General features: G+C 51.1%; 2 protein-coding genes and 1 non-coding gene across 3 annotated transcripts; all 3 read left to right on the plus strand.

Moving 5' to 3' along the window:
- The first annotated feature begins 483 nt into the window (after window positions 1-483).
- Window positions 484-3,896, plus strand: RPL18A (ribosomal protein L18a). Its single transcript, XM_032170121.2, has 5 exons — window positions 484-575; window positions 1,891-2,070; window positions 2,678-2,807; window positions 3,504-3,613; window positions 3,756-3,896. The coding sequence occupies exons 1-5, from the start codon at window positions 558-560 to the stop codon at window positions 3,846-3,848; spliced, it is 531 nt and encodes a 176-aa protein (XP_032026012.1). The 5' UTR covers window positions 484-557; the 3' UTR covers window positions 3,849-3,896.
- Window positions 3,172-3,304, plus strand: LOC116479780 (small nucleolar RNA SNORA68). The gene has a single exon (XR_004251086.1). It is a non-coding gene; the product is annotated as a small nucleolar RNA SNORA68 (small nucleolar RNA).
- A 12,997-nt stretch (window positions 3,897-16,893) lies between the features above and the next one.
- SLC5A5 (solute carrier family 5 member 5) lies at window positions 16,894-39,241 on the plus strand. The gene is made up of 15 exons (XM_032170120.2): window positions 16,894-17,250; window positions 18,750-18,815; window positions 19,104-19,155; window positions 19,274-19,341; window positions 20,548-20,702; window positions 22,326-22,466; window positions 22,567-22,696; window positions 25,338-25,426; window positions 26,449-26,561; window positions 26,638-26,708; window positions 28,141-28,227; window positions 28,312-28,508; window positions 32,815-32,939; window positions 35,740-35,855; window positions 38,567-39,241. The coding sequence occupies exons 1-15, from the start codon at window positions 16,894-16,896 to the stop codon at window positions 38,729-38,731; spliced, it is 1,932 nt and encodes a 643-aa protein (XP_032026011.1). The 3' UTR covers window positions 38,732-39,241.
- Window positions 39,242-70,069: the final 30,828 nt, after the last annotated feature.

Raw genomic sequence — 70,069 nt, forward strand, 5'->3', positions numbered from 1 at the left:
AACGGCATTCCAGTGCTTACTCAATATTCGTGCTGCAACATCGCTAGGAGAAAAATATATAATTTGTATTCTCATTTTACAGATACCCTCAGGTATCTGGTGGAGATCTCCGTAACACACCTCCCCGGAGGATGAGGCCCCGGGGTGAAGCATCGGGATCTCACCGTAAACACCGCAGCCACCCGAAGTCCCGTTCAATGCTTAGGTATCCTGCAGGCGGCGCGCGCCGCCGCCCACAGTTGCAGCCGGGACTGTCGGAGTGCCTACAACTCCCGACGTGCCGCGCGCGCCGACGCTCCGTTACGGTCGTAGTGGAACAGGTGGAGCTTGCCTCGTTGCCTTCTGGGAAGCGAAGTCTCGCTGAAGAGAGGCAGAGCTTTGAGTAGCAGGTGGATCGGTAGCCAATGAAGACGCGGGTCGCTTTGAGTGCGGAGCAGAGAAGCCAATGGGCGTGCGGCATTGAGAGGGCGGGTCTTCCGGTAGTGAAGGCCTGGTGAACGGCTGCGCGAAAGAGAATACTTCCTTTTGCGGGTGGCGGCGAGCGTGGAGAGGACGCTATGAAGGCCTCGGGCACAGTAAGGCGGGCGCGGCGCGGCAGGGGGCCAAGGAATGGGGCCCAGGCCCCATCGGGGGCCTGCAGAGGTGGCGTGGGTCGGGTTGGTGCCGCGCGCTCTTGTCTGGGTCCTCCTTGGCCGCGCGCCGCCTTCTCTTGTTGCACCCAACATGGCGGCCATCGTGGGCGCCGCGTGGAGAGAGCGATGCGTGGCCTGGGCCAGCTCAGGGATCGCGGGGGCCCAAGGACTCCGGGTCTTCTTCCCAGGGGAAGGAATAAGTCGCGCAGCTTGGAGGCCCGAACCCCAGCACCTCGTCGAGCCGCCAAGTTTCTGTTTTCCTGTCTGCAATGTGTCACGTGATGGTGGAGCAATAGTATTTTTTTTTCTCTCGGAATGGCTGTGAAAAGCAGATGGAAATTGCTAACAGTGAGCCGAAATGGGGAGCGCGAGGGTTAACGCTGTGACACATACTGGATAGAATCAAACGGCGTTATGGCGCAGAGATAGGAGAATCTGGACTCCTATGGAGTGGGTGTATTATGTCCAGATCTCCAGCCTCAGTTTCCTTGCTGTCAAAGGGGTGGGCCTCATCGTTCCCTTTCTGAACGTGTGGTGCCGAGGCCAATGGGTCAGGTTCACAGTAAAAGTAGGAACTGCGATAATTTGTGACTTTTTCATTGATACTAGCGAAAAGCTGGCCGAGTCAGTTTCAGAGGTGGTTTCTTTGTGTCATATCACAGAGCCTGGACTTGACCAAAGATTCTCACCCCTGCATCTGTAAACCGGGAGCCTTCCCTGGGCCAAATGTTTGGATTGCAGTTGGGAAAACGGAGGCAGCCGCAGCTCGCGTGGCGACAGTGCAGGGATCCCAGGGCTGGGGAGAGACCTGAGGTCTTGTCCTAGTTCTGTCTGGAATGGGCTGTGAGATCCCATGCTGGTCACTGTCTGTAGGCCTCAGGGTGAAAAAAGATGTTGGCTGGATGTTTTGAGGTGCAGAGTGGCTTTCACGGGGACTGCGAAGCAATTCGGGACTGCAGCATGAAGAAAGGAGGCTGTGGGTCTAAGCCTCAGCTTTCCTGGTCTGAAACCCTTAGCAGAGGAGAGACAGGCAACTCAATTAATCCTCCCTGGAGACCTCCCTCTCCTCGGTTCATTTTGTGGATAAAGTTGTGGTCGGGAGTGTGACCCACAGTCACCAGGAATCCACATGGAGTACCTGGGGTGGCCCTGTCTCCTGCTTCCCGAATCTGTGGTCACTAGGTGCAGGAAAGGGAGTGAGGTGGATCTCCACAGTTGCTTCTGGGTGCTGGCCTTAACCTCACCCGTTTCCTTTCAGCTACGAGAGTACAAGGTAGTGGGTCGCTGCCTGCCCACCCCCAAATGCCACACACCGCCCCTCTACCGCATGCGAATCTTTGCACCTAATCATGTCGTCGCCAAGTCCCGCTTCTGGTACTTCGTATCTCAGTTAAAGAAAATGAAGAAGTCTTCAGGGGAGATTGTCTACTGTGGTCAGGTATGGAGAGGCCGGGGCTACGTGGGGTCTGGAGTGGATTTGTGCCTCATGGGGGACATTGTGCATCTCAAGAATTAATCAGACATCGACCGGGCGCGGTAGCTCACGCCTGTAATCCCAGCACATCGGAAATCAGAGCCTCAGGTTGTGTTTCTGCCTGGGTCACGGGACTGGAGCAGAGCTTATGTGCCATTTCCCTGATTAGAAAGCCAGGGAGCGGGTGGGTGGCATGGTGGGACACCTTGGTTGGTGCTGTCTTCCCTGGGCCCTGTCTGTCAAGTGAGGAGAGGCGATGGCTGTCTGGTCAGTGGGTGGTAGCTAGGTTGGCCCAGACAGGTCCCAGGAGACTTGAGTTCAGGAACTGCATCTGGGGCTGGGTTGGTGTCCGTGGCAGAAGCCTGGCTGTTGCCATGGGAAGTTCCCTTACCTCAGGCTCCCAGAGGGTGCCTGAAGGTAGGTGAGGCTGGGAAACTGAGACACAAGAGTCTGGCCGTAGAGTCGGCCTGGAGCCTGGGATGTGCTTTAGAGGCCGAGGGTTCAGTGAAGATGGGGCTAGAGCAGATCCGGCTTGCTGCTCTCACATTTCCCTGTGGCCTCTCCTTGGCAGGTGTTTGAGAAGTCCCCCCTGCGGGTGAAGAACTTTGGGATCTGGCTGCGCTATGACTCCCGGAGCGGCACCCACAACATGTACCGGGAATACCGGGACCTGACCACCGCAGGCGCTGTCACCCAGTGCTGTAAGCTGCCTGTCCCGCCTCCAGCTTTTTAGACCCTCCTTGACTCCCTCACACTGAGGCAGGGCAAATGCCAGAGGTTCCCAGCGCAGGAGAGTCTCAGAGCTGGTGGCGGGGCACAGGAAGATGAGAGGATGCCCCAGGCCCCAGATGGCACTTTTCTGAGAGCCCTGCCAGGCTCGGTTGTAAATCACATCGCATCTGGAAACTCCCTTTTTGGGTCTGCACCTTGTTTAGACTGGGATCCACATCACCACTGTTTTCTGGGACCCACTTAGAACCGAATTGAACCCCTGCCCGGTGTTGGGAGCTGACACCCTTTCCCTGGCTCACCTCCCAGGGTCTGTGCGACCCCCACACCTCCCTGATTGCACCTAAACCCAAGAATCACTGTTTCTTATAGCAGTGGTTTAAACAGAGGTGCAAACAGCAAGCGGATCTCGTCGCCTTTGGGGGGCTGTGGCCGTGCCCCTCAAAGTGAATTTGGAGGTTCCACAACTCTAGTGGCCAGTGCCTGCTGGGACCCAGGCCTTGGGCTGTCTCGCTTCCCCCCACCACCACCTTCCCGTGAGCCCCGAGCCCTCAGGCAGTTGCTGTGACCAACAGGATGTGTCAGGTCATTGGGCAGGCACTCAGGAGGTTTGCTGAATGCCCAGAACCCAGGCAACACTGTCACCCTGGCCCCACTCCTTTCCACAGACCGAGACATGGGTGCCCGGCACCGCGCCCGGGCCCACTCCATTCAAATCATGAAGGTGGAGGAGATCGCAGCCAGCAAGTGCCGCCGGCCGGCTGTCAAGCAGTTCCACGTGAGTGCCCTGGGGGACTTCCCTGGAGAGAAACGCCTGCTCTGACGCAGGAGCCCATTGGGGGGCGGCTACACCTCGGTGGCCCCACAGGATGAGGTGTTAAGAGGCTTCCAACCCCTCAACATACCTCCCCTCCTCACAGGACTCCAAGATCAAGTTCCCGCTGCCCCACCGGGTCCTGCGCCGTCAGCACAAGCCACGCTTCACCACCAAGAGGCCCAACACCTTCTTCTAGGTGCAGGGCCCTCACCCAGGTGTGCCCCAAATAAACTCAGGAACGCCCCGGTGCTCGCCGCGTGTTTTCTTTGCACACTGCAGAGCTCAAAGGGGTGCTATGAGAGGCCAGCCCAGTCACCTCCTGGGGTGCAGCTGAGCTGCCATTTCTCTGTCCTGGAGGAGGGGTCTTCAGTGCAAACAAACCAACCCTCACATCCTCCTGTCCTGGAGTGGGCCCTCCAGGAGCCCCCACCCCTGAGCTCCCTCTTGCTTGGTCAGTTCTCAGCCCTGCTGGCAGCCCTGGGCTATGCGCTGCAGGGGTACTGTCTGTCCTGGGCCCCTAAATCTGTCCCAACTGCCTTGTGAGACACAGGCCTCCCAGGCTCCACTGCTGGGTCTGGACCAGGGAGAATCTCCCTAGATAGTGGGGTTGGGGTTCACTCCCTGGGGATTCCCCTAAGTCTCTGGTTCCCAAAGTTCTCAGAGTAGACACAAGAGGGCACCTGAGGGGCACTCTGCTGCTTGAGGGCTGTTTCCCTTTCACTGGTTGGGGGCCTCTTAGATGACGCCCTCATCTTGCCCAAGGAGGTCAAGGACTCACCACAGGTACTTGTCTCCAGGAAACTGCTTCAGGCCTGGAAAATTCCAGGCATGACACTAATCCCACCCTGGCTGAGTCCTTCTGTCAGGTGGAGGCTAAGCTGGCATTGGAGAAGCTTGAGACACAGCCAAGAGCTCAGGCTCTGGGAGCCTCCCATCCTTTGTTGCATGACCTTGGGCAGCTCTGTTCTGGGCCAGCGGCCCTTCTGGGGCTTGCTGTCTTGATCTCAACATGGGGTTCCACATTGATGTGGGAAGTGACGCTGTGCAGGTGCTGGGGCAGCCTATGGGGCCCTCTTTTGTCCCAGAGAGCCCAGGATCAGGAGGAAGCCAGGACTAGGTAGTAGTTACAACTTTTTGAAAGAGGGTCTTGCTCTGTCTCCCTGGCTGGAGTGCAGTGGAGAGATCATGGCTCACTGTAACCTCGACTTTCTGGGCTCAAGTGGTCCTCCTGCCTCAGCCTCCCAAGTAGCTGGGACTACAGGGGCACCACCACACTCAGGGCAAGGACACAGCCTTTCCTCCACCTGTGGAGGAGCTGTGTGGTTTCCAGGAAACCAGGCCTCTTCCAGCCTCACCTGGGGGGTGTTGCGACACCCAGGAACTTGGAGAGGCGCCCAGAGCCTGGGCAGGGTCAGCACATAAGCACGCGTTCTGGGTAAGACCCAGGCCTGGGGACAGGCCTGTAGACCACAGAACCCCACGGGTCCCCAACAGCTGGCTCCTTGCCACCCTAGGGCCTTCACACTTGCCTGGAATACCACGGATTCCCCCAGGCTGGCCTCACTTGAGTTACAAACTGCACATAGGTTCCCGGGACTGAGCTATGTTTGATTTCTATCCCCCACTAGTTCTGAGAGGGCAGGGGCCATGTGTGTCACCCAGTATATCCAGGAGGGGCTCAACTTTCCCATGGTATCCTTTTTGTTTTGTGAAAGCTCTTTGCATATGTGGGGCAAAAGCTTGGGAAAAGTCATACATTTTTCCAGGATACCTTTTTTTTTTTTTTTTTTTGAGACGGAGTCTCGCTCTGTTGCCCATGTTGGAGTGCAGTGGCACAGTCCCAGCTCACTGCAACCTTTGCCTCCCAGGTTCAAGGGATTCTTCTGCCTCAGCCACCAGAGTAGCTAGAATTACAGGTGCCCACCACCATGCCTGGCTAATTTTTTGTATTTTTAGTACAGACGGGGTTTCACCATGTGGGCTGGGCTAGTCTCAAACTCCTGACCTCATGCCACCTGCCTTGGCCTCCCAAAGTGCTGGGGTTACAGGTGTGAGCCACCCCGCCTGGCCCGGGATATCTTTTGATGTTCCTTAGAGTATATTGGAGGGGGGCGGTGCTAGCTGGAAATTTTAAAATTTTGCCTGAATTTCATTCATCTTTTGTGGTTTCTGGTACAAACTCTCCTTTCTCCATAAGGGAATCTTCATACTTAAGTGCCATCCAGAAAAGAAAATACATTTTCTAACCTCCGTAGCGATGGCCAGGTGTGGCTCATGGCTGTCATCTCAGCACTTTGGGAGGCTGAGGTAGGAGGATCACTTGAGGCCAGGAGTTTGAGACCAGACTGGTAGACATAGTGAGACCCTGTCTTTACCAAGTAACATTAGCTGGGTGTTGTGCACATTTGTAGTCCCAGCTACTTGGGGGCCTGAGGTGTGAGAATCACTTGAGCCTGGAGGTTGGGGCTGCAGTGAACCACGATCGTGCCACTGTACTCCAGCCTGGCAACAGGGCGAGACCAAACAAAACAAAAATATGCTAGTGATGTGCCATTTCCAAGAAAGAACGCATCTGGCTGGTATGTGGGCATGAAGGCCAGTGCTCCAGCAGTCATTTTGGACCTTGAAGAAGCAACACACAGGAGCAGCAAGGGAGAAGGATCTCCGGTACTTGACCCTGTGCAGTGCTGCCCCCCTCCCTGAGGCTTGACCCTTCTACCTTCTTGATTAGAACATGGGGAGGAGACATGAGTCCTGCTTAGGCTGTAATGGAGCTGCTCTGCTAGATGTGACCTTACCTTGAGCTGGGCCTGAAGCAGGGCGTGGCACTGTGGACTCAGGCCATGATAACTGCCTGGAAGTCCCTGCCCACTCTGAGCCATTTCTTCCTGTATAAAGTGAGGGTGGTGATCCCTCCAGGCTGTGGGGCAGGCGAGGTGATACTAGGTGAGTTGGAGGATGAGATATCAGGAGAGTGGAAGGCACAGAAGGCTCAGGGTCCCACCAAAGCCCACTGCATACCCTCGTCTCCACCTCAGTCACCTCCCTGTGCCTTGGAGCCCCTCCAGGGCTTCACCCACGTGGCAGCAGCCTGGGAACCAGTTGAGAGAGCTGTGCCCCAACCAGCTGAGACATAGAGGCCAATCCCATTATTGAGGAGCCACTGACAGATGATGAATGTGCTCCCAGATCACTAGCCTGCACCTATTCACCCACCTTGCCATCTACTCAGCCTCTCATAAATGTGCCCAGAAGCCCCTCTACCACCAAATTCCCCTACCCCCTGCCAATCCCCATCCTTCCATTCAGTCACAGGTTCCTCCACCATCCAACCGGCTACCTGTCCATCCATTTGTCCACTCAATCCACCCACCCCATCCATTCATCCACCCATCCATCAACTCATCCACCTACCCATTCCATCCATCCACCCACCCACCCATCCATCTATCCACCCACCCGTCCATCCATCCGTCCATCCATTCACCCATCCAACCATCCACCAGTCCATACATACATCCATTTATCCATCCATTCATCCATCTATCCACCCAAACATCCATCTATTTACCCATCCACCCATCTGTCATATCCAATCCTCTACCTAAACTCCACGTGCCTGCCCCCACCCCACACACCATCCCTTTGTTGCAGACTCAATCGTCCTTGAGCCCCTACTTTGTGCAGGGGCCTCTGTTAATTCCGGTGTGGGTGCTTGAAGGAATAGACAGACCCTGGTTCTTTCTCAGGAGGGAGAGGAACAGTCACAACCCCATGCAGAGGCTGGGCGTGGTGGTGGTGTGCCCGTAGTCCCAGCTACTTGGGAGTCTGAGGCAGGAGGATCACTTGAGCCCAGAAGGTTGAGGTTGCAGTGAGCTGTAACCTCTCCACTGCACTCCAGCCTGGGCAACAGAGCGAGACCCTGTCTCAGAAAAACAAATACAAAAAATAAGCAAACAAAAAAGAACCACCCCTGGCTGTTGAGGAGAGGAGGTACAAGACCAACCAGAGCGGAGCCCTGGGGCTGGGCAGAAATAGGTCCTTTCACGTGGCTGTGAGTGGGGCTGATGCGGCAGAGGCTGGCCAGGGAGAGCCTGGATGTCTGCTGGGGTCTGGAGCGAGACAGGTCCTATCCGGGCTCACCCAGTTAACCCAAGGATAAACAAGGGCAGGAATCCAGGAACTCCTCCCACCTCCTCAGGTGCCGAGGCGCTCCTGGGTCTCGTTCCTGGGCTTGTCAAGTGCCAGGTGTCACCTCGGTAGGGCTGTGATCCCTGGGGGAGCGACTTTCAAAGCCTCCCATCCCTGACCCGCCCTGCACCTCTGCTCCTGAGTCAGAACCAATGGGGACAAGGGCAGTGCCAACGCAGGACAGACGAGTAGGGACCCCAAGAGACCCCAGCCCTAGTTCCTGCAACCAAGAGAGACTATATGAGAATCACAGAATCTGAGACTCACAGTTGAGTCTCAGGACTTAGAATTATGGAATCTTTTTTTTTTTTTTGAGATGGAGTTTCACCCTTGCTGCCCAGGATGGAGTGCAATGGCACGATCTCAGCTTACTGCAACCTCTGTCTCTCAGGTTCAAGCGATTCTCCTGCTTCGGCATCCCCAGTAGCTGGGATTACATGTGCCCGCCACCATGCCTGGCTAGTTTGTTGTATTTTTGGTAGACACGGGGTTTCATCATGTTGGCCAGGGTGGGCTTGAACTCCTGATCTCAGATGATCCACCTGCCTGGGCCTCCAAAAGTGTTGGGATTACAAGCGTGAGCCACCGTGCCCGGTCGAATTATGGAATCTTACAGACAGCAGCAGCAACAAGGAAGAATAGTTTGCATTTATTTATTTTTTTAGAGACAGGGTCTCCTTCTGTCGCCCAGGCTGAAGTACAGTGGCACAATCACTGTTCACTGCAGCCTCAACCTCCCCAGCTCAAGCAATCCTTCTGCTTCAGCCTCCTAAGTAGCTGAGACCACAGGTGCACACCATCAAACTCGGCTAATTTTTAAAAACTTTTGGCTGGGCACGGTGGCTCACACCTGTAATCCCAGCACTCTGGGAAGCAGAGGTAGGTGGATCACGTGAGGTCAGGAGTTCGAGACCAGCCTGGCCAACATGGTGAAACCCCTTCTCTACTAAAAATACAAAAAACAAACAAACAAAATTGTAGAGTTGGGGTCTCACTATATTGTTCAGGCTGGTCACCAACTCCTAGCCTCTAGCCATCTTCCTGGCTTGGCCTCCCAAAGTGCTGAGATTATAGGCATGAGCCACCTAAACTGTCCTTTTTGCACTTGTTGAGTGCAGAGTTGAAGTTCAAGGACAGATTCTGGCTTCCCATGGCGTGGGTTCAAATCCCACTGTTGCTCCTAGCTCACAGAAGGGGAATTGATGTCCAGGGCCACCCAGCAGGTCATGCTGCAGTCACAGCAGCTCACAACTTCTCACCCCAACCCCTGCTGCATCTCCCAGGGAACCAAGGGGCAGGGGACAGTGCCCCGACACTGCTGCCACTCTCCCATTCCTGCACATTCTGCTCACATTGTCTGCCGTGGCCTTGGGCCCTTCCTAACTCACATCTTGGGGTCATGCTTCCCGCTCCTATGATTGGAATCACAGTCAAGGAAGGTGTGACCTGATTCTCCCCACTCTGCTGCTTTTCCTCTCCAGGCTCACAATTCCCTCTCCTAGGGCAGGAGATGGTTCTGCCCACTCTACAGGGGCCTTCACTCCAGGCCTCCTTAGGAATTCCAAAGTGCATTCCAAATCCACCCTCCTCTCCCTACTCGGCAGCCACCCCACTCCCGCCACTTGGATATGACCAATTTTTCAGAATCTAGAAATCTCATCAGACTCCTCACCTGCTCCAAACTCTCCTAGAGTTCCCCAGCACCCTCAGAACAAAATCCACACCCCTTCTGGAGGCCCAGAAGATACCCCGTGATTGTCTGTCTCCGCTCGCCCCGTATCCAGGCTGGAATTCAGTGGTGTGATCACTGCTTACTGCAGCCTCGACCTTCCGGGCTCTGGCGATCCTCCCACCTCAGCCTCCCAAAGTATTGGGTTTACAGGTGTGAGCCACGGCGCCCGGCTGAAATGAGTATTTATTTGCTGGTGAGGTCAGGGCCATCACCACCCTGGGGTGGGTCCACCTGGATCATGCTGTGTCCCCAGCACCTGGTGGAGGGCCCTGCACACAGTATGCACTCAATGAACCGGCCTCAGCCCAGGCCTCTGGCTGCAGCCTGGACCCCCACGGTGGGAAGAAGAGAAGCTATGACTTCCCAGAACTTCCCTGGAGAGAAGGCGTCCATTTACATGTATTTGCACAATTTGCATATGTTTACATTGGTCTGCAGGGCTTTGCAAGTACAGTCTCGCTCTGTCACCAGGCTGGAGTGCAGTGGCAGGATCTCTGCTCACTGCAACCTCCGCCTCCCAGGTTCAAGCGATTCTCCTGCCTCAGCCTCCCGAGTAGCTGGGACTACAGGCGCCTGCCATCACACCCGGCTAATTTTTGCATTTTTAGTAGAGACGGGTTTCATGCAAGTCCGTGTGAAGAGACCACCAAACAGGCTTTCTGTGAGCAACATGGCTGCTTATTTTCACCTGGGTGCAGGCGGGCTGAGTCCAAAAAGAGAGTCAGCAAAGGGTGGTGAGATTATCATTAGTTCTTATAGGTTTGAGGATAGGTGGTGGAGTTAGGAGCAATGTTTTGTGGGCAGGGGGTGGATCTCACAGAGTACATTCTCAAGGATGGGGAGAATTACAAAGAACCTTCTTAAGAGTGGGGGAAATTATAAAGAACCTGTTTAAGGGTGGCGGAGATTACAAAGTACATTGATCAGTGAGGGTGGGGCAGAAACAAATCACAATGGTAGAATGTCATCAGTTAAGGCTATTTTCACTTCTTTTGTGGTGGAATGTCATCAGTTAAGGCAGGGCAGGGCATTTTCACTTCTTTTGTGATGCTTCAGTTGCTTCAGGCCACCTGGGCATATATGTGCAAGTCACAGGGGATGCGATGGCTTGGCTTGGGCTCAGAGGCCTGACATTCCTGCCTTCTTATATTAATAAGAAAAATTAAACAAAATAGTGTTGAAGTGTTGGGGCAGTGAAAATTTTGGGGGATGGTATGGAGAGATAATGGGCGATGTTTCTCAGGGCTGCTGTGAGTGGGATTGGGGCGGTGTGGGAACCTAGAGTGGGAGAGATTAAGCTGAAGGAAGATTTTGTGGTAAGGGGTGATGTTGTGGGACTGTTAGAAGAAACATTTGTCATTTAGAATTATTGGTGATGGCCTGGATACGGTTTTGTATGAATTGAGTAGAGATGTCCCATACTTGTGGGTTAAGGTGGGGGAATACGAGAGGAAGATGCGAAGGAGGCTTTGGGTTAGGGAGAAGGGCAGCAATGAGATGTGGCTGTAGTCCAGGAATAGTCAGGGAAGCAGATAATTTGGTTAAAATATTTCGGCCTAATAAGGGAACTGGGCAGGTGGGGATAACTAAAAAAGAGTGCATAAAAGAGTGTTGTCCAAGTTGGCACCAGAGTGGGGGAGTTTTCAGGGGCTTTGAAGCTTGGCCGTCAATACCCACAACAGTTATCGGGGCGAGGGAAACAGGCCCTTGAAAAGAAGGCAACGTGGAGTGGGTAGCCCCCCGTATCGATTAAACAGGGGATGGACTTACCCTCCACTGTGAGAGTTACCCGAAGCTCGGCATCCGTGATGTTCCAGGGGCTTCCGAGGCGATTGGGCAGCATCCATTTTCAGTCGCTAAGCCAAGCAGATCTGAGAAGGAGTCAGTCAGAGAGCCTTGGGCCAGAGCTTTAGGGGCTCTAGGAGTGGCTGCTAGGCGAGCTGGGCAGTCTACCTTCCAGTGGGTCCCTGCAAAGATGGGACATGGCTTGGGGGGAATCCCGGGCTGCGGGCATTCCTTGGCCCAGTGGCCAGATTTCTGGCACTTGAAGCAAGATCCTGATGGAGGAAGTCTTGTAGGAATGCTTGACTGCTGCGGCTTAGGCGTGTGCGGCTTAGGCATTTTGAAGTTCTTGTATGCTGGAGGTGTGGCTGGGTTTTGTCTCACAGCAGAGGCAAGTAATTGTAACTCAGAAATGCATTGCCGTCTGGCTGCTTCCTCTCTATTATTGTATACCTTGAAGGTGAGGTTGATTAATTCCTGTTGTGGGGTTTGAGGGCCACATTCTAATTTTTGAAGTTTTTTCCTAATGTCAGGAGTGGATTGGGTGATAAAATGCATATTAAGAATAAGGCAGCCTTCTGGCCCTTCTGGGTCTAGGGCGGAATAGCATCTAAGGATTGCTGCTAAGCGAGCCATGAACTGGGCTGGGTTTTCATCTTTACCTTGGGTAGTTTCTTTAAGCTTGTCATAATTAACAGCTTTGTAAGCTGCCTTCTAAGCCCTTCAACTAGGCAGGAAATCATGTAATCTCAACTAGCTATACCTGGGGAATTTGCCTGGTAGTTCCATTGGGGATCCTCTTGGGGAACTGCTGTAATGCCTTCCTGGAGGTCTGGCTCGTGAAGCCGGTGGTTATCAGCGTGAGATTGGGCTAGAGAAAAAACTCTTTCCTGTTCATCTGGGGAGAGGGTAGAAGTCAGGATGACATTTAAGTCACTCCAGGTTAAATTGTAGGACAGAGTTAGATATTGGAATTCCTGTATATATTTAGTGGGGTCTGATGAGAAAGAGCCTAAATGCTGACTGATCTGAGAGAGGTCTGATAAAGAAAAAGGTACATGTACCCTGACTATGCCTTCAGCTCCAGCCACCTCTCTAAGAGGAAATTGTTGGGCAGGTGGGGAAGAGCTAGTCACAGAACTAAACTGTAAGCCGGACCAGGTGTGAGGAGGGGAGGTGGTAGAAGGATTATAGGGTGGAGGAGCGGAGGCTGAGGAAGAATTGGGACTTAGCTGGGCCTGGCGACGAGCAGCCTGAGGAGGAGGGGAGAGGTCAGATGGGTCTGTAGAAAAGGAAGACTGGAAAGACTCAGCAACGCTTGGGGTTGGGACTGAGGGGACAGGCGGGAGGGAAAGAAGGAGGATTTGGGAGGAATCGCACTGAGAACAGAGACTAGGGAGGGAACGAAATGTGAAAAATGCCTGGACGTAAGGCACCTCAGACCATTTGCCCATTTTTCGACAAAAATGATTTAGGTCCTGTAGGATGGAGAAATCGAAAGTGCCATTTTCTGGCCATTTAGAGCCATTGTCAAGTTTGTATTGGGGCCAAGCGGTGTTGCAGCAGAAAATAAGGCATTTAGGTTTTAGGTCAGGTGTGAGTTGAAGAGGTTTTAAGTTCTTGAGAACACAGGCTAAGGGAGAAGGAGGAATGGAGGGTGGAAGGTTACCCATAGTGAAGGAGGCAAGCCTAGAGAAAAGAGAGAGTAGAGACACGAAGGGAAGGGGTTCGGGGGTTCTTACCCTCCGGAAAAGCAGGAAAGGGGTTGGGGCATGGAAATAAGGGGTTGGGGTACAGAGATAAGAGGTTGGGGTGTGGCAATAAGGGATTGGGGTGCAGAGATAAGAGGTCAGGGCACAGAAATAAGGGATTGGGGTGCAGAGATAATAGGTCGGGGTACTTGCCCCTCCCCTAGAAAAGCGGGACTTGCCACTAAGGGTGAAGGAGAAGGGGTTGGGGCTTTCTTGCCCCCCAGAAAGGTGGAGAAGGGGTAGAGACATGGAGAGAAGGGGTTGGGGTACTTGCCTCTCCCCCAGAAAAGCAGGACTTGCCACTAAGGGTGAAGGACCAAGGCAGGCGTCCCTGTGTGGTCTGACACCTCTGAAATGTGGTTGAATAATCAGAGAGGCATCCCTGCAATAATTAAACACCAAGGGAAGGCTGCTTTCCCAGTCTGTGACTGGCGCTGGAGTTTTGGGTCCACGGATAAAACATGTCTCCTTTGTCTCTACCAGAAAATGAAAGGAATTGAAATTAAGAGAAGGGAGAGATTGAAGTGTGGCGCCAAGATTGAAAGGAGAAAGAGGTTGAGGGATAGTGAGGGAGGTTGGAGAAGAGAGTAAAAAGAGGCCGCTTACCGGATTTGAAATTGGTGAGAGTTTCTTGGGCTGGTCCGTCTGAGGACCTGAGGTTGTAGGTGGATCTTTCTCACGGAGCAAAGAACATGATCCAAGTCATGGCACCAAATTTCATGCGCGACCGTGTGAAGAGACCACCAAACAGGCTTTGTGCGAGCAACAAGGCTGTTTATTTCACCTAGTGCAGGCAGGCTGAGTCCGAAAAGAGAGTCAGCGAAGGGTGGTGGGATTATCATTAGTTCTTATAGGTTTGAGGATAGGCGGTGGAGTTAGGAGCAATGTTTTGTGGGCAGCGGGTGGATCTCACAAAGTACATTCTCAAGGGTGGGGAGAATTACAAAGAACCTTCTTAAGGGTGGGGAAAATTATAAAGAACCTTCTTAAGGGTGGAGGAGATTAAAAAGTACATTGATCAGTGAGGGTGGGGCAGAAACAAATCACAATGGTGGAATGTCATCAGTTAAGGCTATTTTCACTTCTTTTGTGGTGGAATGTCATCAGTTAAGGCAGGGCAGGGCATTTTCACTTCTTTTGTGATGCTTCGGTTACTTCAGGCCACCTGGGCATATATGTGCAAGTCACAGGGGATGCGATGGCTTGGCTTTCAGGGTTTCACCATGTTGGCCTGGATGGTCTCGATTTCCTGACCTCATGATCTGCCCGCCTCGGCCCCGAAAAGTGCTAGGATTACAGGCTTGAGCCACCGCGCCCGGCCTTGATTTTTATTTATTTATTTGTTTTTTGAGACAGAATCTCTCTCTGTCGCCCAGGCTGGAGTGAAGTGGCAGGATCTCGGCTCACTGCAACCTTCGCCTCCCGGGCTCAAGCGATTTTCCCCCTCAGCCTCCCAAGTAGCTGGGATTACAGGCGCCCGCCACTACGCCCGGCTAATTTTTGTATTTTTAGTAGAGATGGGGTTTCACCATGTTGGCCAGACTGGTCTTGAACGGATCTCAAGAGACCCATCCACCTCGGCCCCCCAAAGTGCTGGGATTACAGGCGTGAGACACCGCGCCCGCCCGGATCTCCCCTTTTCCAACCGGGTTTCCAGGAGGATGCCTGACCAGGGTGGAAGGAGAAAGAACTTGGTGCCCAACCCACTCTCCTGGCGAGGGCAGGAGGTACGCGCCAGCAGGCAACAGGTGCCTGTGTAGCCGCCGCAGTATCACAGCCCCGTGAGGAGGGACAGGCCCAGCCTGCACAGCGGAGAGGGAGCGAGAGGACTGTCCGGGGGTTACATGGGGACGGGTGGAGAAACGCTGGACCCAGCAGGAGCGGCCAGTGCAGGGTAGGCCAGAGGGGGCCACCAGGGGGCAGCAGAGGCTGTCGAGAAGCACTCGAACGCACCTTTTTTTTTTTTTTTTTTTTTTTTGGAGACGGGGTCTTACTGTGCTGCCCAGCCCAGGCTGGAGTGCCCTGCAGTTCTCGACCACAGCTCGTTGCAGCCTCGACCTTCCATGCTCAAGCGATCCTCCCACTTCAGCCTCCTGAGTAGCTGGGATTACAGGCATGTGCCACCATGCCTCACTAATTTTTGTATTTTTCATACAGACAGGGTCTCACTATGTCACTCAGGGTAGTCTCGAATTCTGGGACTCAAATGATCCTCCCACTTCAGCCTCCCAAAGTGCTGGGATTACAGGCATAAGCCATCATGCCTGGCCTCTGATGCTGTTTCATTCAACCCCCAGGATTTCAGATTCCACCAGCTTATGGAGAAGGGAAGCAAGTTTGAGATGCGTGGTCGCCCAGAAAGTTGGAGGCTGAGCTGAGACTTGAACCCAGAGACCAGAACCTCCAGAGGTCAAAGTCCTTCTGGGTCCCCCAGAGAAGGGCCCTGAGATGACAGCTCCTTGGTTCTCATGGTAGCGTGACCCCCCGCAGTAGACTTTCTCCCACGCCCAACCTTGGTTTCCTCATCTATATGATAGGGACAAGCCAGACCCTACCTCCCTGGTGGTCATGGTCTCCACTTATTCGGATTCATAACCTTAAAAGCCCCCTGCACCACCTCAGTGATCCATTTATGCCTGGCACAGGGCCAACTCTCGGGGCATATCTGCAAAGGAACCAATGAATGAATGAATGAATGAAGTGAGAAATGAATGAAGGAATAAATGAATGAGGCACTTATCATGTACCAGGCTTTTGTTACCACGTCCCATTTATTCCTCTGAGGCAGGGTCTATTTTATCCTTGTTACAGATGGGGAAACTAAGGCCCAGGGAAGAGCAAAGTCTTCCCCAAGTATGTACCACTCAGGACTTGAGCTCTGAATGTCTCCCACCCAGCTTAGCCCAAGAGCGGGGTTCAGTGATGCCCACTCCCTAAGGCTCTAGAGAAAGGGGGTAGGCCCACATGCCAGTTTGGGGGTGGTAAAGCCAGGTAAGTTTTCTTTATGGGTCCCCTGAAACCCTGAAAGTGAACCCCAGTTCTGCCTGAAAGTGAGCTCCCCATAGCTCAAGGTATTCAAGCACAATGCGGCTTTGAGTGCTGAAGCAGGCTGTGCGGCCTTGGATAAGTGACATGCCCTCTCTGAGCCTCAATTTCCCCACCTGTCAACAGCAGACAGTGACAGCTGTGACCAGCAGATCACAGTGCATGGGGATGGGTGGGTGCATGGGGATGGAGGGGCATTTGGGAGGCCTCCCGGATACCACCCCCTGCAGCCACCCAGGTAGCCTGTCCGGGCCTGTCTGTCCCAGTCCAGGGCTGAAAGGGTGCGGGTCCTGCCCGCCCCTAGGTCTGGAGGCGGAGTCGCGGTGACCTGGGAGCCCAATAAATCTGCAACCCACAATCACGAGCTGCTCCCGTAAGCCCCAAGGCGACCTCCAGCTGTCAGCGCTGAGCACAGCACCCAGGGAGAGGGACAGACAGCCGACTACACGGGACAGCGGAACCCAGAGTGAGAGGCGAGGTGGCAGGACAGACAGACAGCAGGGGCAGACGCAGAGACAGAGAGCGGGGACAGGGAGGCCGACACGGACATCGACAACCCAGATTTCTAACCCAGGGAGCCCCGGCCCCTCTCGCCGCTTCCCATCCCAGACGGAGCGGGGACAGGCTGCCGAGCATCCTCCCACCTGCCCGCCCCGTCCTGCCTCCTCGGCCCCTGCCAGCTTCCCCCGCTTGAGCACGCAGGGCGTCCGAGGACGCGCTGGGCCTCCGCACCCGCCCTCATGGAGGCCGTGGAGACCGCGGAACGGCCCACCTTCGGAGCCTGGGACTACGGGGTCTTTGCCCTCATGCTCCTGGTGTCCACTGGCATCGGGCTGTGGGTCGGGCTGGCTCGGGGCGGGCAGCGCAGCGCTGAGGACTTCTTCACCGGGGGCCGGCGCCTGGCGGCCCTGCCCGTGGGCCTGTCGCTGTCTGCCAGCTTCATGTCGGCCGTGCAGGTGCTGGGCGTGCCGTCGGAGGCCTATCGCTATGGCCTCAAGTTCCTCTGGATGTGCCTGGGCCAGCTTCTGAACTCGGTCCTCACCGCCCTGCTCTTCATGCCCGTCTTCTACCGCCTGGGCCTCACCAGCACCTACGAGGTACCGGACAGAGGCCCGGGGGTAGGACCCGCCCCACTGGCAGTGCTGGGACCCCGTGTAGGGGAGGCCCTGGGGCTTTGAGCCGCTGCACAGGAGGACGCGGACGGCACCTCGGTGCTTTAACAGAGGGGGCCCCTAGGCAGACACGTGGGGAGGGTTCTAGGAAGAGGCCCCAGGCGCCCGGAGAGGGGCAGGAAGGAGGAAGAGAGAGCCTGGCGTCCTGCTTCTTAGGTGGAAGCGCTTGCGGGGCGGGGCCCGGCTCGACCAGGTGTGTACTCACGGGTGGACACACACCTGCCCCCCACCTGCCCAGGCGTGCAGACCCACGTGTGCGCGCTAGAGGGGACTGCTGACGGCTCCGGGGTTCGTATATGTGCTGCCGAAGCGAGCACTGACGGCTCCGGGGTTCGAAACCCGGCTTCACTGCTTTCTTCTGTCTTGGGCAAGGGGCGTGCCTCTCTGTTTGGGTTTCCCAGCTGTCTAATGGACGAATTACAGGACCTCCCTCCAGGGGAGAGGGTAAAGCGATTAAAATCGTGACCGGGGCCGGGCGCGGTGGCTCACTCCTGTAATCCCAGCACTTTGGGAGGCCGAGGCGGGTGGACCATTTGAGGTCAGGAGTTAGAGACTAGCCTGGCCAACATGGTGAAACCCCGTCTCTACTAAAAATACAAAAATTAGCCAGATGTGGTAGTGGGCACCTGTAATCCCAGCTACTTGGGAGGCTGAGACAGGAGAATTGCTTGAACCCGGGAGGTTGCAGTGAGCCGATATCGCGTCACTGCACTCCAGCCTGGGCGACAGAGCGAGACTCTTGTCTCAAAGGAAAAAAAATATTGTGGCAGGGCGCGGTTGCTCACGCCTGTAATCCCAGTACTTTGGGAGGCCGAGGTGGGTGGATCACGATGTCAGGAGTTCAAGACCAGCCTGGCTAACATGGTGAAACCCCGTCTCTACTAAAAATACAAAAATTAGCCGGTCATGGTCTCGCGCGCCTGTAATCCCAGCTACTCAGCAGGCTGAGGCAGGAGAATTGCTTGAACCTGGGAGGCGGAGGTTGCAGTGAGCCAAGGTCGTGCCACTGCACCCCAGCCTGGGCGACAGAGCGAGACTCCGTTCCCCCCACCAAAAAAAAATCGTGACAGGTATATCCTAGGCAGCCAACACCATTGGCCCCGGGCACTGTCTACACTGTGCGCTTGCGGGCCACGTCGGTGTCAGCTGAGCGGTGGCTGACCAGGAGCCCGCGCCCATCAGGCGCAAGTGGGAGGGCGCGTGCACACGCATGGACCAGTCCTCCAGGTCCACGGGGTACGCACAGGCACGGGATGGCACCTGTGCACGGACGTGTGCGTGCGGCGGGGCTTCCACGTGCAAGAATCTGGCGAGCCCGGTTGGCTTCCGGAGGGAGGGGACCACCTAGAGAGCAGGCGAGGGACCCCAGAGGCCTCGGCTCCCGGGTAAGGACTGTCCAGGTGACCTCGAGTCCCTCCTTGCAGTACCTGGAGATGCGCTTCAGCCGCGCAGTGCGGCTCTGCGGGACTTTGCAGTACATTGTAGCCACGGTGAGTGGCCTCGGCCCCGCCCTCAGCTCAGGGCCCCGAGAGCATCAGCCTTCACTAGCCCCGCCCCCACCAGGCAAGACCCCGACCAGACCCCGCCCCATGCTCCCGTTCTGACCCCGCCCCCACCAGTCCCCTCCCACACCACAGCCGGCCTGACCCCGCCTGCACTCTGCAAGACCCGGCCTATTTGCCCCGCCCATATGCTGGGACCACCCTTCTCCCTCCTCTCCCCATCCCCAACTCGCCCAGACGCCCTCCCTGCTCACCCGCCCCACACTCTGTCTACAGATGCTGTACACCGGCATCGTAATCTACGCACCGGCCCTCATCCTGAACCAAGGTGTGACTCTGGGAGATTAGGGAAGCGTGTCTGGGAAGAGAAAGGGAGGGAGAGGAGAACCCCAGACTAAGTTTGCGCCACGCCCAGGGGCCTAACAGGGGGACCTCTTTTTGCATAGTGACCGGGCTGGACATCTGGGCGTCGCTCCTGTCCACCGGAATTATCTGCACCTTCTACACGGCTGTGGTGAGTGGCCCTGGGAACCCACTCCATACTGGGGATCGGGCCCACTGTGTCTCTTGTGGGGAGACTCTGGGCTTGCCCCTTTCTCCCGAGGAAGGCTCTGTCCCAGCTGGGACCCAGAGTCCTCATCTTTATAGTGAAAAGTGATCTGAAAAGCTTATTGCTGAGAATCTAGAGGTATGGTAGCTTCAGGCATGGCTGGATCCAGGTTTCCACCTCTTCTGGCTTCCTGTCCAGCAGGAAGTGAGCTCCTGCTTCATCCTGGGGCTGGCTGAGGTCCCAGGGAAGGCTACCTTTGGCTGGCTCAGGTCTGACCTTGATGCGATATTATCATCATAGTGATAATAATAGTAATGGCGGCCGGGCGCGGTGGCCCACGTCTGTAATCCCAGCACTTTGGGAGGCAGAGGCAGGCGGATCACCTGAGGTCAGGAGTTCGAGACCAGCCTGGCCAACATGGTGAAACCCCGTCTCTACTAAGAATACAAAAATTATCTGGGCACAGTGGCACGCGCCTGTAATCCTAGCCTCTCAGGAGGCTGAGGCAAGAGAATCGCTTGAACCTGGAAGGTGGAGGTTGCAGTGAGTGGAGATTGCACCATTGCACTCCAGCCTGGGCGACAGAGCAAGACTCCATCTCAAAAAAATGTAATAATAATAGTAATGGCAGCAATCACTCACTGACACTCTTGTATGTCAAGTCATGTTCCAAATCTTTTTCACTTATTAACTTGTTTAATTCTACTGGGCAGAGTGGCTCATACCTGTAATCCCAGCACTTTGAGAGGCCAAGGTGGGAGGATCACTTGAGGCCAGTGGTTCCAGGCCAGCCTAGGCAACATAGCGAGACCCCCGCCACCGCATCTCTACAAAAAAAATTTTTTTAATTAATCGGGCATGGTGGCACCTGCTGTAGTTCCAGCTACTCCAGAGGCTGAGGCAGGAGGATCACTTGAGCCTAAGAGTTCCAGGCTGCAGTGAGCTGTGATCACACCACTGCACTCCAGCCTGGGCAACAGACAGAAACCTTTTCTTTAAAAATAAAATAACTAACTTAATTCTTACAACAACACAGTAAGAAGGTATTATTATTAATCCCACTTTAGAGAGGAGGAAACTGAGGCATAGAAGGGCATCAGTCCCAGGCACCACTGAAGACCACGTCCCCCATCTAACCGCCCCTCTCCCTCTCTCTGTCCCATGCTGCAGGGTGGCATGAAGGCTGTGGTATGGACTGATGTGTTCCAGGTCGTGGTGATGCTAAGTGGCTTCTGGGTTGTCCTGGCACGCAGTGTCATGCTTGTGGGTGGGCCCCGCCAGGTGCTCACGCTGGCCCAGAACCACTCCCGGATCAACCTGATGGAGTGAGTGAAAATGCAGAGGATACTCCAGCAAGATGGGGCTGGGACCGGTGCGGTGGCTCACGCCTGTAATCCCAGCACTTTGGGAGGCCGAGGCGGGCGGATCACTTGAGCTCAGGAGTTCGAGACCAGCCTGGGCAACATGGTGAAAACCCATCTCTACAAAAATACAAAAATTAGCTGGGCGTGGTGGTGTGCACCTGTGGTCCCAGGTAGTCGAGAGGCTGAGGCTGGAGGATTGCTTGAGCCTGGTAGGCGGAGGCTGCAGCAAGCTGAGATCACACTACTGCACTCCAGCCTGGATGACAGAGCTAGACCCTGTCTCAAAAAAAAAAAAAAAAAAAAAGGCTGGGCACGGTGGCTCATGCCTGTAATTCCAGCACTTTGGGAGGCCAAGGTGGGGGGATCACCTGAGGTCGGGAGTTTGCGACCAGCATGACTGACATCGAGAAACCCCGTCTCTACTAAAGAATAAGAATTAGGCCGGGCGCGGTGGCTCACGCCTGTAATCCCAGCACTTTGGGAGGCCAAGGCGGGCGGATCACGAGGTCAAGAGATCGAGACCATCCTGGCCAACTTGGTGAAAGTCTGTCTTTACTAAAAATACAAAAATTAGCCAGGTGTGCTGGCGGGCGCCTGTAATCCCAGCTACTCAGGAGGCTGAGGCAGGAGAATTGCTTGAACCCAGGAGGCAGAGGCTGCAGTGAGCCGAGATGGCACCACTGCACTCCAGCCTAGAGACAGAGACTCCGTCCTCCCCTCCCCCCTCAAAAAAAAAAAAGAATTAGCAGGGCGTGGTGGCGCATGCCTGTAATTCCAGCTACTCGGGGAGGCTGAGGCAGGAGAATCGCTTGAACCCAGGAGGCGGAGGTTGCGGTGAGCCGAGATCACACCATTGCACTCCAGCCTGGGCAACAAGAGCGAAACTCCGTCTTTAAAAAAAAAAGAGGATGGGGCTGGGCTGCCTTTGTGCCCTGGGATGGTAGAAATCAGCCAATGCCTCCTGCTCCAGGAGGCCCTCGCTGCTCTCTGCTCCTCCCTTCAGACCAGACTGGGGGCTAAAGCCACTCTGAACTCTCAGCTGGGCAAAGAAAGAATGGTTTTTAAATGCATGGATAGATGACTCAGTAAACAAATGTGAATTTTCAATCTGGCAAATGCCTATGCATACGTCAAACCCACTCCATTTATTTTTTATTTATTTTTAATTTAATTCATTTTTTTTTTTTTTTGAGATGGAGTCTCGCTCTGTCACCCAGGCTGGAGTGCAATGGCACGATCTCAGCTCACTGCAACCTCCGCCTCCTGGGTTGAAGTGATTCTCCTGCCTCAGCCTCCCAAGTAGCTGGGATTACAGGCACCTGCCATTATTCCCAGCTAATTTTTGTATTTTTATAGAGATGGAGTTTCACCATGTTGGCCAGGCTGGCCTTGAACTGTGACCTCAGGTGATCCATCTGCCTTGGGCCCCAAAGTGCTGGGATTACAGGCATGAGCCACTGCGCCCGGCCAACAAAACCCACTCCAAATAGCCCCTATAAGGTCCAGAAACGCTGTCTGGGGCCCTTGGGAGGGTGAAGTCAACGTGCCATCTCCAAGTGGCTAACTTGCCCTGTCCCCACCCAGCTTTAACCCTGACCCGAGGAGCCGCTATACATTCTGGACTTTTGTGGTGGGTGGCACATTGGTGTGGCTCTCCATGTATGGCGTGAACCAGGCCCAGGTGCAGCGCTACGTGGCTTGCCGCACAGAGAAGCAGGCCAAGCTGTGAGTGTTTGGGGGAGCAAGGTGGGGGTTTCTGGGACATGCTGCCCCCCTCCACCAGCCTGAGGCTGTCCCCTGAGCCTGAGGCCGCCTCTTCCCCCAGGGCCCTGCTCATCAACCAGGTGGGCCTGTTCCTGATCGTGTCCAGCGCTGCCTGCTGTGGCATCGTCATGTTTGTGTTTTACACTGACTGCGACCCTCTCCTCCTGGGGCGCATCTCTGCCCCAGACCAGGTGAGTCCCACCCAGGCTCTTGGTTGGTTCTGCACTCCCTCACTACCTTGGTGGGATTGAGGTCGAAGAGCATTCCTAGCAAAGGGAATGGCCTGTGCAAAGGCCAAGAAGCAGGAAAAGAACTGAGAGGAGGCCAGGTGCGGCGGCTCATGCCCATAATCCCAGCACTTTAGGAGGCTGAGGTAGGTGGATCACCTGAGGTCAGGAGTTTGATGAAACCCCGTCTCTATAAAATATAAAATTAGCCAGGTGGTGGCCTGTAGTCCAGTATTGGAGGTGAGGCAGAGATTAAAAAAAGAGCTCAGAGGAGGATCTGCAAGGAATGGGGAAGGTGAGTCTGGGAGGCAATGGACTGCCCTCAGTAGTTGTGAGCAGATGAGGGCCATTTTCAGATCTAGAGTTCCAGAGAGTTCCAAAGATTCCCTGGGAGATGCTCAAGAGGAGATGAAACCATGACCCAGGCCGGGCATGCTGGCTCACGCCTATAATCCCAGCACTTTTGGAGGCCGAAACAGGCAGATCACTTGAAGTTAGAAGTTCGAAACCAACCTGGCCAACATGATGAAACCCCCTTTCCACTAAAAATACAAAAATTAGCGAGGCCTGGTGATGCATGCCTATAATCCCAGCTACCCGGGAGGCTGAGGCAGGAGAATAGCTTGAACCCGGGAGGTGGAGGTTGCAGTGAGCAGAGATCGCGCCATTGCACTCCAGCCTGGGTGACAGAGACTCCATCTCAAAACAAAACAAAACAAAACAAAAATCAAAAACAGGGCTGGGCGAGGTGGCTCACGCCTGTAATCTCAGCACTTTGGGAGCCTGAGGTGGAGGGATCACCTGAGGTCGGGAGTTGGAGACCATCCTGACCAACATGGAAAAACCCCATCCCTACTGAAAAATACAAAATCAGCCGCATGTGGTGGCGCATGCCTGTAATCCCAGCTACTCGGGAGGCTGAGGCAGGAGAATCTGCTTGAACCCAGGAGGCGGAGGTTGCGGTGAGCCGAGATGGTGCCATTGCACTTCAGCCTGGGTGACAAGAGAGAAACTCCGTCTCAAACAAAAATAAAAACAAAACAAAACAAGCCCACAAAAACAAAAACAAAAACTGTAATCCAGCAGGAACTAATCATGTTGGTGATAATAATAATGACCAGCTCCGGTCTCCCATGTCCCAAGTGTCTACTCTGTGCCTCATGCTGTTCCTTTCACCAGCAGTTAGTTCCCCATCTAATCTTTCTTCTGAGAAAGGCAGGGCGATCACAGCTCCCACTTTACAGATGAGGAAACTGAGGCTCGGTGGGAAGTAACTACCTGAGGTCAATGGGCAAGTCGGGGCGGGGGGCGGTGCCAGGACCCATGCCTAGGTCACACCCCAAGTAGAGTTCTGACCGTGGGGTTCAGAGTTAGCAGAGGGTATGCAGGACCACCCCATCTGCAGTCCTCCCTGGAGGTCAGATCCGGGGCTGCTGGACTGTGTAACTTTAGGGAGGGACTGTACCTCTCTGCCTCACAGTCTTCATCAGTAAAATGGGGATGACACAGGTCCCTGCTTCACAGAGATCCCAGGGCTCAGCACACAGTGGGGCTCAGTGACAATTCTCAGATTCATGCAGTTGATCAACAAATGAACATTACAGCCTGAGGAACGTAGGGAGACCCCATCTTTACACAATTATTATTACTGTTATTATTTTTTTGAGACAGAGTCTCCCTCTGTTGCCCAGGCTGGAGTGCAGTGTGCAACCTCGGCTCACTGCAACCTGTGCCTCCCAGGATCAAGCCATTTTCTTGCCTCAGCCTCCGAGTAGCTGGGATTATAGGCATGCGCCACCATGCCCAGCTAATTTTTTTGTATTTTTTGTAGAGGTGGGGTTTTGCCATGTTGGTCAGGCTGGTCTCAAACTCGTGACCTCAGGTGATCCACCTGCCTCAGCCTCCGAAAGTGCTGGGATTACAGGCGTGAGCCACTGTGCCCGGCCTTTCTTTCTTTTCTTTCTTTTTTTTTTTTTTGAGACAGAGTTTGGCTCTGTTGTTCAGGCTGGAGTGCAGCGGCGCGATCTCCTCTCACTGCAACCTCTGCCTCTCAGATTCAGGCGATTCCTCTGCCTCAGCCTCCCAAGTAGCTGGGACTACAGGTGCCAACCACCACAACCAGCTAATTTCTGTATTTTGGGTAGAAATAAGGTTTCACCATGTTGGCCAAGCTGGTTTTGAACTCCTGAGCTCAAGTGATCCACCTGCCTCAGCCTCCCAAAGTGTTGGGATTACAGGCATGAATCACCATGCCTGGCCAGACCCCTATCTTTACACAAAAATTTAAAAAAATTAGCCAGGCATGGTGGCGCACACCTGTGGTCTCAGCTACTGGGGGGCTGAGGCAAGAAGATCGCTTGAGCCCAGGAGTTTTAGGCTGCAGGGAGCCACAATCGTGGCACTGCACTCCAGCCTGGGCAACAGAGCAAGATCTTCTCTCAAAACAAAACAAAACAAAAACCACAAACAAAAACTAAATGCATATTAAATACCGACTCTAAGCCCTGTCTGTCCTGGGTGCTGGGGACGTGCAGGGTCAGGACAGATAGATGCACCTGCCCTTGGGGTGCCGCTCTCTGGGAGGCTGACCCCCAGTTCTCCCCAGTACATGCCTCTGCTGGTGCTGGACATCTTCGAAGATCTGCCTGGAGTCCCCGGTCTTTTCCTGGCCTGTGCTTACAGTGGCACCCTCAGGTGAGCACCCGTGCTTGTTCATGGAGCATTATTTCAGCCCCTGGGAGCCTCCTCATCCCGGCCTGCCATCCCCCTGGGGCATGGAATGTTCTGGACCTGTCCATCAGTCCCAGTTCCTGCTTGATCCCTAGAAGACAGCCCAGGTAGGCGCTGGCAGAGAGCATGCCCTGGGCACAGGGACCCCAACTGCAGGGGTTTACCTTCTTATCCCCTGTCAGGGCCATGCCTGACTCTCATCTCTTCTTCCTTCGTTCCTTCCTTCCTCCCCAGACAAATATTTATTGAACATCTACCATGTGGCAGGTACTGTTGTTCTTTTTTTTTTTTTTTTTTTTTTTCCAGACGGAGTCTTGCTCTGTCACCCAGGCTGGAGTGCAGTAGTGCCATGGTGCCATCTCAGCTCACTGCAACCTCCGCCTCCTGGGTTCAAGCGATTCTCCTGCATCAGCCTCCCAAGTAGCTGGGATTACAGATGCACGCCACCACGGCCGGCTAATTTTTGTATTTTTAGTAGAGACGGGGTTTTGCCATGTTGGCCAGGCTGGTCTTGAACTCCTGACCTCAGGTGATCTGCATGCTTCAGCCTCGCAAAGTGCTGAGATTGCAGGCGTAAGCCAGCATGCCCAGCCCAAGTACTGTTGTTCTAAACCCTGGGGCACAGCCACGACCAAGCAGTGCCCTGCTTCTGCCCTCCAAGGCCACACACTCAGGTGGTTTCCACTCTTCCGGGACTTCTGGTCACATGCCCTCACTGTCCCTTTTGCAAATCTCCCACATGTGACTGCAGTCCCTCTGGAACCAGAACCTGCCTGTCTGTCCCGCCTGCCCTTGGTCACAGGTGTCCTTGTTCCTGTGGGGATGTCTCAGGTCTTTGGGGAGGGGAGGGGTGGATATCTCCTTCACCTTTGCAGGACTGGGTTACCCCCACCTCTGCCCTCAGGCTGGGTGAGGTCTGGCAGGCCAGATGGTGTGGACGGTCTCTCCATATGGCCTGAGGACCCCCCACTGCCTTCCTCACACAGCACAGCATCCACCAGCATCAATGCCATGGCTGCAGTCACTGTAGAAGACCTCATCAAACCTCGGCTGCAGAGCCTGGCACCCAGGAAACTCGTGATTATCTCCAAGGGGCTCTGTGAGTTTCAGGGAGACCCGGGTGGGAGGCCAGGGCAGTCCCTCTCCATTGACCGTGCCACCCCCGTCCACTACAGCACTCATCTACGGATCGGCCTGTCTCACTGTGGCAGCTCTGTCCTCACTGCTCGGAGGAGGTGTCCTCCAGGTGAGACCCCACCTGCCCCCTGCCCTGGTCTCCCTGAGAGGTGGGGGCATCTTTGCCATTAAATTGAGGCTCAGAGAGGTCACATGTGTCAGTGGCAGAACTTACTACTTTTTTTTTTTTTTGAGATGGGGTCTCACTGTATCGTCCCAGGTTGGAGTGCAGAGGCCCGATCATAGCTCACTGCAACCTCCAACTCCTGGGTTCAAGCCATCCTTCCACCTCAACCTCCCAAGTAGCTGGAGTTACAGGTGTGTGCCACCATGCCTGGCTAATTTTTTTTCTTTTTTCTTTTTTTTTTGAGATGGAGTATCGCTGTGTTGCCCAGGCTGGAGTGCAGTGGCATGATCTCAGCTCACTGCAACCTCCACCCTCTGGGTTCAAGCAATTCTGCCTCAGCCTCCGGAGTAGCTGGGATTACAGGTGCACACCACCATGCCTGTCTAATATTTTTGTATTCTTTTTTTTCTTGAGATGGAGTCTTGCTCTGTTGCCCAGGCTGGAGTGCAGTGGTGCGATCTCGGCTCACTGCAAGCTCTGCCTCCTGGGTTCACGCCATTCTCCTGCCTCAGACTCCCGAGTAGCTGGGACTACAGGCGCCCGCCACCACGCCCGGCTAATTTTTTGTATTTTTAGTAGAGACAGGGTTTCACCGTGTTAGCCAGGATGGTCTCAATCTCCTGACCTCGTGATCCACCTGCCTTGGCCTCCCAAAGTGCTGGGATTACAGGCGTGAGCCACCAAGCCTAGCTTATATTTTTGTATTTTTATTAGAGATGCGATTTCACCATGTTGGCCAGTCTGGTCTCGAACTCCTGACCTCAAGTGATCCACCCGCCTCTGCCTCCCAAAACGCTGGGATTACAGGTGTGAGCCACCACGCCTGGCCTGGCTAATTTTAAAACTTTTTTTTAGAGACAGGGTCTCGCTTCATACCTAGGCTTGTCTTGAACTCCTGGCCTCAAGCAACCACCCACCTCAGCATTCCCAAATCGCTGAGATTAAGAACTAGGTTCTATTTGATGCCAGAGGCCATCAGGGGACTTTTCTGCAGCTGGCTGGCTTGGGGCAGGGGAATTGGGAAGTGGGGGGTGGTGACAGAAAGGGCCTCCCTACGGAGGTTGGCAATGAGCCGAGATCGCGCCACTGCACTCCAACCTGGGCAGCAAATTAAAAAAAAAAGAAGAAGAAAGGGCCTCCCTGGCTTGAGGGTGGGACTGCCACCCCCAAGAGAGAATCAGTATCTTTGCCTCCAACCCAAGGGAGATAGACAGGAACGAGTGAGGGGGTCCTCTCCCCTTTAGGGAAACTGAGACACAGAGGAGTCCTTGAGACCCACAGTGGAGTTTCTGAGGTCTCGCTTTCCCAGCGGGTAAACTGAGGCTCAGAGGTGGGAGGGCTCCGCCCTCAGCCCCACTTCCACCTACTGTCCCAGGGCTCCTTCACCGTCATGGGAGTCATCAGCGGCCCCCTGCTGGGAGCCTTCATCTTGGGAATGTTCCTGCCGGCCTGCAACACCCCGGTGAGTGGGGGCGGGGGCGAGGGGCGGGGCGGGAGCGGGGCCGGACAGGCCCCTCCCCTTCCCTGAAGCCGGCTCTGCCCCCAGGGCGTCCTTTCGGGACTGGGCGCGGGCTTGGCGCTGTCGCTGTGGGTGGCCTTGGGCGCCACGCTGTACCCACCCAGCGAGCAGACCATGAGGGTCCTGCCGTCGTCAGCTGCCGGCTGCGTGGCTCTCTCAGTCAACGCCTCTGGCCTCCTGGACCCGGCTCTCCTCCCTGCTAACGACTCCAGCAGGGCCCCCAGGTGAGCTGACTTGAGGGTGTTTGCGGGGAGGACCCGAGCCCGGGATGGTGTGATCTTGAAGGGAAACTTACTTGCCCCGCACTCGGTATAAGAAGCCTGACTAGTAAAATGCGTTCCTGGTGGAGGGAACGGTAGGTGCAAAGGCCCTGAGGCCACAGTCAGATTAGTCCCAGTCCAACTGCACTGAGGTTAGGGTGCATTTAATGGGAGGAGAGATGGGTGGGAGATATGGTGCAGCCAGAGGAAGGTAGTACTTTTTTTGTTTTGTTTTTCTGAGACAGAGCCTCACTCTGTTGTCCAGACTGGAGTGCAGTGGTGCAGTCTCAGCTTACTGCAGCTTCAACCTCTCAGGCTCAAGTGATCCTCCCAGCTTGAGGGAGGCCCAGAATTTGGTTTGGTTCTATTTTTTATTGAGATAAACTAGCCATTTAAAAGTGGCATTTAGGCCAGGCAGACACAGTGGCTCACACCTGTAATCCCAGCACTTTGGGAGGCTGAGGCAGGTGGATCACCTGAGGTCAGGAGTTCAAGACCAGCTTGATCAACATGGGGAAACCCCTGTCTCTACTAAAAATACAATACTTAGCCAAGCGTGGTGGCAGGCGCCTGTAATCCCAGCTACTTGGGAGGCTGAGGCAGGAGAATCGCTTGAACCCAGGAGGTGGAGGTTGCAGTGAGCTGAGATTGCACCACTGTATTCCAGCCTGGGCAACAAAAATGAAACTCCATCCCAAATAAATAAATAAATAAAAGTGGCATTTAGTATATTTGTGCAACCATCACCACTATCTAACTCAAGAACGTTTCCTTTTTTTTTTTTCTAATTTTGTATTTTTAGTAGAGACGGGGTTTCACCATGTTGGCCAGGCTGGTCTCGAACTCCTGACCTCAGGTGATCTGCCCACCTCAGCCTCCCAAAATGCTGGGATTACAGGTGTGAGCCACCGTGCCTGGCCCCAAAAACATTTTCTTTTCTTTTTTTTTTTTTTTTTTTGAGACAGGGTCTTGCTCTGTTGCCCAGGCCGGAGTCCAGTGGCACGATCATAGCTCACTGCTGCCTCAACCTCCTGGGCTTGACGAATCTTCCTACCTCAGCCCCCCTAGTTGCTGGGACCACAGGCGCACACGGTCATGTCCTGCTAGTTTTTATTTTTATTTTTTGTAAAGACAGGGTCTGGCTATGTTGCCCAGGCTGGTCTGGAATTCCTGAGCTCAAACAATCTGCCCGCCTCAGCCTTTCAAAGTGCTGGGATTACAGGTGTGAGCACCCAGCCAACCAAGAACATTTTCTGTTGTTTTTTTTTTTTGGTTTTTGGGTGGGTTTTTTTGCTTTTTGTTTTTCCGGTTTTTCGGAGACAAGGTCTCCCTCTAACACTCAGGCTGGAGTGCAATGGCACAATCACAGCTCACTGCACCTTGACCTCCAGACTCCAATGATCCTCCTGCCTCAGCCTCCCAAGTAGCTGGGACTATAGGCGTGCACCACCATGCTGAGCTAAATTTTTTGTATTTTTTATAGAGATGAGTTTTTGCCATGTTGCCCAGGCTGGTCTCGAAGTACTGGGCTCAAGTGATCTGCCTGCCTCTGCCTCCCAAAGTGCTGGGGTTACAGGTGCGAGGCACTGTTCCTGGCCATAAGAACATTTTTATCACCCCAGAAAGAAGCCCTGTCCCCATCAGCAGTCACTTCCCACTTCCCCCCTCTCCCCAGCTCCTAGCAAGCACGAATCCACTTTCTGTTTCAATGAATTTGCCTGTTCTGGGCATTTCATGTAAATGGAATCATAAAATATGTGATCTTTTGTGTCTTAGCATAATACATATATATTTTTTGAGACGGGGTTTCACTTTGTCGCTCAGGCTGGAGTGCAGTGGCGTGATCTCAGCTCACTGCAACCTCTGCCTCCCAGGTTCAAGCAATTCTCCTGTCTCGGCCTCCTGAGTAGCTGGGGTCACAGGCATATGCCACCATGCTTGGGTAATTTTTGTATTTTTAGTAGTGATGGGGTTTCACCATATTGATCAGGCTGGTCTTGAACTCCTGACCTCAGGAGATCCACACACCTTGGCCTTTCAAAGTATTGGGATTACAGCAGAGTACAGTGGAGCCACTGCACTCCAGTCTGGGTAACAGAGTGAGACTCTACCAAAAACAAACAAACAAACAAAACCAAAAACATTTGTGAACAAGTTTTGGTATGGACATATGTTTTAATTTCTCTCGGTATGTACCTGTGAGTGGAATTGCTGGATCATATGGTAATTCTTTAACTTTTTTTGTTTTTAAATGGAGTCTTGCTCTGTCGCCCAGTCTGGAGTGCAGTGGTGTGATCTCCGCTCACTGCAACCTCCGCCTCCTGAGTTCAAGCGATTCTCCTGCTTCAGCCTCCCTAGTAGCTGGGACTACAGGCGCATGCAACCACGCCTGGCTAATTTTTATATTTTTAGTAAAGAAGCGGTTTCACCATGTTGGTCAGGGTGGTCTCAAACCCCTGACCTCAGATGATCCGCCTGCCTCGGCCTCCCAGAGTGTTAGGATTACAGGCCTGAGCCACCACGCCCGGCCTATGTTTAATTTTTTGAGGAACTACCAGACTGTTTTCCACAGCGGCCACATCATTTTACATTCCCACCAGCAACATATGAGGATTCTAACTTCTCCACGTCCTCGCCAATACTCATTATTCTCCATCCTAGTGGGTGTGAAGTGATACCTCACTGTGGTTTTGATTTGCATTTCCCTGATGAATAATGATGTTGAGCATCTTTTCAGTGTTGAGCATCTTTTCATTGGCCATTTGTGCATCTTCTTTGGAGAAATGTCTATTCAAACCCTTTGCCCATCCAGCCTGAGTAACATAGAAAGACCCCATCTCTATAAAAATAAAAATGAAAAAATTAGCTGGGCATGGTGGTGCACACTTGTAGTCCCAGCTCCTTGGGAGGCTGAGGCAAAGAGGATCGCTTGAGCCTGGGGGGCCAAGGCTGCAGTGAGGCATGATCCCACCACTGCAATCCATCCTGGGCAACAGAGCAAGACCCTGTCTCAAAAAAACAAAACAAAACAAAACAAAACACGCTTCGCCCATTTTTAAATTGGGTGATTTGTCTTTTTATTGTTGAGAGTTATAATTTACATATTTCTATATCTTTTTATATTCTGGGTACAAGCCCCTGATCAGATGTATAATTTGCATGTGATATTTTCTCCCATTCTGTAGGTTGTCTTCATTCTCTCGATAGAATCCTTTGATGCACAGAAGTTTTTAATTCTCTTTTTTGGTGGGGGGATGGAGTCTCACTCTGTCACCCAGGCTGGAGTGCAGTGGTGCGATTTCAGCTCACTGCAACCTGCACCTCCCAGGTTCAAGGGATTCTCCCACCTCAGCCTTCTGAGTAGCTGTGACTACAGATGCACACCACCATGCCAGACTAATTTTTGTATTTTTAGTAGAGATGGGGTTTCACAATGTTAGCCAGCCTGGTTTCAAACTCCTGACCTCAGCCTGCCTCAGCCTCCCAAAGTGCTAGGATTACAGGCATGAGCCACCATGCCTAGCCAGAAGTTTTTATTTATTTATTTATTTTTTATTTTTGAGACGGAGTCTCACTCCGTTGCCCAGGCTGGAGTGCAATGGTGTGAGCTCACGGCAAGCTCCGCCTCCCGGGTTCATGCCATTCTCCTGCCTCAGCCTCCCGAGTAGCTGGGATTACAGGCACCTGCCATCAGGCCTGGCTAATTTTTTTTTATTTTTTTATTTTTAGTAGAGACAGGGTTTCACTGTGTTAGCCAGGATGGTCTCAATCTCCTGACCTGGTGATCCACCTGCCTCGGCCTCCCAAAGTGCTGGGATTACAGGCATGAGCCACCACGCCCAGCCAGTTTTTAATTTTTGATGAAGTCCAATTGATTTATTTTTTTCTTTGGTGGCTTTTGCTTTTGGTGTCATATCTAAGAAACAGTTGCAGTCATGAAGATTCCCACCTATGTTTTCTTCTGAGAGTTTAATTTGGTTTGATTTTGAGGGTGACAGGGAGCCACAGAGGGTGATGGGCAGCAGCAGGTGATCTGAGTTACATTTTAGTAATGTGCCCTCTGGCTGTGTGTGGAGGACTTCTAGGGTGGGGATGGGATACCTGGAGGGAAGGAACATTGGCTACTGCACAGATCTGGACAGACAGTAATGGAGGTCTGTGCTAGGCCATGGCAGCTGGGGGAAGGAAGCAGGGAGTGAGGTGGGAACAGCTTTTGAGTGCAGGCAGGGGATAAAAGAGGAGGTTCAAGTCTGTCTCTCCCAACCTGCAGCTCAGGAATGGACGCCAGCCGACCTGCCTTAGCTGACAGCTTCTATGCCATCTCCTATCTCTATTACGGTGCCCTGGGCACACTGACCACTGTGCTGTGCGGAGCCCTCATCAGCTGCCTGACAGGTAGGTAAACAGAGCATGTGGCCTCAGAGGTCACCCCATTCATCTCTCTGCCTTAAGGCTCCACCCAGCAGGGAGGGGAGAAAGGACGCTCCCATTGGCCGAACTGCCACTGGGTGCTGTTCACACTTGCACCTTATTATTATCATCATCATCATCATCATCATTTTTGAGACTCACTCTGTCACCCAGGCTGGAGTGCAGTGGTGTGATCTCAGTTCACTGCAACCTCCACCTCCCAGATTCAAGCGATTCTCATGTCACAGCCTCCCGAGTAGCTGGGATTAGAAGTGTGTGCCACCATGCCTGGCTAATTTTGCATTTTTAATAGAGACAGAGTTTCGCCATGTGTCTCGAACTCCTGGGCTCAAGTGATCCACCCACCTCGGCCTCCCAAAGTTCTGGGATTTTAGGTGTGAACCACTGCACCTGGGCTGTACCTATTTTTTTAAAAGGAAAAAAAAGTTTGTGAGGAAAAAAGAAGTGTGTGTGTATATATATACATACATACACACTTTTATGTATATATATACATAAAAGAAATTATGAATATATATTAAAAATTATGAATATATATAAAAGAAAGTGTATATATATACATATATGTGTGTGTGTGTGTATATATATATACATATAGTTTCTTTCTTTTTTTTTTTGAGACGGAGTCTCGCTCTGTCCAGGCTGGAGTGCAGTGGCGTGATCTCAGCTCACGGCAAGCCCCGACTCCCGGGTTCACGCCATTCTCCTGCCTCAGCCTCCCGAGTAGCTGAGACTACAGGCACCCGCCACCACGCGCAGCTAATTTTTTTTTTTGTATTTTTAGTAGAGTCAGAGTTTCACCCTGTTAGCCAGGATGGTCTCGATCTCCTGACCTCATGATCCACCCGCCTTAGCCTCCCAAAGTGCTGGGATTACAGGTGTGAGCCACCGCACCTGGCTATAGTTTCTTTTAAAGGGACGGGGTCGACTGGGTGTGGTGGCTCACGCCTGTAATCCCAGCACCTTGGGAGGCTGAGGCGGGTGGATCACCTGAGGTCAGGAGTTCGAGACCAGCCCAGCCAACATGGTGAAACCCCGTCTCTACTAAAAATACAAAAAAACTAGCTGGGCATGGTGGCAGGGGCCTGTAATCCCAGCTACTTGGGAGGCTGAGGTAAGGGAATCTCTTGATCCTGGGAGATGGAGGTTGCAGTGAGCCAAGATCGTGTCACTGCACTCCAGCCTGGGCGAGAGAGTGAGACTCCATCTAAAAGAAGGAAGGAAGGAAGGAAGGGAGGGAGGGAGGGAGGGAGGGAGGGAGGGAGGAAGGGAAGGAAAGGAAGGAAGGAAGGGAAGGAAAGGATGGAAGGAAGGGAAGGAAAGGAAGGAAGGAAGGAGAAAGAAAGAGAGAGAAAGAGAGAAAGAAAGAAAAGAGACGGGTCTCACTGTTACCCAGACTGGAGTGCAGTGGCACGATCATGGCTTACTGCAACCTTGAACTCCTGAGCTGAAAGCAATCCTCCCACCTCATCCTCCCGAGTAGCTGAGACTACAGGCGCGTGCCAATGTGCCCGGCTCACATTTACACCCTTTAAAGCTATGTCGTTTTCTTGACAACCCTGCACCTCTCAGAGCTTGCCCTATTTTGCAGAGGCAGAAACGGAGGCATCGCCTGCAACTCCTCTCCCCCACAAGATTAAGTCCTCAGTAGAGGATATGGGATGGGGCGGGTGGCGCTATCCCTGGTGCTGAAATATCTTCTAAAGCTGCCGGTGACTCCGCACTTGTTAGGGAATTCTAAATTCCACGGAAAAGTAGAAGCAGACGAAGAGGGGAAAATCAGTAGTGATAACAGTACCTGCTTACACTTCTTGAGTCTCAGACTTCACATTCATCAGGCCTTTATCGAGTCCTCCTCTGTGCTGGGCGCTATTTTAGGCACTGGGGATGCAGCAGTGAATGGAACCGTGTGCTGCACCCTCCCAGCCATCCATTAATGTCTTTTGTTTTGTTTTGTTTTGTTTTTTGAGATGGAATTTCACTCTGGTCTCCCAGGCTGGAGTGCAATGGTGTGATATTGGCCCACTGCAACCTCTGACTTCTGGGTTCAAGCAATTCTCTTACCTCAGCCTCCCGAGTAGCTGGGATTACAGGCGCCTACCCCCACGCCTGGCTAATTTTTGTATTTTTAGTAGAAATGGGGTTTTGCCATGTGGGCCAGGCTAGTCTCGACCTCCTGACATCAAGTGATCCCCTCCCTCAGTCTTCCAAAGTGCTGGGATTACAGGCGTGAGCCACCGTGCCCAACCTCCATTGATGTTTTTGTTTTGTTTTGTTTTGTTTTGTTTTAGAAACAGGGTCTCACTCTGTCACCAAGCTGGAGTGCAGTGGCACAATGATGGCTCACTGCAGCCTCGACCTCTTGGGCTCAAGCAATCCTTCTGCCTCAGCCTCCCAAGTAGCTGAGACTAGAGGCACGCACCACCATGCCTGGCTAATGTTTTAATATTTTGTAGAGATGGGGTCTCGCTGTGTTGCCTGGGCTGGTCTCCAACTACTGGGCAACTCTAAGCAATCCTATTGCCTTAGACTCCCAAAGTGCGATTATGAGCCACCATGCCTGGCCTCACTGATGTTTTATTACAACTTCACTGTGTAGATGAGGAAACTGAGGCTCAGAGGCTTGCCAGGTCCCTCAGTGGGACTGGAGCCTGTTAGACTTCATAGACCAGGGATCTCCTTTCTCCTTCCCAGGGCCTGGTCTCCAACCCCCATGACCCCTTCACTAAATGCCTGGATTTCTCCATTTCTCCCCGCCTTTCAGGCCCCACCAAGCGCAGCACCCTGGCCCCGGGATTGTTGTGGTGGGACCTCGCACGGCAGACAGCATCAGTGGCCCCCAAGGAAGAAGTGGCCATCCTGGATGACAACTTGGTCAAGGTCAGTCTTAGGCTGGATTCCCAGAGCTAGAGGCAGCCAAGTGGCTTTGGGGCATGACCATAGCTCAGGGGAGGGACATGGTACATCAGCACCTTTCTCCATCTCTCATTATCTCCAGTCAAAAGACTATTGGGAGCTGATTCATCCTCAACAGTTTTTATCTCCCTTCACAAGGACTGAACAGAGTTTAATACTATTCCTTTTTGTTTGTTTGTTTTTTGAGACAGAGTCTCTCTCTGTTGCCCAGGCTGGAGTGCAGTGGTGCAACCTCGGCTCACTGCAGCCGCCACATCCCGAGTTCAAGTGATTCTCCTGCCTCAGCCTCCTGAGTAGTTGCTACTACAGGTGCATGCCACCGCACCCAGCTAATTTTTGTGTTTTTAGTAGAGATGGGGTTTCACCATGTTGCTCCGGCTGGTCTCGAACTCCTGACCTCAGATGATCCACCCACCTCAGAACCCCAAAGTGCTGGGATGACAGGCATGAGCCACCGAACCCGGCCTCATCTTCAAGTTTTTATTATCTCCCTTCATAAGGACTGAACAAAGTTGAATACTATTCCTTTTTGTCGTTATCTGTTTTCACAGTGACTTCCAATCTTTGGCAGGTGAAACTGGTGTGCCGTTAGGGTATTGATGTAAAGTCTCTTCTTAAAATAAAATTACTTAATTCAAAAGTGAGTCAACTTGGGGAAAAAATCTTACATAAGAAACACAACAGATGGTAAACCGATTTTGGCTAAAACCGCGTGGTTGCTTTGTGAATTCCCAGAGTTTGGAAAATGCTGTCCCTGGGGGACCTGATCCCATGCCTACCCTTGTTTTGGAATCCCTGTTCCATTCTCTCATTTATTGAGCACCTGCTGTGTACCCAGTCCTGCCCTGGGCTATGGCCTGAGACCCCCACCCCACCTTCATCTAGCAGGGGCAGGTGAAAACTAAAAAGAGAAATATGTAGGGTCTGTCTCAGTATATGATAAGCATTCAAAAGATAATACAACCAGATGCTGTCAGGCCGGGCACGGTAGCTCACGCCTGTAATCCCAACACTTTGGGAGGTTGAGGTGGGCAGATCGCTTGAGGCCAGGAGTTCAAGACCAGCCTGTTGAATATGGCGAAACCCCGTCTCTACTAAAAATAAAAAAATTAGCCAGGCATGGTGGCATGTGCCTGTAATCCCAGCTACTCGGGAGAATGAGGCAGGAGAATTGAACACTTGAACCCAGGAGGTAGAGGTTGTAGTGAGCTGAGATCGCGCCACTGCATTCCAGCCTGGGTGACAGAGCAAGACTTCGTCAAAAAGGAAGGAAAGCAGGAAGGGAGGGAGGGAGGGAAAAGAAGGAAGGAAAGGAAGGAAAGAGCCAGGCGTGGTGGCGCACCCCTGTAATCCCAGCAGTTTGGGAGACCGAGGCAGGTGGATCACCTGAGGTCAGGAGTTCGAGATCACCCTGGCCAACATGGTGAAACCCCGTGTCTACTAAAAATACAAAAAATTACCCGAGTGTGGTGGTGCGTGCCTATAATTCCAGTGATTTGGAAGGCTGAGGCAGGAGAATCAATTGAACCTGGGAGGCGGAGGTTGCAGTGAGCAGAGATTGTGCCATTGCACTCCAGCCTGGGCAACAAGAGCGAGACACTGTCGGAAAGAAAGAAAAGACAGAGAGAGAGAGAGCGAGAGAGCGAGAGAGCAAGCAAGCTAAAAAGAAAAACATGTAGGGTCTCAGCAGGATAAACATTCAAAGGATAATAAAGCCGGATGCTGTGATGGGGAGCAACTTTAGCCAGGGAAGTCAGGGGTGGCCTCTTGGGAGAGGTGACATTGATTGACCCTGAGTTAGCAGAAGAGGAACCAGCCACAGACAGGAACAGCTTTGACTGAGAAGGGGATTGGGAGGGGAGGGGTTTGCCTGAAGGTGTTTAAAGCTCCCTCCAGCTGCCCTAGAGAAGTATTTATCTTTTCTTTCTTTCCTCTTTACGTTTCCTTCCTCTTCTTTTCTTTTTTTCTTTCTCTCTCTTTTTCTTTTTTTTGTTCTTTATTATTTTATTTTCTTTTTTTGTTGTCTTTGTTTTATTTGTGTTTTTTTTTCTTTTTGTCTTTTTTTTTTTCTTTTTCTTTTTTTGAGATAGGGTCTCACTCTGTTGCCCAGGCTGGCGTGTAGTGGCATGACCATGGCTCACTGCAGCACCAACCTCCATGGCCCGAGAAATTCTCCCATCTTTCAACCTCCTGAGTAGCTGGGATTATAGACATGCACCACCAAGTCTGGTTAATTTTTTATTTTTGGTAGAGATGGGGTTTCACCATGTGGGCCAGGCTGGTCTTAAACTCCTGGACGCAAGTGATCTGCCCACCTCGGCCTCCCAAAGTGCTAGGATTACAGGGGTGAGCCACCGTGCCTAGCCAGAAATATTTATTTTCTTGAAGGTGAACGGGCAGAGAAGCAGAGAGAGGAGAGAGGAACTATAGCAGGCATCTAAGAAAGTGTTGATGGCCAGGGCTGTAGGTGACATGTGAGTGGGGAAGAGAAGCACATGGAAATTTTGGAGGTAGAGGGGGCAGGACGGCCCGTGCACTGAGCAAGGGGATAGTGTGCAATTCTGTGCACGCCCCGTCCCGCCAGGTCATCAGTGGCCCATCTGGGAGATGAGCTGACACAGAACAGGGTGGGGACAGGGTCTCTGATGGGGTGTCTTTTTCCCACTTTTCTCCAGGGTCCAGAAGAACTCCCCACTGGAAGCAAGAAGCCCCCTGGCTTCCTGCCCACCAATGAGGACCGTCTGTTTTTCTTGGGGCAGAAGGAGCTGGAGGGGGCTGGCTCCTGGACCCCCTGTGGTGGACATGATGGTGGTCGAGACCAGCGGGAGACAAACCTCTGAGGACAGGGCCAGCTGCGGGACTGACACCCTGGGATGGAACCTCAAAATGGGCCAAACCCAGACAACGGGCCCATGGCCTTGGGCTCCGATTGGCTGGATTGCCTTGTAAGCAAATGAGTTCAAGACTACAAGACCCTACCCTATGGGGAGGCCCTGCCTCCGGGAGGTCATTTTTTAAATCCAGCCCCTTGCTTCAACTGTCCCTAGTATTAGATACTGCAGCCCCAACGGCTCCCCCAAAATAAGGCTGGGTTTTTCTCTCTTTTTTTTTTTTTTTGTTGAGACAGAGTCGTGCTCTGTCGCCCAGGCTGCAGTGCAGTGGTATGATCTCGGCTCACTGCAACCTCTGCCTCCCAGGCTCAAGCCATTCTCCTGCCTCAGCCTCTTGAGTAGCTGGGATTATAGGTGCCCACCACCATGCTCAGCTAACTTTTTGTATTTTTAGTAGAGACAGGGTTTCGCCATGTTGGTCAGGCTGGTCTTGAACTCCTGACCTCAAGTGATCCACCCACCTCGGCCTCCCAAAGTGCTGGGATTACAGGCATGAGATACCATGCCTGGCCTGCCGTTTCTCTCAATCTATAATAGAAAGATGTTGGAATCCCCTCTGGACAACATAGGAAACTCCCAGATCTAACATCAGGATCTGAGAAAGACCCCAGCTCTTACCTGAAACGTGTTTAGCCTTATCATTTTTGAGAAAGAGTTTAGCTCGTCGCCCAGGCTGGAGTAAAATGGTGTGATCTTGACTCACTGCAACCTCTGCCTCCCGGATTTAAGCAATTCTCTTGCCTCAGCCTCCCAAGTAGCTGGGATTGTAGGTACCCGACACCACACCCACCTGATTTTTATATTTTTAGTAGTGACGGGGTTTCATCATATTAGTCAGGCTGGTCTCGAACTCCTGACCTCAGGTGATCCACCCGCTTTGGCCTCCCAAAGTGCTGGGAGTACAGGTGTGAGCCACAGCGCCCAGCCAGAGCCACTGTGCCTGGCCTGTGTTTAACCTTAGCAAGCATTTTGGAGGTCTTCAGGCCCAACTTCCTGTGCCTCATTTCACAGGCAGAGAAACTGAGGCCCAGAGAGGAGGGCAATGGCTTGGCCAAGGACACAATAGCAATACAGGCATTTACCAAGAGTTGAACACCAACTCTTTCTTCTTTCTTTGTTCTTTCTTTTCTTTTCTGTTTTTGAGACAGAGTCTCACTCTGTCACCCAGGCTGGGTGCAGTGGCACAATCTCAGCTCACTGCAACCTCCACCTCGTGGGTTCAAGTGATTCTTCTGCCTCAGCAACCTGAGTACCTGGGATTACAGTGAGCGCCACCACGCCTGGGTAATTTTTGTAATTTTGTATATTTGTAGAGATGGGGTTTTGCCATGTTGGCCAGGCTGGTCTCGAACTCCTGATCTCAGGTGATCCTCCTGCCTTGGCCTCCCAAAGGGCTGGGATTACAGGGGTGAGCCACCGCGCCCTGCCTCTTTCTTCTTTATTTTCTTCCTGGCATTGGGGAGGGGGTGATTCAGACCCCACATGGCCTCCAACCTTGGCCCACACACCTGCCATGTCTCCCATCACCCTGAGCCTGCTAGCGTCCCCTCCTCACCTGACAACAGAGGCTCTCGAATTGGGTTGTGTCCCCCCAAAACTTATGTCCACCCAGAGCCTCAGAACATGAACTTACTTGGAAATAGGGTCTTTGCAGGTGTAACTGGTTAAATTAAAAGAGGTATTACTGGAGGAGGATGGATGAATCCAGTGACTGGTTCCTCATATGAAGTAGAGAAGAGATGCAGAGAAACACATGGGGAAGATGCCATGTGGAGACAGAGGCAGAGGTTGGATCAATGAGTCTACGAGTCTGAGGACCCAAGGATTGCCAGCAACAACCAGAAATCAGGAGAGGGGGCATGAGATGCATTGTTTCTTAGAGCCTTTAGAGGGAACATGGCCCTACTGACACTTTGATGTCAGACTTCTGGCTGCCAGAACTGTCAGAGAATAAATTTCTGTTGTTCGATGCCACCAGGCCTATAGTGGTTTGTGACAGCAGCCACAGGAGCTCATACACACTTTTTTTTTTTTTTTTTTTTTAAGACAGAGTCTCACTCTGTCACCCAGACTGGAGTGCAGTGGCGCGATCTCGGCTCACTGAAACCTCTGCCTCCCAGGTTCTCCTTCCTCAGCCTCCCGAGGAGCTGGGATTACAGGCATGTGCCACCATTCCCGGCTGACTTTTGTATTTTTAGTAGAGACGGGGTTTCACCATGTTGGTCAGGCTGATCTCGAACTCTTGACCTCAAGTGATCTGCCTGCCTCAGCCTTCCAAAGTGCTGGGATTACAGGCATAAGCCACCGTGCCCGGCCTCATACACACCTTCCGATCCCACTTCTCTCCACCCCTTGGAGACCTGGTCCTCTGTGCCTGCTGTTGGGATTGGACACCTTTAGATTTGGACTTAAAACTGGCCATTACAACTTTAAAATCAATGACTGGACGGGTGTGGCGTCTCATGCCCATAATCCCAGCACTTCGGGAGGCTGAGGTGGGCAGATCACTCGAGGTCAAGAGTTCAAAACCAGACTGGCCAATATGGTGAAACCCCATCTCTACTAAAAATACAAAAATTAGCCGGGTGTGGTGGCCGGCGCCTGTAGTCCCAGGTACTCGGGAGGCTGAGGCAGGAGAATCCCTTGAACCTGGGAGGCAGAGGTTGCAGTGAGATCATGCCACTGCATTCCAGCCTGAGCAAAAGAGCAAGACTCTGTCTCAAAAAAAAAAAAAAAATATATATATATATATATATAAAATCAAATCAATGACTGAGCAACGTGGTAAGCAGATTTTCCACCTCTATGTAGTCCTCACTCAAAACAGAGCCCAAATCTGAGATGGGAGGAGGCACCCGGGGAAGGGATGGCTAATGTTCCCCCAAGTGAGCAGAAGAAGCTGATCTGGCTGCAGTGTAGAGATCCATCCACGGCGTTATTCATTCCGTGTACTGCGGAGTAGTATTCCATTGTGCGAAAGGATCATAGTTTGTTATCTATACACCAGTTGATGTATGGGTTGTTTGCAGCTTTTGGCTATGAGAAATCAAGTTGCTATGAACATTCATATACGAGTCTTTGTATGGAGGCCGGGCACAGTGTCTCACGCCTGTAATCCCAACACTTTGGGAGACCAAGGTAGGAGGATTGCTCAAGACCAGGAGTTTGAGAACAGCCTGGGCAATATAGCGAGACCCCATCTCTATAGAAAAATTTCCTTTTTTTTTTTTTTTGAGATGGAGTCTCACTCTGTCCACCAGGCTGGAGTGCAGCGGTGCGATCTCGGCTCACTGCAAGCTCCACCTCCCGGGTTCACGCCATTCTCCTGCCTCAGCCTCCCAAGTAGCTGGGACTACAGGCACCTGCCACCACACCTGGCTAATTTTTTGTATTTTTAGTAGAGACGGGGTCTCACCGTGTTAGCCAGGATGGTCTCGATCTCCTGACCTCGTAATCTGCCCGCCTCGGCCTCCCAAAGTACTGGGATTACAGGCGTGAGCCACCGCGCCTGGCTGAAAAATTTCAAAATTAGCCAGGTGAGGTGGCGCATGCCTGTAGTCCCAGCTACTTGCTAGGCTGAGGTAGGAGGATTGCTTGAGCCCAAGAGGTCGAAGCTGTGATCGCACCACTGCACTCCAGCCTGGGTGACAGCAAGATCCTGTCACTATTTGTTTAAAGAATTTGTGGGGATATATACAGATGCTCCTCGAGGTGGTTATGTCCAAGTAAACCCATCATGAGGTGAAAATATCTCACACCAGAAAAGTATTTAACACACCTAACCTACAGAACATGATAGCTCAGCCTAACCTACCTTAAACGTGCCAGGAACACTTACCTTTGGCCCAGTGCAGTGGCTCACACCTGTATCCCAGCACTTTGGGAGGCTGAGGCTCACAGATTGCTTGAGCCCAGGAGTTTGACACCAGCCTTGGCAACATGGTGAGACACTGGCTCTACAAAAAATACAAAAATACAAAAAATATATAGCCAGGCGTGGAGGTATGCGTCAGTTGTCCCAGCTACTTGGGAGGCTGAGGTGGGAGGATTGCTTGGGCCTACGAGGGCAGAGGTTGCAGTGAGCCGAGACCTCGCCACTGCACTCCAGCCTAGGTGACAGTGAGACCCCATCTCAAAAAAACAAAAGAAAAAACCACACTTGCCTTAGCCTACAGTTGGGCAATATTATCTCACACAAAGCCTATTTTGTAATAAATTGCACCTATTTTGTAATAAATTGTGCCACCGCGCCCAGCTAATTTTGTATTTTTAGTAGAGACAGAGTTTCACCATGTTGACCAGGCTGGTCTCAAACTCCTGACCTCCACTCATCTGCCCACCTTGGCCCCCCAAAGTGCTGGGATTACAGTGAGCCACTGTGTCTGGCGGCCACTGGAATTCTTTTTTTAATGTTTTTTTTCTTTCTTTCTTTTTTGAGGCGGGAGTCTTGCTCTGTCACCCAGGCTGGAGTGCAGTGGCATGATCTCAGCTCACTGCAGCCTCCGCCTCCCAGACTCAAGTGATTTTCCTGCCTCAGCCTCCCTAGTAGCTGGGATTACAGGCATGTACCACCACACCCAGCTAGTTTTTGCATTTTTAGTAGAGACAGGGTTTTGCCATGTTGGCTAGGCTGGTCTCAAACTGTCGACCTCAAGTGATCCACCAACCTCGGCCTCACAAAGTGCTGGGGTTACAGGCGTGAGCCACCGCACTCAGCCTGGACTACAGAAATTTAACCAGCTTGAGCATATGAGCCTGTTTTATAGCCCCCTGCCCCATAGCTTGTTTTTTTTCAAACCCCATGTAGAATGCGGTCACCTGGTTGGCTGGAACGAGTTTATGACAGATCTCAGCAACTTATAGATGAACTGGTGAACTCTAATTTTTACCGTGCTAAAGTTTCCACCCCAGGCCAGGAGTGGTGGCTCACACCTGAAATCCCAGTGCTTTGGGAGGCAGAGGAGGGAGGATCACTTGAGGTCAGGAGTTCAAGACCAACATGGCCAATACGGGGAAACCCCATCTGTACTAAAGATACAAAAGTTAGCCGGGTGTAGTGACTCATGTCTATAATTCCAGCTACTCAGGAGGCTGAGGCAGGAGAATCACTTGAACCCAGGAGGCAGACGTTGCAGTGAGCCAAGATCGTGCCACTGCACTCCCGCCTGGGCAACAGAGTGAGACTCTGTCTTAATAAATAAATAAATAAACAAACAAACGAATAAATAAATAAATAAAGTTTCCACGCTGGCAGGAACTACAGCTCAATGCCTTCACAATGCGACCTACGTGCTGGCGTGACGGCTCATTGCATCTGCGCCACTGCAACACTTTCTTTTTTTTTTTTTGAGACACAGTATTTCTCTGTCCCCCAGGCTGGAGTGCAGTGGCACGATCTCGGCTCACCGCAACCTCCACCTCCTGGGTGCACGCCATTCTCCTGGCTCAGCCTCCCGAGTAGCTGGGACTACAGGTGCCCGCCAACACGCCCGGCTAATTTTTTGTATTTTTAGTAGAGATGGGGTTTCACCGTGTTAGCCAGGATGGTCTCGATCTCCTGACCTCATGATCTGCCTTCCTCGGCCTCCCAAAGTGCTGGGATTACAGGCTTGAGCCACCGCGCCCGGCCCACTGCAACACTTTCTATGCGTGCAGTGATGTACCCTCTCCCTTCTCCATTGCCCCAGAAAACCCTCCTGTCACTTTCCCTCTTGGGGACACTGCTTTGGAAAAAAAGCAAAGCCCACTCCTGATTCTTTGCTTAGTTGGGACAAGTCATAAAACCCCTATTGATCAAAACCTGCATTCTCTTGGAGAGTAGTTTGTTACTAGGCAAAATGAACCCCCTTTTTTGGATAACATTTTCATTTTTCTTGGGGTAAGTATCTAGAAGTAAAATGGCTGGATCTGACAGTAGATATATGTTTGACTTTTTAAGAAACTGCAAGCCGGGCACAGTGACTTATGCTTATAATCCCAGCACTTAGGGAGGCCAAGGCAGGAGGATCGCTCGAGCCTAGGGGTTTGAGGCCAGCCTGGGCAACATGGAGAAACCCTGTCTCTAGAAAAAAAAAAATAGATGGGCATGTTGGCATGCACCTGTAGTCCCAGCTACTTGGGAGGCTGAGGTGGGAGGCTTCCTTGAGCCCCAGAGATCAAGGCTGCAATGAGCCATAATTGTACCCCTGCACTCCAACCTGGGCAACAGAGCAAGACTCTGTCTCAAAAAAAAAAAAAAAAAAAAGGCTGGAGTGCAGTGGTGCAATCCCAGCTCACTGCAGCCTCCACCTCCTGGGTTCAAGCGATTCTCGTACCTCAGCCTCCCGAGTATCTGGGATTATAGGCACTCACTACCATGCCTGGCTAATTTTTGTATTTTTAGTAGAGACAGGGTTTTGCCATGTTGATCAGCCTGGTCTGGAACTCCTGACCTCAAGTGATCTGCCTGCCTCAGCCTCCCAAACTGCTGGGATTACAGTCATGAGCCACTGCACCTGGCCACAAAAAAAAGGGGAAATTTACAGTTTCATTTTGGGTTAATTTTTGTATATGAGGTAAGGGTCTGATATGGTTTAGCTCTGTGTTCCCACCCAAATCTCATCTTGAATTGTACTCCCATAATTCCCACGTGTTGTGGGAGGGACCCAGTGGGAGATAATTGAATCATGGGGGCGGTTTCCTCCCATACTGTTCTTGTGGTAGTTGTGGTAGTGAATAAGTTTCACGAGATCTGATGTTTTTTGTTTGTTTGTTTGTTTGTTTGTTTGTTTGTTTTGTTTGAGACAGAGTCTCTCTCTTTTGCCCAGCCTGGAGTGCAGTGACATGATCTCAGCTCACTGCAACTTCCACCTCTCGGGTTCAAGCGATTCTCCTGCCTCAGCCTCCCGAGTAGCTGGGACTACAGGTGCCTGCCACCATGCCTGTCTAATTTTTTGTATTTTAGTAGAGAGGGTTTCACTGTGTTGCCCAGGCTGGTCTCGAACTCCTGAGCTCAGGCAATCCGCCTGCCTCAGCCTCCCAAAGTGCTAGGATTACAGGCATGAGCCACCGTGCCCAGCCGAGATCTGATGGTTTTATCAGGGGTTTCCGCTTTTGCATCTTCCTCATTTTCTCTTGCCGCCACCGTGTAAGAAGTGCTTTTCACCTCCTGCCATGATTCTGAGGCCTCCCCAGCCATATAGAACTGCAAGTCCAATTAAACCTCTTTTTATCTCAGTCTCAGGTATGTCTTTATCAGCAGTGTGAAAACAGACTAATACAGTAAATTGGTACTGGGAGTGGGGCATTGCTGAAAAGATACCTGAAAATGTGGAAGTGACTTTGTAACTGGGTAACAGGCAGAGGTTGGAACAGTTTGGAAGGCTTAGAAAAAGACAGGAAAATGTGGGAAAGTTTGGAACTTCCTAGAGACTTGTTGAATAGCTTTGCCCAAAATGCTGATAGTGATATTGACAATAAGGTCCAGGCTGAGGTGGTCTCAGATGGAGATGAGGAACATATTGGGAACTGGAGCAAAGGTGACTGTTGTTCTGTTTTAACAAAGAGACTGGCAGCATTTTGCCCCTGACCTAGAGATATGTGGAACGTTGAACTTTGAGAGAAATGATTTAGGGTATCTGGTGGAAGAAGTTTCTAAGCAGCAAAGCATTCAAGAGGTGACTTAGGTGCTGTTAAAAGCATTCAGTTTTTTTTGTTTTTTTTTTTTGAGACGGAGTCTCGCCTTTTCACCCAGGCTGGAGTGCAGTGGCTCAATCTCGGCTCACTGCAAGCTCTGCCTCCCGGGTTCACGCCATTCTCCTGCCTCAGCCTCTCCGAGTAGCTGGGACTACAGGCGCCCGCCAGCACGCCTGGCTAATTTTTTGTATTTTTTAGTAGAGATGGGGTTTCACCGTGGTCTCGATCTCCTGACCTCGTGAACCGCCCGCCTTGGCCTCCCAAAGTGCTGGGATTACAAGCGTGAGCCACCGCGCCCGGCAAAAGCATTCAGTTTTAAAAGGGAAACAGAGCATAAAAGTTTGAAAAATTTGCAGCCTGACAATGTGATAGAAAAGAAAATTCCATTTTCTTTTTTTTTTTTTTTTTTAGAGACGGAGTCTCGCATTGTCGCCCAGGCTGGAGTGCAGTGGCACGATCTCGGCTCACTGCAAGCTCCACCTCCCAGGTTTGCGCCATTCTCCTGCCTCAGCCTCCCTAGTAGCTGGGACTGCAGGCGCCCGCCACCACGCCCAGCTAATTTTTGTATTTTTTTTAGTAGAGACAGGGTTTCACTGCGTTAGCCAGGATAGTCTTGATCTCCTGACCTCGTGATCTGCCTGCCTCAGCCTCCCAAAGTGCTGGGATTACAGGCGTGAGCCACCACGCCCAGCCGAAAATTCCATTTTCTAAGGAGAAATTCAAGCCAGCTGCAGAAATTTGCATAAGTAATGAGGAATCGAATGTTAATCCCCAAGACAATGGGGAAAATGTCTCCAGGGCATGTCGGGGGTCCTCACGGCAGCCCCTCCCATCACAGGGCTGGAGGCCTAGGAGGAAAAAGTGGTTTTGTGGGCTGGGCCCAGGGTCCCCAAGCTATGTGCAGTCTAGGGACTTGGTGTCCTGTGTCCCGGCCCCTCCAGCCATGGCTGAAAAAGGCGAATGCAGAGCTCAGGCCATGGCTTCAGATGGTGCAAGCCCCAAGCCTTGGCAGCTTCCACATAGCATTGAGCCTGTGGGTGCATAGAAGTCAAGAATCCATGTTTGGGAACCTCCACCTAGATTTCCGAAGATGTATGGAGATGCCTGGATGCCCAGGCAGAAGTTTGCTGTAAGGGTGGGGCTCTCATGGAGAACCTCTGCTAGGGGAGTGCAGAAGGGAAATGTGGGGTCAGAGCCCCTACATAGAGTCTCTACTGGGGTACTGCCTAGTAGAGCTGTGAGAAGAAGGCCACCATCCTCCAGACACCAGAATGGTAGATCCACTGACAGCTTGCACAATATGTCTGGAAAAGCCACAGACACTCAACACCAGACCGTGAAAGCAGATGGGAGGGAGGCTGTACCCTGCAAAGTCACAGGGACGGAGCTGCCCAAGACCATAGGAACCCACCTCTTGCATCAGCATGACCTGGATGTGAGACATGAAGTCAAAGGAGATAATTTTGGAGCTTTAGGATTTGACTGCGCCGCCAGATTTCAGACTTGCATGGGGCCTGTAGCCCTTTGTTTTGGCCAATTTCTCCCATTTGGAACGGCTGTATTTACCCAATGTCTGTACTCCCATTTCCATCTAGGAAATAACTAACTTGCTTTTGATTTTACAGGCTCATAGGCACAAGGAACTTGCTTGTCTCATTATTTATTTATTTATTTTTTTGCACACAAAACAATAAACATTTTCTAAAAATACATACAAACAAAAAGATGCATATCAAACATATTAGGAAGGTTGCACATGGGAAGATGGGGAATAGAAATGGGGGGTGGGAATTAAAGAAAATAAATGAGAGAGGGACTTTGTATGGATCAATGATAATAACTCAATCCTCTATTTGACAAAGAAGAAGGAGAAGGAGGAGGAAGAAAAAGAAAGTGGGATAAAGGATCAGAAAGGGAGGAAAATAGAAAAAATTAGAGTATGACTCCAGGGTAGACCTGTTTTGTTGTTACTGGGTTGGTTGGTTGGTTTGTCTGTTGTATTTTTCATATGTTTGGCCATGTTGGCCAGGCTGGTGTGGAACTCCTAGCCTCAAGTGATCAACCCGCCTCGGCCTCCCAGAGTGCTAGGACTACAGGCGTGAGCCACCACGTCCAGCCCCCACATTGCGTCTGGCCTCCGTGGTAGACCTCCCAGACGGGGCGGCCGGGCAGAGGTGCTCCCCACATCCCAGATGGGGCGGCCGGGCAGAGGTGCTCCTCACTTCCCAGATGGGGCGGCCGGGCAGAGACGCTCCTCACTTCCTAGACGGGGTGGCGGCTGGGCAGAGGCGCTCCTCACTTCCCGGATGGGGCAGCCGGGCAGAGGCACTCCTCACTTCCCAGACGATGGGTGGCCGGGCAGAGGCGCCCCCCACTTCCCAGACGGGGTGGCCGGGCAGAGGCGCCCCCCCACTTCCCAGACGGGGCGGCCGGGCAGAGGCGCTCCTCACTTCCCAGGCGGGGCGGCCAGGCAGAGGCGCGTCTCACTTCCCAGACGGGGCGGCCGGGCAGAGGTGCTTCTCACTTCCCAGACGATGGGCGGCCGGGGAGAGGCGCTCCCCACCTCCCAGACGGGACAGCTGGGCAGAGGCGCTCCTCACCTCCCAGACGGGGCGGCGGCCGGGCAGAGGCGCTCCCCACATCCCAGAAGATGGGCAGCCAGGCAGAGTCGCTCCTCACTTCCTAGACGGGGTGGCGGCCAGGCAGAGACGCTCCCCACCTCCCTGACGGGGCGGCGGCCGGGCAGAGGCTGCAATCCCAGCACCCTGGGAGGCCAAGGCAGGCGGCTGGGAGGCGGAGGCTGCAGCGAGCCAAGACCACGCCACCGCACTCCAGCCCGGTCAGCACCGAGCACCGAGTGAGCGAGACCCCGTCTGCAGTCCCAGCACCTCGGGAGGCCAAGGCGGGCAGAGCACTCAAGGTCAGGAGCTGGAAACCAGCCTGGCCAACATGGCGAAACCGCGCCTCCAGCCAAAGGAGAAAAACCAGGGAGGGGTGGTGGCGCACGCCCGCAATCCCAGGCAGGCTGCAGGCTGAGGCAGGAGAATCACGGGAGCCGGAGGCAGGGAGTCTGCAGCGAGCCGAGTACACTCCAGCCTGGGCAACAGAGGGAAGAAAAGAAAGAAAAAGAAAGAGAGAGGAAGGAAGGAAGGAAGGAAGGGAACTTGCTTGTCTCAGATGAGACTTTGGACTGTGGACTTTTGAGTTAATGCTGAAATGAGTTAAGACATTGAGGGACTGTTGGGAAGACATGATTGCTTTTGAAATGTGAGGATATGAGATTTGGCAGGGGCCAGGGGCAGAACGATATGGTTTTGCTTTGTGTTCCTACCCAAATCTCATCTTGAATTGTATTCCCATAATTCCCATGTGTTGTGGGAGGGACCTGGTGGGAGACAATCGAATCGTGGGGGTGGTTTCCCCCATACTGTTCTCGTGGTAGTGAGTAAGTCTCACAAGATCTGATAGTTTTATCAAGGGTTTCTGCTTTTGTGTTTCCCTCATTTTCTCTTGCCACTGCCATGTAAGAAGGGCCTTTTGCCTCCTGCCATGATTCTGAGGCCTCCCCAGCCATGTGGAACTGCAAGTCCAATTAAACCTCTTTTTCTTCCCAGTCTCAGGTATGCCTTTATTAGTAGCGTGAAAATGGACTAATACACGGTCCAAAGTCATCATTTTGCTGTGGATATCCAGTTTTCCGCACAATTTGTTGAAAAACACGTGTCCTTTCCCATTTAATGGTCTTGGCATCCTTGTCAAAAATAATCTCACCGTATATTAAGGGTTTATTTCTGGGCTCTCCATGTCTTTTATTGATCTATATGTCTGTCTATATAGGTTTGACCTCAAAGTTCCTTGAGATGAATTTAAGAATGGATTTTTCTCTTTCTGAAAAAAAATTGAGATTTTGATAGGAGTGCTTTGAATCAATGGATCACTTTGGGTACTATAGCCATCTTAACAATATTAAGTCTTCTAATTCATGAACATGAGATATCTTTCTAGTATTTTTGTCTTTAATTTATTTCAGCAATGGTTTGCAGTTTTCAGTGTACAAGTCTTTCAGCTCCTTGGCTAAGTTTAAGTTTTTTATTCTTTTGGACACTACCATAGGTGGAATTTTTTTCTTACAGTGAGCTGTGATCTTGCAGTGAGCCTCAGTTGTGTCACTTCGGTTTTTTTTTCTTTTCTTTTTTTTTTTTTTTTGAGATGGCGTCTTGCTCTGTCACCCAGGCTGGAGTGCAGTGGCACAATCTCGGCTCACTGCAAGCTCCGCCTCCCAGGTTCACGCCATTCTCCTGCCTCAGCCTCTCCGAGTAGCTGGGACTACAGGCACCGCCACCACGCCTGGCTAATTTTTTTTTTTTTTTTGTATTTTTAGTAAAGACAGGGTTTCACCGTGGTCTTGATCTCCTGACCTCATGATCCGCCCGCCTTGGCCTCCCAAATTGCTGGGATTACAAGCGTGAGCCACCGCGCCCGGCCTTTTTTTTTCTTTTCTAAAGCAAATAACACGACACAGTTTACCATTTTTACTTTTTAAAACCTAACCTTGGCCGGGTGCAGTGGCTCATGCCTGTAATTCTAGCACTCTGGGAGGCCGAGATAGGTGGATCACTTGAGGCCAAGAATTCAAGACCAGCCTGGCCAACATGGTGAAACTCCATCTCTACTAAACATATAAAAATTAGCTGGGCACCTATAATCTCAGCTACTTGGGAGGCTGAGGTGGGAGGATCACTTGAACCCGGGAGGTGGAGACTACAGTGAGCCGAGATCGTACCACTGCACTCCAGCCTGGATGATAGAGTGAGACTCCATCTCAAAAAACAAAAAACATACAAAAAAAAACCCACCTAACCTTAACACTACATATTTTTATTTTTACTTTTTAAAGATAAATTCTCACGCTGTCTCTCAGGCTAGAGTGCAGTGGCCCGAACTCACTGCAGCCATGAACCCCTGGGTTTAAGTGATCCTCCCACCTCAGCCTTCCAAGTAACTGGGACTACAAGCATGCACCATCACACCTGGTTAATTTTTAAAATTTTTTGTAGAGATGGGGCCCCACTATGTTGCCCAGGCTGGTCTCGAACTCTTGGGCTCAAGTGATCTTCCTGTGTCATCCTCCCAAAGTGCTGGGATTATAGGTGAGAGCCACCACACCCGACCTCATATGCCTTTTTCACATCCTGGGGTGAGGCATGTCTCTGCATGCCTAGATCTTAGTGGTAATTCTCCATGTTGTAACAGATGGTGGGACCAGGTCCAAGAATGCAGGCAGCCAGTGGTGGGAAGCAGGGAAGGCTGAAGGCGACCCGGTTATCCTCTGGGCTTCTGCAGGGCTGTGCTGGTGGTGATGGTGGTGGAGGTTCTTTGTGCTTTCGTTTTTCTCCTTTCTCCAACAACAAACTAGAATTGGTTTCTTTTTTCATTGTTGTTGTAGAGACAGGGTCTCTGTCGCAGAGGCTGGGATGCAGTGGTATGATCATAGCTTACTACAGCCTCAACCTCCAGGGCTCAAGTAATCCTCCAACCTCAGTGTCCTGAGTAGCTGTGACTACAGAAAGCACCAGCATGCCTGGATAATCTTAAAATTTTTTTGTAGAGATGGGGTCTTGCTATGTTGCCCAGGCTGGTCTTGAACTCCTGGGCTTAAGTGATCCTCCCATCTCGGCCTCCCAAAGTGTTGAGATTACAAATGTGAGCCACTGTGCCTGGCCTGTTTGCCTAATTTCCTTTTCAGATTGTTCGTTGTTAGTGGTGTAGAAATACAATTGATTTTTTTTTTTTTTTGAGATGGAGTCTCACTCTGTGGCCCAGGCTAGAGTGCAGTGGTGTGATCTCGGCTCACTGCAACCTCCGCCTCCCGGTTTCAAGTGATTCTCCTGCCTCAGCCTCCCGAGTAGCTGGGACTACAGGCGCATGCCACCATGCTGAGCTAATTTTTGTATTTTTAGTAAAGACGGGGTTTCCCTGTGTTGGCCAGGATGTTCTTGAACTCTTGACCTCGTGATTCACCTGCCTCAGCCTTCCAAAGTGCTGGGATTACAGGCATGAGCCACCATGCCCAGCCAATAAAATTTATTTTTTTGAATTGATTTTGTATTCTGCAAATTTGCTCAATTTGCTTATTTTAACAGGTTTCTGTGGACATGTGTGTAACTTCTGGGATACTCTATGTATAAGATCATGTCATCTGCAAACGGAGATCATTTTATTTCTTCTTTTCCAGTTTGGATGCAGAAATTTTCAATTTCTGTTTCATGCCTAGTCACATTGGCTAAAACTTCATATATATATATATATATATATACACACACATATATATACACATATATATACATATATACACATATATACATATATACACATATATACATATACATATATACACATATATACACATATATACATATATACACATATATACACATATATACATATATACACACATATACATATATACACATATATATACATATATACATATATATACATATATACATATATATACACATATATATATACACATATATATATATATATAGAGAGAGAGAGAGAGAGAGAGAGATGGATGGAGTCTTGGTCTGTCACCCAGGCTGGAGTGCCGTGGTGTGATCTTGGCTCACTACAACCTCCACCTCCCATGTTCAAGCAATCCTCCTGCCTCAGCCTCCCCAGTAGCTGGGATTACAGGATGTGCCACCATGCCTGGCTAATTTTTGTATTTTCAGTAGAGATGGGGTTTCACCACGTTGGCCAGGCTGGTCTCGAACTCCTGACCTCAAGTGATTCGCTCATCTTGGCCTCCCAAAGTACTGGGATTACAGGCATGAGCCACCACACCCGGCCTGTAGGATGTTTAGCAACATCTCTGGCCTTATCCCACTAGGTGCGGGTAGCACCACCATCCACTCCAGTTGTGACAATGAAAATTGTTTCCAGACATGGCGATTGTTCCCTAGGGCCTGGGGCAGAGTAGGAGAGCAGAATCATCGTTGCTTGAGGATCACTATTCTGTGCTAAAAAAGAATCAAAAAGGATATGTAGGGTTCTCTTTTCCATAATATGTATTTATTATTTTTTTATTTTTTTGAGACGGAGTCTTGCTCTGTTGACCAGGCTGGAGTGCATGGTCATAGCTCCTTGCAGCCTAGAACTCCTGGGCTCAAGCAATCCTTCTGCCTCTGCCTCCTGAGTAGCTAGAACTATAGGTACACATCACCCTGCCTGATTATTTTTTTTATTTTTAGAGATGGAGGTCTCACTATATTTTTCAAACTGGTTTCAAATTCCTGGCCTCAAGCGATCCTCCTGCCTCAGCCTTTGAAAGCCCTGGGATTATAGGCATGAGCCACCAAATCCAGCAATAAACATCAATACTTTATTTATTTATTTTTTTTGCTGGGCATGGTGGCTCACGCCTGTAATCCCAGCACTTTGGGAGGCCAAGTGGGGGGTGGATCATGAGGTCAGAAGATTGAGACCATCCTGGCTAACACGGCAAAACTCCATCTCTACTAAAAATACAAAAAATTAGTTGGGCATAGTGGCGGGCGCCTGTAGTCCCAGCTACTCGGGAGGCTGAGGCAGGAGAATGGCGTGAACCTGGGAGGTGGAGCTTGCAGTGAGCCGAGATTGCATCATTGCACTTCAGCCGGGGCAGTAAGAGCGAAACTCCATCTCGGGGGGGAAAAAAAATTTAAATATAGGCTGAGCATGGTCTCTCACGCGTATAATCCTAGCACTTCGGGAGGCCGAGGCGGGCGGATCGCGAGGTCAGGAGTTTGAGACCAGTCTGGCCAACATGTCGAAAACTCATCTCTGCTACAAAAATTAGCCCAGCATGGTGGCATGCGCCTGTAATCCCAGCTACTTGGGACGGTAAGGCAGGAGAATCGCTTGAACCCGGGAGGTGGAGGTTGCAGTGAGCCAAGATGGCACCATTGCACTCCAACCTGGGCGACAAGAGTGAGACTCCGTCTCAAAAAAAAAAAAAAAATGTGTCGATGTTTATTGAGCAGAGACTCAGTGGGATACACTTTTTCTTTTCTCTTTTTTTTTTCTTTTTGAGACAGAGTCTCACCCTGTCGCCTAGGCTGGAGTGCAATGGCGCAATCTCGGCTCACTGCAAACTCGGCCTCCCAGGTTCAAGCAATTCTCCTGCCTCATCCTCCTGAGTAGCTGGGATTACAGGTGCACACCACCATGCCCAGCTAATTTTTTTTTTTTTGAGATGGAGTTTCATTCTTGTTTTCCAGGCTGGAGTGCAATGGCACGATCTCAGCTCACTGCAACCTCCACTTCCCTGGTTCAAGTGATTCTCCTGCCTCAGCCTCCCGAGTAGCTAGGATTACAGGTGCACGCCACCATGCGCGGCTAATTTTGTATGCTTTTTTAGTAAAGATGGGGTTTCTCCATGTTGGTCAGGCTGGTCTCGAACTCCTGACCTCAGGTGATCTGCCCACCTCAGCCTCTCAAAGTGCTGGGATTACAGGCGTGAGCCACCACATCCTGCACTATTTTTTTTTTAATCTTTAGTAGAGATGGGGTTTCACTATGTTGGCCAGGCTGGTCTCGAACTCCTGACCTTGTGATCCTCCTGCCTCAGGCTCCCAAAGTGCTGGGATTATAGACATGAGCCACCGCGCCCAGCCAAGACTCAGTAGGATACACTTTTTTCGAAGTAATTATTTTATTGATGTTTAAAAAATTAATAGGCTTTATTTTTTAGAGCAGTTTTAGGTTTATAGTAAAATTAAGCAGAAATTTCAGAGAGCTCTCATATACCTCTTCTATTCTCCCTCACCCCACAATTTCCCCTATTATTAATATCTTTCATTAGAGTGGTATATTTTTTACAATAGATGAACAAATATTAATACGTTATTATTATTATTATTATTATTATTCGACACAGAGTTTTGCTCTGTCACCCAGGCTGGAGTGCAGTGGCATGATCTCAGCTTACTGCAACTTCTGCCTCCTGAGTTCAGGCAATTCTCCTGCCTTAGCCTCCCAAATAGCTAGGATTACAGGTGTGTGCCACCACGCCCTGCCAATTTTTTGTGTGTTTAGTAGAGACGGGTTTTCACCATGTTGGTCAGTCTGGTCTCAAACTCCTGACCTCAGGTGATCCACCTGCCTCGGCCTCCCAAAGTACTGGGATTACAGGTGTGAGCCACCGCACCCAGCCTAATACATTATTATTACTGAAGTCTACATTTTACATTAGGGTTCACTCTTGGGTTGTGTATTCTATTGATTTTGACAAATGCACAATGGTGTGTATCCAACATCACAACCTATCATACTGAATAGTTTCACTGCCCTAAAAATCCCCTGTATTTGGCTGGGTGCAGTGGCTCATGCCTGAAATCCCAGCGCTTTGGGAGGCCAAGACGGGTGAATCAAGAGGTCAGGAGTTCAAGACCAGCCTGACCAATAAGGTGAAACCCTGTCTCTACTAAAAATACAAAAGTTAGCCAGGTGTGGCGGCACTCATCTGTAGTCCCAGCTACTTGGGAGGCTGAGGCAGAAGGATCGCTGGAACCCAGGAGGTGGAAGTTGCAGTGAGCCGAGATCATGCTATTGCACTCCAACCTGGGTGACAGAGCGAGACTCTGTCTCAATAAATAAATAAATGGGTCAGGCGCAGTGGCTCACGCCTGTAATCCCAGCACTTTGGGAGGCCGAGGCGGGCGGATCACGAGGTCAGGAGATCAAGACCATCCTGGCTAACACGGTGAAACCCCGTCTCTACTAAAAATGCAAAAAATTAGCCAGGCAAGGTGGCGGGCGCCTGTAGTCCCAGCTACGCGGGAGGCTGAGGCAGGAGAATGGCGTGAACCCCAGGGGGTGGAGCCTGCGGTGAGCCGAGATCGCGCCACTGCACTCCAGCCTGGGTAAAAGAGCGAGACTCCGTCTCAAAAAAAAAAAAAAATAAAATAAAATAAAAATAAATAAATAAATAAATAGTCCCCCATGGTTAATCTATATTGTTCTTGCTTTTGGCATCTTCCTCAGTTCTATTCATTTTATTTACTCTTTTTTATTTTCTGTAGATGGTAATATCATCTGGTCTCAATTCTTTTCCTTTTTTTTTTTTTGGAGACGGAGTCTCGCTCTGCAAGCTCCGCCTCCCGGGTTCACGCCATTCTCCTGCCTCAGCCTCTGGAGTAGCTGGGACTACAGGCGCCCGCCACCACGCCCGGCTAATTTCTTTTGCATTTTTAGTAGAGACGGGGTTTCACCATGTTAGCCAGGATGGTCTCGATCTCCTGACCTCGTAATCCTCCCATCTCGGCCTCCCAAAGTGCTGGGATTACAGGCGTGAGCCACCGCGCCCAGCCTAATTCTTTTTCTTATTGCATTGGCCAGCACCTCCACATAAGCACTAAATATTAGCCATGATTTGAGGCATTCCTGCCTCATCCTAAAATATGTTGTGCATCCTGTTTTACCATCTTTTTGTTTTGTGTGTGTGTGTGGCGGTGGGGACAGTCTTGCTATGTCACCTAGGCAATGGCACGATCTCAGCTCACTGCAACCTCTGCCTCCCGGGTTCAAGTGATTCTCCTGCCTCAGCCTCCTGAGTAGCTGGGATTACAGGCACATGCCACCACGCCTGACTAATTTTTGTGTTTTTAGTAGAGGCAGGGTTTCACCATGTTGGCCAGGCTGGTCTCAAACTCCTGACCTCAGGTGATCTGCCTGCCTCTGCCTCCCAAAGGGCTGGGATTACATGTATGAGACACTGCACCCAGCTCTGTTTTACCATCTAACAGGATGCAGGTGATTCCTTTCTAATCACCATCGATGGTGATTAGAACTTTTAAGAAAAATTCTAAGAACTTAAAAAAAAAAGGAAGTGGTTTCTGAATGTTATCTAAAGTTTTTCCATGGTGAAATAATCACATGGAATTTTTCTCCTTTTATCTTTTCATTGAATAAATGAAGCTTTCTAAAGCTGAACTTTCCTTGTCGCTTTGGAATAAGACCCTGCATACTCCTAGTATAGTGTCTTTTAAAGCACAGCTGAACTCAATTTGCTAATGTTTTATTTAGCATTTTTGCACGCACCAAGAGCCCTGACCTCTTCCTGGCAGCTCAGTACCCTGCAGCTGAGCCGATTCCCACAGGAATCCTGGAACTTCTGCATAAGTTCAACTGGGTGACTTCAACCAAGCAGCTCCAGAGGCCTCCTCCCAGAATCTCCTCTTCCTCTGGGCAACCCTGCTGCCTACCCCAGCACCCCAGGCAGCGCCTTTGCCTCCTGTTCCTCCGCGCCCTCTGAGCCCTGTCCTGCAGCCCTGTTGAATGTTCTCCTAAATGGCTGGGAGGTAGGGCCCCTCCCCTTCAGGTCCACAGGCTTGTCTGTGTCTCCCCTGCTGATCTTGGTATCTGTAGCTTAAGCCAATACTGAGGCCCCGAATTCCTGTTCTTTCTGGTACAGCGGGAGAGTTGTCAAGAAGCCAGGTGGAGCAGAAGACAAGACCAGGCAGGAAGCAGGTAAGTTTCCACTGGAACGACTCCACCCGCCTCCTACCGAGGCCCAGGGCTGTGTCAGCTTCAGGTGCGGCTGGCTCCAGGCCCACCTGGGGCACAGCATGGCAAGGATGGAAGGTCTCCCCTACATCCTATTCTCCCCAGAGCCAGGTCTGAGACTGGGGCTGGGATTGAGGATCATCCCAAAACTGGTGGCTCTCAGGAGGTAGCTCACCTCATGCCACCTACCCCACCAGGATGGAATCTTTTTTTTTTGAGACAGACTCTTGCTCTGTCACCCAGACTGGAGTGCAGTAGCATAATCTTGGCTCACTGCAACCTCCATCTCCCGGGTTCAAGGGATTCTCCTGCCTCAGCCTCCCGAGTAGCTGGTATTACAGGCGCCCGCCACCACACCCAGCTAATTTTCATATTTTTAGTAGAGACGGGGTTTCACCATGTTGGCCAGTCTGGTCTTGAACTCCTGACCTCAAGTGATCTGCCCACCTAGGCCTTCCAAAGTGCTGAGATTATAGGCGTGAGCCACCGCTCCTGTCCTAAGGATGGAATCTTGATGAAGTTGCTGTGTGGCCTGCAGCCAGTCGCTGCCCCTCTCTGGGTCATCCAAGTTGCTTTCTCCAAGTCCTGACCTGGCAATGGATTGTTCAAGGAGCTGGTCAAATCCACAGTTGCCCCAGCAATGCAGAGCCCTCAAACATGAAAAAAAAAAATCTAGAGAGAAAGATTTTTTTTTTTCCTTAGAAAAATGAGCCAGGTGCAGTGCCTCACGCCTGTAATCCCACCATTCTGGGAGGCGGGACGATCATCTGAGCCCAGGAGTTTGAGACCAGCCTGGGCAACATGGTGAAACTGCATCTCTACAAAAAATACAAATATTAGGCTGGTACGGTGAAGCATGCCTGTGGTCCCAGCTACACAGGAGGCTGAGGAGGGAGGATCACCTGAGCCTGGGAAGTTGAGGCTGCAGTGAGTTGTGATCATGCTACTGCACTTCAGCCTGGGTGATGGGAGTGAGACCCTGCCTCAAAAATCTAAAAAAAGAAGAAAAAAGAACATTAGATTACAAAATTCACATTACTGTGAAAATTGCTTTTGCCCTTCCAAAACAAATCATAAAACATGTTTCCTGGTGAATACATATAAATCCTATTAAATCTTCTTTTGAATACATATAAATCTTATTAAATCTTCTTTTAATTTATTTTCTTAAATTTGGCTTTTCTTTTTTTCCTTTAATCACAAAATAATTTCAAGAGCCAATTTGTCCTGGAGGCCTTGTTATGAAAATCTGCAGACCCCCGCGGCTCTCATGTTTGACGAAATCAAGAAAAACATTAACACAATCGTTGCGGAAGTGTGACCAATGCGATTGCTTTGCGGCTGAGTATTGGTTTTATTTCAAAACACAATGTAAGAGAAACAAACAAAACACACACCCCACTCAACACCACACTTCTGACACCAGATGTGTGGGTTGTTTTTATTTTTTCTACATAGTAAGCAATTCTCCAGTGGACACCAGCTGGGATTCCTCTGATGCAATTTGGTTCCGATGCTATCTACTCGGACGCAGCATCAGATGCCGCAGGTTAAGGGCTCAATCCCACAAAACAGCCCGCCTTGAGACACAATGGTCTCTGTAGAGTGGGATACCCCACCCTTGCAACCTGCAGATGTGTTCATCAACTCGGAAGCTCTTCAAACGCCATCTTTTGGGGAGTTTTATGGAGGCTTTATTATGAAGGCATGATTGATTATTAACTCAGTCCCTAGCCCTTCTCCGGTCTCCAGAGAAAGGGGGTGGGGCTGAAAGCTCCAAGCTTCTAATCACAGCTTGATCTTGTTGGTCCCCACCCAGGAACCCACCAAGAGTCATCTTTTTAGAACCAAAGATGCTCCTGTCACCCAGGAAACTCTAGGGGATTTAGGAGCTCTATGTCAGACACTTCCATCACTCTGTCAGGAACTGGGGTCAAAAGACCAAATATTTATTTATGTATTTATGTATTTATTTATTTATTATTATTTTGAGACGGAGTCTCGTTCTGTTGCTCAGGCTGGAGTGCAGTGGTGCGATCTCAGCTCACTGCAGCCTCCACCTCCTGGGTTCAAGCGATTCTCCTGCCTCAGCCTCCCGAGTAGCTGGGACTATAGGTATGTGCCACAGGCCTGGCTAATTTTTGTATTTTTAGTAGAGATGGGGTTTTGTTATGGTGGCAGCCCTGGTCTCAAACTCCTGGCCTCAAGTGATCTGCCCACTTCCGCCTCCCAAAGTTCTGGGATTACAGGCATGAGCCACCCTGCCCAGACTATTTATTTTTATTTTTAAACTTTTCTTTAGAAAGAGAATCTTGCTGTGTTGCCCAGGGTGGAGTGCAGTGGGGAGATCTTGATTCACTGCAGCCTCCAACTCTCAGGCTCAATCAATCCTCCCTCCTCAGCCTCCCGAATAGCTGGGACTACAGGCACACACCACCATGCCCAGCTAATTTTTTATCTTCTGTAGAGACAGCAGCTCACTAAGTTGCCCAGGCTGGTCTTGAACTCCTGGGCTGAAGCAATCCTCCTGCTTCAGCCTCCCAAAGTGCTGGGATTATAGGCATGAGCCACCACACCCAGCCCCATGCCCTGTTTTTCACTGGCGCATATTTTCTACCAGAAATGAGAGTTTTAGGTATGAATGAAGACTAGCCTGTGTGAAAACCTGTAATTGTGCTTTTGAAAAAAGATCTCCAGGTCTTCACAAAACTTTGTATTCCCTGAGGATGCCCCACTGCAAACGCCTGTGAAGCTGGAGTGCCAGACACTGAGGCCTGAGGCTGGGGGACACAGAGGCTACCAGCTTGCTTGGACCTCCTCAATCTGTCAAACTGGCTTGCGGACCACTGGAGGACCCGAATCTCCCTCTTCTCTGGGCAGTGGGGCTTGTGCGTGCTGGCCTTGGACCTACTGAAGGCCCTTCCAGCCCCAGTGCTGTTCTCCGAATTCATGGGGAGCACAGGTATTGGAACTGAGTCCTGTTGGAGACTCCTGAAACACTGGCGTTTCTTGTTTGGTCCTGGGGGTAGGTAACGATGCCTGTTTCTTTTTTTCTTTCTTTCTTTTTTTTTTTTGAGATGGAGTCTTGCTCTGTCACCCAGGCTGGAATATAGTGGTGTGATCTCGGCTCACTGCAAACTCCACCCCTGGGTACAAGCGATTCTCCTGCCTCAGCCTCTCGAATAACTGGGATTACAGGCATGCACCACTACTCCCAGCTAATTTTGTATTTTTAGTAGAGATGGAATTTCTCCATGTTGGTCAGGTTAATCTCGAACTCCTGAGCTCTGGTGATCCACCTGCCTCGGCCTCCCAAAGTGCTGGGATTATAGGCGTGAGCCACCTCACCTGGCCAGCAATTTATTTTTAGTCACTTGTGGACTATCCTGGGTGGCTCCTGCCTAGATTATTCTAAGAATTTCTTTTTTTTTTTTTTTTTTTTAAGACAAGGTCTTACTCTATCATCCAGGCTGGAGTGCAGTGGTGCAATCTCGGCTCACTGCAACCTCCGCCTCCCCGGTTCAAGCAATTCTCTTGCCTCAGCCTCCCAAGTAGCTGGGATTACAGGCACCTGCCATGGTGCCCAGCTAAGTTTTGTATTTTTAGTAGAGACAGCATTTCACCATGGTGGCCAGGCTGGTCTTGAACTGCTGATCTAAGGTGATCAACCCACCTCGGCCTCCCAAAGTGCTGGGATTACATGCTTGAGCCACTGGCGCCTGGCCTATTCTAAGAAATTCACCATTTGGACAGCTATTAGCCAGCTTTGGTTGGTCATGTGGATCCCCACTGCATTCAACTCAGTCCTAGCCTGATCTTCAGTTTCCAACAATATCATAATATCATTGAGATAGTGTATTATTACACTTAAGATCTGCATCAAGTCCAAATCCCACTTCTGACACCAAAAGTAAGAAGAAAACATAAATTATTTTTTTTCTGCTCACACATCACTCAACACAACATTTCTTTCTTTTCTTTTTTCTTTTTTGAGACGGAGTCTCATTCTGTCGCCGGAGTGCAATGGCGTGATCTCTGCTCACTGCAACCTTCTGCCTCCCAGGTTCAAACGATTCTCTTACCTTGGCCTCCCGTGTAGCTGGGACTACAAGTGTGCGCCACCACACCCAGCTAACTTTTGTATTTTTAGTAGAGATGGAGTTTCACCATGTTGCCCAGGCTGGTCTCAAACTCCTGACCTCACGTGATCCGCCAGCCTCAGACTCCCAAAGTGCTGGGATGACAGGCGTGAGCCACTGTGCCCAGCCTTAACACAACATTTCTGACACCAGATGTATGGGAACTTTTCCAAACATCAAGTAATTCTCCAGCACACACCAGCTGGGTGGGGTTTTTTGTTTGATTTTTTTTTTGTCTTTTTATTTTTTTAGGTGGGTGTTTTTAAATTCATTTCAGTTCAGAAGCTATCTACCTGAAGATAGTATCAGATCCCATAGGTTAAGGGCTTGGTCCCACAAGATGGTCCCTACTGCAGATGCCATCTGCAAACAGTTGGTTTTCACCTGTACTTCTAATGCACTGGTTGTAAATCAAGACTCCCTTAGGCTGGGCACAGAGTCCCCTCCTGTAATCCCAGAGCTTTGGGAGGCCAAGGTGGGAGGATCACTCGAGCTCAGGAGTTTGAGACCAGCCTGGGCAACATGGTGAAACCCTATCTTTACAAAAAATACAAAAAGTTAGCTGGGCATAGTGGTGTGCACCTGTGGTCCCAGTTACTCAGGAGGCTGAAATGGGAGAATCGCTTGAACCCAGGAGGTGGAGGTTGCCGTGAGCCGAGATCGCATCATTGCACTCCAGGCTGGGAAACAGAGCAAGACCCCATCTTAAAAAAAAATGGTGGCTGGCCACAGTGGCTCATGCCTGTAATCCCAGCACTTTGGGAGGCCAAGGTGGGCAGATCACCTGAGGTCAGGAGTTCAAGACCCGTCTCTACTAAAAATACAAAAATTAGCTGGGTGTGGTGGCATGTGCCTGTAATCCCAGCTACTCAGGAGGCTGAGGCAGGAGAATCGCTTGAACCTGGGAGGTGGAGGTTGCAGTGAGCCAAGATCGCACCACTGTATTCCAGCCTGAGCAACAAGAGCGAAACTCCGTCTCAAAATAATAATAATAATAATAATAATAATAAAAGATTCAGGTGAACAGCCAGATGAGGAGATACCTAGAGCAGGGTCTGGAGGGAGACAGGAGCTTCTGCCTCCATGGAGTGGGGTCCACCACCCTCCTGGTATGTGGAAGTGTGTACCAATGTGGAAGCTCTTCAAACTCTGTAGTTGAGGGATTTTTATGGAAGCTTTATTATGAAGCCATGATCGATTATTAACTCCATTTCCAGCCCCTCTTCCCTCTCCAGAGAAAGGGGGTGAGGCTGAAAGCTCCAGGCTTGTAATCATGGCTTGGTCTTGGTCCCCGACCCAGGAACCTCCCAAGCGTCACCTCATTAGAACAAAAGACACTCCTGTCACCCAGTAAATCCCAAAGAAATTTGGAACTCTGTGTCAGATGTTCCCATCACTCAGGAGATTACAAAGGTGTCAGGAGCTCTGTGTCAGGAACTGGGGCAAAGACCAAATATTTATCTTACCATAAATCACAGTACCGGCTGGGCGCAGTGACTCACACCTGTAATCTCAGCACTTTGGGAGGCTGAGGTGGGTGGATCACCTGAGGTCAGGAGTTCGAGACCAGTCTGGCCAACATGCAGAAACCCCGTCTCTACTAAAAATACAGAAATTACCTGGGCGTGGTAGTGCACACCTGTAATCCTAGCTACTCCAGAGGCTGAGGCATGAGAATCGCTTGAACCTGGGAGTGCGAGCTTGCAGTGAGCTGAGATCCCACCACTGCACTCCAGCCGAGGCAACAGGCTGCCTAAAAACAAAACAAAACAAAACAAAAAAGTGTGCCCTTGGCCGGAGGTGTGGCCAGGGTAAAGACCCCAGCCTCAGTTGCTGGTGGGGAAGGTCATGTTTGATACAGGGAAAGAGGCACCAGATTGGCAGCTATCAGAACAAAGGGAAAACACACCCAAGGTGAACAAAGGCTGCAGGGAGCCCACAGATTGCAGTTTACTGGGGAGAAGTGTCAAGTCCAGAAAGCAAACAGAGGCTTTGTGTCTCTGAGGGGCTTGGTTGCACGTTAACGCCCGGTTCCTGCCCCAGCCCACCCTGACCCAGCCATCCTGCACGGAAGCACAGGCTGTTTGCTGAATTCAATCCTTGCCTAAACATTTGTTTTTTTGAGACAAGATGCCTGCGAGGGCCTCATGCCCTCTGGCCAGGTCAGAGCTCACAGCTGGGGCAGAGGAGGAGAGGCTGCAGAAGGCTGGACCTGTAGGTTTGTCTCCAACTCTGAGACTCCAGGCGGGGAGTCCTGGGGTCAGAGCATGGACAGGGCTCATAGTGTTGGGTCACAGACTCAAGACTCTCCAGGTTTCCTCATAAAAAGGAAGGAAGCAGCCGTGCGCAGTGGCTCACGCCTGTAATCCCAGCACTTTGGGAGGCAGAGGCAGCCAGATCACTTGACGTCAGGAGTTTGAGACCAGTCTGGCCAACAAGGCAAAACTGCATCTCTACAAAAAAAACACAAAAATTAGCCAGGTGTGGTGGCACGCACCTGTAATCCCAGCTACTCAGGAGACTGAGGCCCAAGAATCACTTGAACCTGGAAGGTGGAAGTTGAAGTGAGCTGAGATCCCACCACTGCACTCCAGGCTGGGCAACAGAGTGAGACTGTCTCAAAAAAAAAAAAAAGAGAGAGAGAGAGAGAAAATCTAATGCCTGATGATCTGTTACTGTCTCCCATCACTCCCAGATGGGACTATCTAGTTGCAGAAAATAAAGCTCAGGGCTCCCACTGATTCTACATTATGGTCAGTTGTATTATTACAATGTAATAATAACAGAAATAGGCCAGGTGCAGTGGCTCATGCCTGTAATCCCAACACTTTGGGAGGCCGAGGCAGGCGGATCACGAGGTCAGGAGTTCGAGACCAGCCTGGCCAACATGGTGAAACCCTGTCTCCACTAAAAATACAAAAATGAGCTGGGCATGGTGGCAGGCACCTATAATCCTGGCTACTTGGGAGGCTGAGGCAGGAGAATCGCTTGAACCTGGGAGGCGGAGGTTGCAGTGAACCGAGATCGCAAATTTCCCTCTAGCCTGGTCAATAAGAGTGAAACTCTGTCTTGAAAAAACATATAAATAATAATAATAATAAAGTGCACAATAAATGTAATCTGCTTGAATCATTCTGAAACCATTCCCCTCCCTGCCTCCTGAGTAGCTGGGACTACAGGCACGTGCAGCACACCCAGCTCATTTTAAAAAAAAAAAGTGATTTTTTTTTTTGGTAGCGATGGGGCTTTACTATGTTGTTAATGCTAGTCTTGAACTCCTAGCCTCAAGGGATCCTCCTGCCTTGGCCTCAGAAAGCACTGGATTCCAGGCCATAAGCCACCACACCTGCCGAAGAAAAACTCTTTTTTTTGTTTTTTTGAGACGGAGTCTCACTCTGTCGCCCAGGCTGGAGTGCAGCAGCTGCAACCTCTCAGCTCACTGCAACCTCTGCTTCCTGGGTTGAAGCAATTCTCCTGCCTCAGCCTCCTGAGTAGCTGGGATTAACAGGCATGCACCACTAATTTCTTGTATTTTTAGCAGAAAGGGAAGCCAAGGCAGGCGGATCCCTTGAAGCCAGGAGTTCAAGGCCAGCCTGGCCAACATGGTGAAACCCCATCTCCACTAAAAATACAAAAATTAGTCAGGTGTGTGGTGGCGGGCATCTGTAATCCCAGCTACTCGGGAGGCTGAGGCAGGAGAATTGTTTGAACCCAGGAGGCAGAGGTTATAGTAAGCCAAGATCACCACTGCACTCCAGCCTGGGTGACAGAGTGAGACCCTGTCTCAAAAAAAAAAAAGGCAATCAGCTCACATTCAAAGAGAGGGAATTCTAGAAAAGTCAGAATGCCAGGAGGTGGGAATCATTGCAAATCATCTTAAAGGCTTCCCCCATGGCCAAGTGCACTGGCTCATGCCTGTAATCCTAGTGCTTTGGGAGTCCGAAGCAGGAGGATCGCTTGAGTCCAGGAGTTCAAGACCAGCCTGGGCAACACAGAGTGACCCCATCCCCACCTCAAAAAAGAAACATTTAGCCTTTCATCCCAGCTACTCGGGAGGCTAAGGCAGGAGGACTGCCTGAGCCCAGGAGGTGGAGGTTGCAGTGAGCCGAGATCGCGCCATTGCACTCCAGCCTGAGGGACAGAACATGACTCTGACTCAAAAATAAATAAATGAGTGAGCCACACAGTAATCCCTTAAGGGGTTTCTCTCTGTTTGTTTGTTTGTTTTTATTTTTGAGACAGAGTCTCACTCTGTTGCCAGGTTGGAATGCAGTGACATGATCTCAGCTCACTGCAACCTCAGGCTCCCACGTAACTAGGACTACAGGCATGCACCACCACGCCCGGTTAATTTTTGTATTTTCAGTGGAGACGGGGTTTTACCATGTTGTCCAGGATGGTCTCAATCTCCTGACTTCGTGATCTGCCCACCTTGGCCTCCCAAAGTGCTGGGATTACAAGCGTGAGCCACCTCGCCCGGCCAGGGAAGGGATTTTCTAAAGTCAGTTAAACAATTCCTGCAGCGGCTGAGGCATCCCTAAGAACACATTGACTATTACAACAAGGATAATCCCAATATTTGTTTCCAGTCTTGATGGGCCGGGCTTACTGATGGGGTTGTAATGACTTCAGCAGAAGCAGTTTGTGGACATAAGATTAAGATCCAGTTTTGAAAGATGAAGGTTGGGATTAAGTATGTGAAGGAAATGTACATTCTAGGATGCGCCTATAGAAGGAAATCTATGCCATGAGGTTCCTGAGGCTGATATAACTTAGCTCCACAAACTAGATGGCTTAAAACAGCAGAAAAGGCCAGACATGATGGCATACACCTGTAATCCCAGCACTTTGGGAGGCCGAGGCAGGAAGATTGCTTGAGCCAAGGAGTTCAAGACCAACCTGGGCCACACGGCGAGACCCTGTGTCTAAAAAAATACAAAAAGTTAGCCAGGTATGGTGGTACACATCTGTAGTCCCAGCTACTAGGGAAGCTGAAGTGGGAGGATTGCTTGAGCCCAGGAGGTGGAGGTTGCAGTGAGCTGAGATCGTGCTACTGCACTCCCGCCTGGGTGATAGAACAAGACACTGTCTCAACAACAACAAAAAGCAGAAAAACAAAAAACTGCAGAAATGTATTGTCTCACAGTTCTAGAGGCCAGAAGTCCAAAATCAAGGTGTGGGCAGTGCTGGTTCTTCTGGAAACTCTGAGAGAGAATCCATCCCAGGCCTCTCTCCTGGCTTCAGCCATCCTTGGCAATTCCTTGGCTTGTGGCCGCATCTCTCCTGTCACTGCCTTCTTCATCACATGGCCCCATGTTCCAAATTCCCTCATCTTTGCTTTTTGGTTATTTATTTATTTTTTATTTATTTATTTATGAGATGAAGTTTCCCTCTTGTTGCCTGGGCTGGAGTGCAATGGCATGATCTTGGCTCACTGCAACCTCCGCCTCCCGGGTTCAAGCAATTCTGACGCAGCCTTCTGAGTGCCTGGGATTACAGGCTTGTGCCGCCATGCCCAGGTAATTTTTCATATTTTTAGTAGAGATGGGGTTTCACCGTGTTGGCCAGGTTGGTCTCAGACTCCTGATCTCAGGGTGCCTCTGCCTCCCAAAGTGCTGAGATTACAGGCATGAGCCACTGTGCCCGGCCTGATTTTTTATTTTTTACACAGAGTCTCGCTCTGTCACCCACGCTGGAGTGCAGTGGCACAATCATGGCTCACTGCAGCCTCAACCTCCTGGGCTCAAGCAATCCTCCCACCTCAGCCTCCTGAGTAGCTGGGACCACAACTATGCGCCATCACACTTGGCTATTTTTTTTTTTTTGAGATGGAGTCTCACTCTGTCGCCCAGGCTGGAGTGCAGTAGAGTGATCTCGGCTCACTGCAACCTCCGCCTCTCAGCTTCAAGCGATTCTCATGCCTCAGCCTCCCAAGAAGCTGGGATTACAGGCTCCCACCACCATGCTGGGCTAATTTTTGTATTTTTAGTAGAGACAGGGTTTCACCAGGTTGGTCAGGCTGGTCTGAAACGCCAGACCTCAAGTGATCCGCCCACCCCAGCCTCCTAAAGTGCTGGGATTACAGGCGTGAGCCACAGTGCCCAGCCCCACACTTGGCTAATTTTTAAAATTTTTGTGTAGATGGGGTCTTGCCATGTTGCCCAGGCTGGCTTTATTTATCTTAAGCCCTTCTTTTTTGCCCAATTCATTTAACACTTTATTTATTATTTTTGAAATTATTCTATTTTTATTCCTTTTTTTAGGAGACAGTGTCTCACTCTGTCACCCAGGCTGGAGTGCATTGGCATGATCAATGCTCACTGCAGCCTCAACTTTCTGGGCTCAAGTGATCCTTCTGCCTCAGCCTCCTGAGTAGCTGAGACTACAGGTGCATGCCACCATGCCTGGCTAATTTTTTTTTTTGAGATGGAGTCTCGCTCTGTCGCCCAGGCTGGAGTGCAGTGGCGCAATCTCGGCTCACTGCAAGCTCCACCTCCTGGGTTCACGCCACTCTCCTGCCTCAGCCTCCCCAGTAGCTGGGACTACAGGCGCCCACCACCATGCCTGGCTAATTTTTTGTATTTTTAGTAGAGACAGGGTTTCACCGTGTTAGCCAGGATGGTCTCGATCTCCTGACCTCGTGATCCGCCCGCCTCAGCCTTCCAAAGTGCTGGGATTACAGGCGTGAGCCACCGCGCCCGGCCAGCCCTGGCTAATTTTTAAAACTTTTTTTTGGATAGAGACATGGTCTCTCTCTGTTGCCCAGGCTGGTCCTGAACTCCAGAGATCAAGTGATCCTCTGGCTTTAGCCTCTCAAAGTGCTGGGATTACAGGCATGAGCCACCATGCCTGGCTTTTTTGTAGAAATGGGGTCTTCTTGTGTTGCCCAGGCTGGTCTCCAACTTCTAGGCTCAAAGCAATCCTCCCTTCTTGGTCTTCCAAAGTGCTGGAATTACAAGTGTGAACCGCCATGCCTGACCCTAGACATTTCTCCTTCTTCTTCTTATTTGAGACAGAGTCTCATGCTATCACCCAGGCTGGAGTGCAATGGCACAATCTCGGCTCACTGCAACCTCCGCCTCCTGGGTTCAAGCGATTCTCCTCCCTCAGCCTCCCAAGTAGCTGGGATTACAGGCACCACCACCACACCCAGCTAACTTTTGCATTTTTAGTAGAGACAGGGTTTCACCATGTTGATCAGGCTGGCCTCGAACTCCTGACCTCAGGTGATTTGCCTGCCTCGGCCTCCCAAAGTGCTGGGATTATAGGTGTGAGCCACCATGCCTGGACATGACCCTGGACATTTTTATAAATGGAATCAGACACTCTATGGGCCTTTGTGCCTGGCTTCTTTCACTCAGCATCGTGTTTTCAGGGTTCATCTGTGCTGTAGGATGGATCAGTGTTTCATTCCTTTTTATGGTTGCATAATATTCCATTTCATGAATTGACCACAGTCTGTTGATCCACACATCCTTTAAGGGAATTTTTTTGATGATCGTGAACAATACTGCTATAAACGTGTGTCTTTTAGTCCTTTTTGAATAGTTAACTGGAGTGGATACTCCTTTTCTTTTTTTTTTTTTTTTTTTTTGAGATGGGGTCTCACTCTGTCACCCAGGCTGGAGTGCAGTGGTGTGATCTCGGCTCACTGCAACTTCCACCTCCCAGGTTCAAGCAATTCTCCTGTCTCAGCCTCCCGAGTAGCTGGGACTGGAGGTATGCACCACCACACCTAGCTGAGTTTTGTATTTTTAGTAGAGACAGAGTTTCACTATATTGGTCAGGCTGGTCTCGAACTCTTGACCTCAGATGATACACCTGCCTCGGCCTCCCAAAGTGCCAGGATTACAGGCATGAGCCACCATGCCCAGCCATGAAGTGGACACTCCTATTCTGGACATAGAATGACAATGATTTTTCC

Source organism: Hylobates moloch, unplaced genomic scaffold (genome assembly GCF_009828535.3).
Source record: "Hylobates moloch isolate HMO894 unplaced genomic scaffold, HMol_V3 SCAFFOLD_12, whole genome shotgun sequence".
In the NCBI taxonomy this organism is placed as follows: domain Eukaryota; kingdom Metazoa; phylum Chordata; class Mammalia; order Primates; family Hylobatidae; genus Hylobates; species Hylobates moloch.

Coding starts and splice junctions, on each gene's coding strand:
- RPL18A (XM_032170121.2), top strand. Junction 2,071..2,677: donor AGATTGTCTACTGTGGTCAG/GTATGGAGAGGC, acceptor TCTCCTTGGCAG/GTGTTTGAGAAGTCCCCCCT. Junction 3,614..3,755: donor CGGCTGTCAAGCAGTTCCAC/GTGAGTGCCCTG, acceptor CCCTCCTCACAG/GACTCCAAGATCAAGTTCCC.
- SLC5A5 (XM_032170120.2), top strand. CDS start 16,894: ATGGAGGCCGTGGAGACCGCGGAACGGCCCACCTTCGGAGCCTGGGAC. Junction 17,251..18,749: donor GCCTCACCAGCACCTACGAG/GTACCGGACAGA, acceptor CCCTCCTTGCAG/TACCTGGAGATGCGCTTCAG. Junction 18,816..19,103: donor TGCAGTACATTGTAGCCACG/GTGAGTGGCCTC, acceptor CTCTGTCTACAG/ATGCTGTACACCGGCATCGT.